General features: G+C 35.4%; 5 protein-coding genes across 13 annotated transcripts; 2 read left to right on the top strand and 3 right to left on the bottom strand.

Annotated features, from left to right (window-relative positions):
- The first annotated feature begins 5,405 nt into the window (after positions 1-5,405).
- Positions 5,406-10,653, top strand: LOC115960355 (thioredoxin-like fold domain-containing protein MRL7, chloroplastic). Of its 6 annotated transcripts, XM_031079213.1 has the most exons (7): positions 5,407-5,550; positions 6,648-6,734; positions 7,014-8,118; positions 8,754-8,838; positions 9,191-9,302; positions 9,426-9,540; positions 9,692-9,981. In XM_031079213.1, the coding sequence occupies exons 3-6, from the start codon at positions 7,301-7,303 to the stop codon at positions 9,518-9,520; spliced, it is 1,110 nt and encodes a 369-aa protein (XP_030935073.1). In that variant the 5' UTR covers positions 5,407-5,550; positions 6,648-6,734; positions 7,014-7,300; the 3' UTR covers positions 9,521-9,540; positions 9,692-9,981. The 6 variants fall into 6 exon arrangements, with proteins under 6 accessions (XP_030935076.1, XP_030935075.1, XP_030935074.1 ...); XM_031079216.1 differs by lacking the exons at positions 6,648-6,734; positions 9,692-9,981 and adding an exon at positions 10,321-10,653 and having other exon boundaries at positions 5,406-5,550; XM_031079215.1 differs by lacking the exons at positions 6,648-6,734; positions 9,692-9,981 and adding an exon at positions 10,075-10,653 and having other exon boundaries at positions 5,406-5,550.
- A 1,617-nt stretch (positions 10,654-12,270) lies between these two features.
- LOC115959388 lies at positions 12,271-12,941 on the top strand. Its single transcript, XM_031077751.1, has one exon. It carries the CDS (start codon positions 12,283-12,285, stop codon positions 12,817-12,819), a length of 537 nt encoding a protein of 178 aa, XP_030933611.1. The 5' UTR covers positions 12,271-12,282; the 3' UTR covers positions 12,820-12,941.
- Positions 12,942-36,822: 23,881 nt separating this feature from the next.
- On the bottom strand, positions 36,823-37,284 carry LOC115961736 (serine/threonine-protein phosphatase 7 long form homolog). Its single transcript, XM_031080663.1, has one exon. The coding sequence runs from the start codon at positions 37,282-37,284 to the stop codon at positions 36,823-36,825; it is 462 nt and encodes a 153-aa protein (XP_030936523.1).
- Positions 37,285-40,197: 2,913 nt separating this feature from the next.
- Positions 40,198-44,905, bottom strand: LOC115960314. Of its 4 annotated transcripts, none has more exons than XM_031079138.1 (3): positions 44,758-44,905; positions 40,716-42,537; positions 40,198-40,605 (listed from the first exon to the last, which is right to left on the bottom strand). In XM_031079138.1, exons 2-3 carry the CDS (start codon positions 42,448-42,450, stop codon positions 40,211-40,213), a joined length of 2,130 nt encoding a protein of 709 aa, XP_030934998.1. In that variant the 5' UTR covers positions 42,451-42,537; positions 44,758-44,905; the 3' UTR covers positions 40,198-40,210. The 4 variants fall into 4 exon arrangements, with proteins under 4 accessions (XP_030934998.1, XP_030934999.1, XP_030935000.1 ...); XM_031079139.1 differs by lacking the exon at positions 44,758-44,905 and adding an exon at positions 43,665-44,714; XM_031079140.1 differs by lacking the exon at positions 44,758-44,905 and having other exon boundaries at positions 40,198-40,578; positions 40,716-43,380.
- Positions 44,906-57,902: 12,997 nt separating this feature from the next.
- LOC115960612 (UPF0481 protein At3g47200-like) lies at positions 57,903-59,788 on the bottom strand. The gene has a single exon (XM_031079550.1). It carries the CDS (start codon positions 59,474-59,476, stop codon positions 58,280-58,282), a length of 1,197 nt encoding a protein of 398 aa, XP_030935410.1. The 5' UTR covers positions 59,477-59,788; the 3' UTR covers positions 57,903-58,279.
- Between the last annotated feature and the right edge of the window lie 12,301 nt (positions 59,789-72,089).

The following is a 72,089-nucleotide window of genomic DNA, read 5'->3' as shown; positions in this document are numbered from 1 at the left end:
AAAATACATCAATGCCAAAAACATATTTTACTAAAAGATGAGCAGGCATGCTGCCTTGTTTACGAACATAGGAAAACGAGCCTTTAGCACCTCAAATGATCGTTCAATAACCATCCGCAAGGAAGAGTGTTGAAAGTTGAACAACTCTTTCTTGGTTGTTGGATTCCTAACTAGAATGGAATTCCTGGGCATGGTACCTAGTTGACTTGTGAGGCGGAAGGAAACTTGTGCCAATAGGCAAGCCTAAGTCCACCAAGTAGTATGATCTTACATGTTCATGAAGCTATTCAGAATTGGCTACAATAACCATAAAAAAAACATGTAAAAATTGATAGCCTTTGAGATTAATTGTAGTACACATAGGTGGCCATGGGAATCCATGCTACAGGTCAATAATCGCTTCCTCCAACACCTGTGAGTCATTAGCACTACCTTCTCATCCCGCATGAACATAAACAAACTACATGTCAATGTTGCACACACACAAAACATTTGTGGTTACGGTAGCCTTCCGGCTCCTGTACACTTGAGTCGCATGTTTAGAAGGCCGAACACTGACATGGGTGCTATCCATTGCCCCAACACATTTCTGCATATAACTAAGTATTGATGATGTATGTACCTAGTTAAATAGAATATGTTTGCAATATAACTAAGTGATATATATTACCTCAAACCATGGCCAGTACTTGTTCACCTACAGATGTTCGGGGAGGCAAACTACATCTAGATCTGGCTTAATCAGATGTCTCGCATACGAGTGAAGAGCCCGCAACACAGTCTCAGTTGAGTGCTGGAACTTGTCTACAATATACCTTATTTGGATATTGTGGCCAAGTATGTATAACAACATGGTGACCGCCTGCATGGCATCCACATCACCTTGCCCTTTCGTCAAGTATCCATGACCGACCAACTCATCCACTAAATGTAACAAATGCGGGCGTGTCATGCGAAACATCTCAAAGCACTTATTAGGATTACTGTTAAGTTCATCCATGTGTCCTTGCCCCGTGAGGATACTATCATGCATGGGCTGTTTATTATAATGTTGCTGCATATAGGCAAACATCTCACCTACCAAAGGATTCACAAAGTCAAACTTTGCTTCATCTTCGCTATCACACTCTGAACCCTACCAGTCATCATCATCAATATCATGACCAGCATCATCATAATCAATGTTGTTGAAGTATGATTCATCAAAATCATAAGCTAGGAATGCATCTAACCATTCACTCCTTGATGTCATTGTCACTTGCACACCGCAATAACATACTATTAACCTATGTGATGTATACAGTAAACCAATGCTAATAACAACATCTTAACAATAAACTAAGGCAAATATGAGAAATTATCATAAATATTCCAAATAATAACTTAAAATTGTTCAACATACAGTACTGCATCAAGTCTAGAAATAAAAAAGGCAACCTGACAAACATCCATAGTAGAGAAAATAATAACCAACAAAATAACGGTTTTTGTGACAGAAGGTACAAGTACTACAATAACCATAACATAATACTACAATAACCATGACATAATAAAATATGATCCATGTCTCAATCCTCCGAGTTAACAATATTGTCCATCCATGCTCGCCTCCTATGCTCCAACATGCCCATGAACACCACCTTATTCTCCTTCACATGGAGAGCTTTTGAGATCTTCAAATATGCCTTGTTTCCTAGATCCTCATACTGATTAAGCATGTCAATAGCTTTCCCTAGAGAACATAGATCACCTCCAGTTGCTGATTAGGCAAATTGCTCAGAAGTGCCATTTGACTTACGCTTATTATCGTTAAACCTCTCCCTCGTCATTGCGGTATACTCCTTTAGGACCATAGTCATCTCACTTACTTTATCGACTTTATTTGCCATTTTCTTACCCTTAGCACTTGCTTCTTGCATGGGACGCTTGCCTGCAGCTTGGGTTTGGTCAACAACATCAGTCTCCTCCATAGTCTGAGGAATACTATCCAAGTTAGGGGTGTAATAGTCATCATCAAGATGGATAGGAGCAATATCAGTAGCAAGCTCCTCCTCTAGCGCACGCTCTTCATTGTTGTTCATTGTAGGTATGTTTGATGAAATCTAAAGGTGCCCATTTGCAGTACTGGGGGCAAACAACTGCTTCAGCTTATCGTAGTTGAGACATCCCTTTTTTTGTAGGTTATTTACGTTCCGATTAGCCTATAACAACACAAGCATAGGAACAATCGTTAGGCAACAAAGTAATCACAACAATGCAAAGGCATACCATACTAACATGAAACTTGAAATGCATAAAATAACATACCACCACTACATGCTCCCAAACCTCGTCAGTGCATGTAACAGTTTAGGTGGCCTCATCCCACCCTAACCTTGTATGATTCAGCAATTGATTCCATTTGCGTTGTTTACCCCGAAGCCTATTATGCTTTTGGAAGACTTTCTTAGTGGTGAAATTTTTACCAGTTCTTTTATTAAGATCTTGTGTCATTGTTTCCCACATAGGGCCCCTAAAAACACCATTCTCCATGCTACCCTTTATTTGTTCCTCCACCATAATCTCTATAAATATGTGTTCTATATGGGGAGGCCACATTTTGTCATCCGCATCTTAGGATTCATGTGCCATCTAATTCAAATATCTCACATGGTTAGATGAACACACTTTGTATTGACAGGTAAATAAATGAACAAGGAATATTAATGTGTTACTGCGACCAAGTATATTGCATAATGAGAAAGTGCACAAGTAACTCTACATAAACAAGCGGTACATGTAAACAAAGATAACACCATACTGACATATACTCCAGTTCATAGCTAAACATGTACATTGTGACCATGTAACATACAAAAAGTCAAAAGACCAAAGCATTGTTTTACTACAAAAGTGGTCACTAATAGCCATAAGATAGTGCATGTGAAAGTGTACACTAACAATACCATAGTAGTCTACAAACCCTAGTAGGAACAAAAAAAGTTAGCAGAAACAAAATGGTTATCTATGCACTACAATGCTTTTGAGTCCACCAATCGCCTCTTACTGAGACGGACCAGCTCCCACATCCAAACCCACCACTGGCCACCCACGCCTTGGCCCATAACGAACTCTGTTGGCCCTATAATACTCCTTTCGGACCATACTGAGCTGTTGCATAACCTGCCTCTTGTGGAAATCCTTCCCAGTCCGAGTGTTGAGAATGTTTGTGATCACATCCCACAATGGCTCACGGGGAAGCCTTGCCGTAAAATTACCCAGCAGGAATTGGTCGAAGACAATGCCACATAGTTCATCAACACAGTCATTGTCCCACCTCCTTAAATCCCCGGCCATCTAACAACAATCTCTGATCATGTAACAATCACATGTAAACAATAAACATTTCCATGTATTCAATCAAAGTCAGACAATAGTGTTTATGGTTCTTATCTTAAGGTGCAATAGTGCAACTTTATCCTCCCTTAAAAAACCACCATATTGTTTATGGTTACAGTTAGCTATTTTACATACTTTATTGACCTATTGATGTATATTCTGTCAATAGCTACATCTTATCAATTAAACTAAGTAGTAACTAAAGTAACAATCATAATAAAAAACAAGATAGAGCAACTAAGGCACATCCATTTTTTATTCTAATATATTTTTTTGAAAAAGGTACGTCCATCTTCCATTATAAGAATATCACATGAACCATGTCGAAAAATAGCATACTCAGTAAACAAATAAGCAGGGGAACCCACAACACGAATTAAGCAAAGAAAAAAAGAAGAAGATAGAAAATAGAAACAAAGGCATACCACCTTAACTCCAACCACCTTTCTTACTTGATATCTTTCATCAAGAATAGGGTGAGCCACATTGGAAGTAAAGACTAAAACCTTTCATCAACATGAGAGAGTGATTAGTTTTCTTAAAAAATGATGATTAAAAAAACTAAATCTAAACTTCAAGGAATCTGTCCACACACCCTTAAAACTCAAAGGCGATGTATGACGGTGTTTTGGTAGAGTTTTGATAGAGATAATTTTTTCCCCCAAGCCAATAGCAAAGCAAAGCAAACATTGTTCATAATACCATGGTTGTAACAAAGGAACAAGATAGAGAAACTTCTAAAATAAAAAAATAAAAACAAAAAAAGAGGCATAAACATGAGTAGCTATACTTAAGTAGAGAGTAAAAAAAGAGGCATAAATAAACAAGCATTCACAGCCAAGTGAGCCAACGTCTCAGTAAACACAACGCAAAAAATGGAGGAACATGGAAAAAATAAAAACAAAAAAGGCAAAACCCAGTAGCTTTGGGCATGTAAACAGGTGGAGGGGGAGCGTTTGGGTCTCACCAGAAAATGGAATCGGTGAACGGAGCTGACTTGGAGTTAGACCTTGTGTTGATCGGCCGAACTGAAGCTTATTTCGATTGTGCTTGTATTGTGGGTTTGGGAGAAGGAAAATGGAAAGTGATGAAGTACAAGTGGTGTGGGAGGTCGGGAAAGTAATGAGATAAAAGATCCGTTAGAGGTTTAGCCTGCAGTGATGGGACTAGACACTACTGTGGGACCCGTTTGTGCTGAAAATTTACGAAAATTGCCACTGATTATTCATAACCCATAACTTGAAAACACATTGGAGTTGTTTCTGAATTAGCTCACCCATAGCTCAAAATAGTGAGATTTGTTAACTGAGTGAATTGCTTGAATAATCATCCATACAATGTCACTACCCATGGGCCCCATCGATTTTGGGTTATGAGTTAACAAAACTTAGATTTGTTAACTCAGTTCACCAAAATCCAAACAAGGCCTAAGCAATTGCCTTGTTTGAAACTCTGAATACATATTTTCTTTCAAACTTTGTTTGAATGGGCAAATGCTTTAGGCATTGTTACTTTTTTGTCACAGCCTGACATGCTTAATTTTTGTACTTTTATTGTTGCTTGGTAGTTTCTTTTTCTTTGTTGCCTCTTAGCACACTATCTATGTGCCTTGTTTCTACATTTTTGTCCATATATCTATTTTCAATGAAGTTTATTAGATTTTGCTTTTAGCAATTGCTTAATAAAATAGTTCTATTGAAACAATGTCTAATATTTATTTTCCTTTTCTCAATGTCTCCAAATAACTCTGGTATCTTCTATCAATTAAAGTCAACTGTCATAGAATTGTAATATTTTTTATTATAAATATTTTTTTATAATTTTATTCACGTTTAAGGCCTCAAAATTAGGATTTAAAAATTTTAAGGTTTATACGAAGCATGTAATAAAAAAAATCAAAAAGTCTAAAAAGTAAATACTCTCTTCTAAAAAAAATAAATAAATAAGTAAATTACTCTAAATATTACTAATAGTTTATTTAGATGGACAAATAGGTCATTATACACGCTAACCGTTTATGACCCGACCCAAACCCTCCTCCACCCGCGTTCCTTTGCTATCCATTCACTGCCACAAAAGCTTACTCACTGTTAACTGTTAAACATTGCACCCAATTTCCCTTCGCCATTTCCAACTGTCTCAACTGTTAAACCCTTTTCCCTGCAATCACAGGTATTTATAATTTGGGTTCCTTTACTTTCTTCTTCTTTCTCAGCTACCAAACAGAATTTAGTTTATTTTGTATATTTCAAGTTTTCTTTGTGTGTGTGTTAAAGCGGTTTTGGAAAGCACTGCAGAAACCAGAAAGATAGATAAATGATATATCACTCTTCTTATGCATTTAGCGTGTGTGTGTGTGTGTGTTTTTTAACTAATTTTTTTTTAAAATTTTTATGACTATTGTTTTCTGCTTTTTATTGTCACTTTGTTTAAGTGTGTTTTAGCAGTTCTAGTTTAAATTAATAAGGTTGCAATGTTTGATACTTTGATTATGTTTTTTGTGTTATTCAATTTGACACAAGTTGTCAAGACATTATGGGATGGCTTTCCTTTTCTAGATGATAACTTTATACTTGCAATAGGTAGGCTTAACTACACTGTTGGTCCCTTAAGTTCGCTTTTAATCCCTTATATTATTATGTGACCAAATTAAAAACCGACACGTCATTACCTCATAGGGACTAAAAGTGATAACGTTATGTTTGTTAGGGACTAAAAAACAATGACTTTAAACTCCAGGGACTAAAATTGCTCATGAGCTAAATTATAGGGATCAATAGTGTATTTTGGCTTTAATGTTTCTTGGTAGTATCAACTACCATTTTTGGTGTTCATTGGGTTAACTTGGTACCACCTCAAAACCCTACACTTGGTCTTCCCCAGAATTGCTGTGATGTAGCAAACATCATATGAGAAAGAAAGCTAACAATAATAACATGTAGAAAAGCAAACTCAATTTAAGTAATGAACTAAAAGTAATGGTGAATATAGTGCTGCCCTTTTGAAATCATGAAGTGATGTTCATTTTTGTAGTGTGAATTTGGAAAATCAATGGTGAGAAGAGGAAATTGAGGTTTCAGATAAATCCACTGATTGGTTCTTTATCACTCTTTTACATATGGAATATAAGTTATCGTTACAAGGGCTTGGACCAACCTGTGTTAGTGTTGGTTCTTATATACTTTTATTGCCATTTTCGTTTAATAATTGCAGATTTAATTGGTTCTTGTTTGTTTTTTGTGTATGTGCATTCTCATGTGATGTTATAGGAAGTGTAACTTATTTGGACATTAGGACTGCTATTTGCAACTGCTTCCAGGCCTTACTACTTTCCCTTCCGGTGAAGTTTAATGCTGGTAGTGCCATAAATTCGATAATGTTTGGGTTTGTTCTTAAATTTATATCATCTAGTGACCTTTTATACATGCCAAATTCTCCTTAATTTAGAAATGGCTGACGAAATAATTGTCACATTGAGTTTATAAATCTATTGGAAGGTGCCGGAAATGAGTTGCTATTTTGTTGATGAATTTGGAGATTAAAATATATGAACACGCTCGGGAAAAAATATATAAAAGAAACAGTTTGAAGATTATTCTAGTTAGTATTTGTCTGATTATTTAAATTTTTAATAGGCAACGGCTGAAGTGGGTAAGTGTCAAGCTGAGGTGGAGAATTGAATGGGTTTTATTTCTTTAGACTGATTTTATTGGGCATCCTTGGTTTCCAGCAGTGAAATAGTAAACCCTAAAAGACAAATGTCAAAGTGGATAAGTTCTACAGGTTTTTCTTACTTCTAAACATAGACCCTTCCATCTTTTTCCATTCATTGCTACAAAGGTATAAGTCTATCGCCTAACCTAACTTTGCTTTCGATTGCCAATACTGAATTCTGACCTATATCCTAGTGGGAGTGAAGTAAATGATGTTCCTTCAAATTTCTAGCATGGCAAAATCCTTCTTGCCTTTCTCTATGGAAAATGTTGATCCTAATTTACACCCTTTTATGTCATTTTCTTTTCAAAATCCTACATCTAAGCCTACCTGTAGTGTTAGTTCCCATTCATGCTTGATCTTGTCCTCCCCTGTACAGAGCAGCCGTGATTTAAAATCTCTTCATTGCTCTGCTGTTTCAAGGAAGTCTAATTCAACATCTGACCCTGAACCTAGCTCCAACTCTAAAGCTAAACCTAAGAAAAGAAATTGCCGCCCGAAAACTGAAGTTCCCCAAAAGGATGATGAAAATCAGGTCTTTCCAGAAACCATTCCAAGGAAGCCAAGGCGTGGCCGTAGGAGTGAAGCAGTTGCAGTCGAAGATTTTATTCGTGGCTCACTTGAAAAGACATTTGCATCAATTCGACAGCAGAATTCAGAAATTTTGGAGAATAAAGAAAATGTAATGAAGGATAGAGCTGATGAAGAGATTGATACTGACAGCCATGAAGATGAGAATGATATAAATGAGAATGAGGATGATGGTGGTGGAAGAGGAAAGAAGATGGTGGTTGAGGAAGAAAGTCCAGATTGGCCACTTGATGCTGATGTGGGATGGGGAATTAGAGCATCAGAGTATTTTGAGAAGCACCCAATCAAGAATGTTGTGGGGGAAGATGGTGTTGAAATTGACTGGGAAGGAGAGATTGATGATAACTGGGTAAAGGAGATCAATTGTCTGGAGTGGGAGAGCTTTGCTTTTCATCCAAGCCCACTGATTGTTTTTGTTTTTGAAAGATACAACAGGTAAGTCTATTGAAAATATTTCTTTTGCTTGAACTAGTAGTGTTATCTATCTTAATTTAGGAGGAAAAGGATTTTCCTGTATAGAACTTTCATACTGCATTCCTGTATTGTGATATGTGGTTGTTTGCATGTGTTTTATTGCATCATTCATTATAGTGTAATGAGAGAGGGATTTGGATAAGGTTTTTTGGTTTAGTGCAATATGCATATGCCAATACATCCATCTATGTGGCAAAATTCTGTGGGTTTTTTATTGTTTTTCTTTCTTTATTTCTTGATAAGTAATTTTCTGTGGTTTTATCAGAAGACAGCAGGTAAAAATGTGGTTTTTATTTGATATTTCAAGCAAAATGTTGATCGAGAAAGTTACACATATATAGTGTCAATTTGGTACAGCTTATTTTTTTAGCTTTTTTGAACATGGGTTGTTTGAAAAAACTGTACATAACAAAAGGTGAGATGTTTGTTTAGTTAGTAGAAAAATACTATATGCATATACACATATTGAGCACCTTAGATTTAGGTAAAATAAATATGATTCCTCCCCCCCACCCCCTTCTGTTTCTGCCTGTTTCAGTGTCTGTCATTTCAATTTAATCATTATCATTGTTCACATTTTATCATTCTGTTCAAAGGGCAACTGATAACTGGAAGGCTTTGAAAGAGCTAGAAAAGGCGCTGAAGGTTTATTGGAGCGCTAAAGATAAATTGCCTCCTCGGGTATTAAACTTTTTGTTTGTCCTTTCGAATTTTTTTGAAGTTACACTCTGTTTCATTTTATGTGATCTGTGGATAAGCATTGTGATATATACTTATTGACCCTCCTTTGGTTGCTGAGAAATGAACTTAGAATACAAATAAAGAGCATTGGATTTTCTAATGTTGCCCTTAAAAATTAATGTCAAGTGAATCAATCCACAGTGTTCCTATGGGCCCTGAGTACTGAAATTTTAAAATTCAAAAATTTTAGTTTGTATTCTTTCCTTCATTTTCCGGCAACCAGTTTGAGTTTCCTTAAAATGTTTTCCATGTGTATTCAATGATGATAATGCTCTTGATTTCCTGATAACAGTCAGTTAAGATAGACATCAATATCGAGAGAGATTTGGCATATGCACTTAAAATTAGAGAATGCCCAGCAATTTTATTCTTAAGGGGAAACAGGATCTTGTACAGGGAAAATGGTGAGATTTAGTTCTGCTCTTTGTAATTTTGAGAAGCATGGTTTTGTTCAGATGCTACCAAAAACAATGGTGCAGTTGAAGTTGTGTTCTGGCCATAATACAATATTATATGTGTCTTTGCAGAGATTCGGACAGCAGATGAGTTGGTCCACATGATTGCACATTTCTACTATAATGCAAAGAGGCCTTCATGGATTGATGTTGCAGCTTTGTCTTGACCCTACTCATATTATCATAGGTACTTTATTCAAACCTAGTACAAATATATTTTTCTCTTGCATTTTCATCATTGTTTTTAACCTCTGCCTTTACGACTTTTTGGTTCCTCATAATATTACATTTTATTTATTGGTCAGTCATCAATGCTGGCATAAATCCTTGAAATGCAGGTGATATGGAACATAATCGAGAGCAAGTTTAATTGGCAGGTTAAATCTGTTTGTCTGGGAAATAGCTCCTATGAATTACGCCAATCCCTGATTTTGAATCGTTATTGAGTGAAAGTTCCAGGGCAATCTGAATAAGCCAAGACAAATTAAATTAACCTGTCTCCTTTGTTCATGTGCCCCATCTGTTTGATTACAATGATATGAAACACAGAGGGTTGATAGCAATGGAAAAAATCATAGACAATTTAATTAGTCCCATGATATCAAAAGTTAATGTATTTTCAGTTTTATGCCATCTTCTAACTCATCAAACTTTGTTCTTGCAATAGATGTTTTAGCGCTGTACTGATGATTTCTTTCTGGTGATCTGGCTTTAAATCTAGAGCATGGGCCCAACCAACAAAGGATTAAAAAAAATGCTACTACTAGGGTATTATATTAGATGAGAAAGGGTTCATGGAAAAGAAGAATTGTGTTGAACATTTATTGCATGCAACTGATTTGTCACAATAGGCAGACCATGTACTTGACTGCATGTGGATCTCATTTGCTATGAGATATTAGTTACATTCAATGGATGTGTAAAAATAATTTCTGCAAGAGACTTAACAGAAATTATTTTGTTGAAGGTTGGAGGAACTGGGGTTTGTACTATGTACCACATTGTACTGTTTTGTTGATGGTAAAGCAGGCTAATAACGTTGAGTAGGCTAGAGCCTGAAATGTTTATCAAGAAGGTTCCTATTATTATGATGTTTAGGGAGCCAAGATTACTTTTGTTAAACCCAAATTTTCAGGGTGTTTAATATTTTGTTTTAGGGTAAACAAAACAGATTAGTTCAAAAATAATTATGTGTGTGTGTATATTTGCAAGTCAGGGTGTTCATATGAACACTAAGGTTGACGCAAATTGCCCTTGACTAGGGTTAAGGTGGCCATACCCAAAACCCACTCTTGTTTTATATTTTGGTGCTAAAAAAATTGTTTCACTTCACGCAATAATTCAAAAAACTTATTAATTTGGTCTTTGAACATTTGGGACAAATTTTGATTAAGTGATTTAAGTATTAATTGTGTTAATTGTGTCCATTTTCTAATTATATATCAGTTCCATTCCTAAACTACTGATTAGGCTAAAGTGATGGTCCAATAATAATGGCATCCCTTGTGGTATCACATGTATATAGTTTGAACCCCGTCTCCCGTTCTCTCACTCTACTTAAACTATTTATTATGTCAAATTTGCCTCACAATTTCTAAAATCAAGTTAATTTTAATTAAGATAGTCCTTTTTAAAATTTTAATGGAGAGTAGACGTACAAAAAACTGAAATATGACTTGATCTTGAGATTTGAATGACAAAATTGACCGATGAATAGTTAGAATTAGAGGAGCCAAATTGAACTTTGCTCAATAATTCGACTAAATTAATAATTTAATATTGAGAAATGGGAATTATTCTATTATGCTTTACTTGCCAAATTATGGATAATCCATATATACACTGATACACATTACCTTAATTGAACAATTAATGGACTCAAGAATATTATCTCAAATGATAAGAAAATCTATCATAAACCTTCATATTTGCTTGATTGAAAAATAAATCTAAAATATTATTGACACATCCAATTTCATACCAAATATCACTACTTGTTGAAGTTATCAATTGTAAGTTATTAATAAAAATGTGGTGGATAAAAAGTATTCATTACTCACAATCAGCTACTAAAACATATTGTAAAATTGGATGTTTTACTAGATTTATTCAAAATAAATGTAGTTACGTTAAAAGTTTGTAAGTCAAAGTCATGAAAAAAGAAAAAAGAAGTTTAGTTTCATGACCAATGACCAATTAAGCAATCCGGGTGAGGCTTTTGATCAACAAGTTGATGCGATGATTCTAGTATTTTTTGTGGTATTGTCCAAATCATAGACATAGAAAGGTGTTGCAAATCGCAATTCCACCTAAACCACATCATCTATTATTAGTGTCGAAGAAGCAATCCAATCGTGGTGGAATCTAAAGCCTTTTCAAAAACCAATAACTTGTATGACATTCCAAAATCTTAAAATGGGAATAAAAAAGAAGAAGAAGGTGTGATGAACAACTTCCTTGTTAAGAAAGTAATGTAATTTTGTCATTTCGTCTCTCCTTGGTATTTATGTAATAATTTACACATTCTAGGGTAAATATTTAACACCACTCCTATAAATATAGACACGCCAACCTTTCTTGAGTCTCTTCAGTACTCCAATTCATTCTCTCTCTCTCTCTCTCTCTCTCTCTCTCTCTCGCTCTCTCTCTCTCTCTCTCGTCAAGCCTCTCCCATTCTCTCTCTAGAATAGCTAGTTTTCGCCCACAATTTATTCATTTATTTTACCAACTTTTTTTTTAATCTTTTATTTTGGGAAAAAAATAAAATCAAATTGGATCAATTTTTTTATCCAATAAAGTAAAATTACCATTTCCTCAACAAAAAAAAAAAAATTTCTAACAAATATTACTCTTATTTCATTTTCTATTTTTTTTTTTTTTTTTAAGGAGTGGGTGATAGTGCTAAAATAAAGTCATGAATACCAAATCGATGCGCCTTCCACCTCGTCGACTATTGACACCCAATGCTACAACCAAGGCTAAAGCCACAGCCATACCCACAGCCACAGTCACAGTCACAGCCGCAGTCGCAGCCACAACAAACAACAACAAGCGCAAAGAGAGGGAAAAAGAGGGTGTCAATGCTACAATTACCAAAATACCGAAGCCAGCTAAGGCTACAACAACAGCTCGAGCTGGTGGGATAGGCTCTGCCGAGCTGGTATTTTCGTCCAATAAAATATTAGCGGGTTACTTAGCCCACGAGTTTCTCACTAGAGGAACCCTTTTTGGTCAACAGTGGGATCCAACTTCTTCTACAGCAAATCAAAACGAGGCCGTTTCGGTGTCATCAAAGAAAGCTGAAAAAGAGAAGAAGAAGCCAAGTGGCGAAGTTGAAGGACAGGTGGAAGAAGATCAGCAACAAAGGTACGTGGAATTAGCAAATTTGCTCAAAACCGGTGGGGCCCACTTTCCTGGCATTGTAAACCCAACCCAGCTCACCCACTTCTTACACAAGAAGATGTGATTTCCCATTGGGTTTTCTTCCTTTCGTTATAATTTAAAAAAAAATATTTCAAAACTTGTTGTAAATTTTGTAATGCGTGGTGGGCAATTGAAACCATTGAATTTGCCTACCCCATTTCAAACGCAAAGGCACAATAGTTACAAAACCCCCCCCCCTAACTTTTATTTAAAATTGTACCCCTTTTTCTCTGCCCAAATGGATCTCTCTTGAACATCAAAAAATTTACTAGTCGCATGTTTTTTTTATGTATTTATTCATGTGGTAAACCCTTAATTTTTTGAGATATATAGTCAACTCAAATAAACTTTAGAGCAAGACTTTGTTGTTATGACTTATAAGCATGCTTGCATTTATGTAGTCGATCCTAATTAATTTGTCTAATTTGTTGAGAATCTATAATTGGCCTCAAAAAAATATTTGGGACCAAGCTTATTGTGATGGGATGCATGTATTTGATCTACATTTGAATCCAATATGTGAATTTGAATATGAGATTCCAAGCATGAAAGGAAATGGGTGGATTCTAGGAACAATTTATTTCAGATCTGGATGAGAATTTGTAGGGGTTAATAATAATGTTACCTAATAAGTTGGTGCAATTATAATATCGCCTACTTAAACTTTGGTCAAAGGACGTCTCTTGTTCTATTAACACGGATTATTTTAGAAATTTTTTTATGAAACTATATCGTCTTCAGTATTCAATACACACAAGTTGTTACCAGATTCTTCTTTAAAAAAATTATTACCAGATTATCGAATTATTAAGAAAAAATATTTTTTCCAGATTACATTTATTACAATGGATTTTGTTTTTGTTTTTGGTTATAATATGTAACTAAACAAGGAAAATTATTTACTTTTTCCAGCTCTCTATTTATTTCTTCATTTTATTAAACAGCAATGCTATAGACACGGGCATGCCCTATTTCACATCCTACTGAGTTGTTAGTTTTTGTGGGAGCAACATTACTTTCACATGGGGCTATTTGTGACACTCAACTTATTATGCACCAATTACAATTTTTGACACATTATTTGTGTATGAAATTAGGTGTGTCTATAAACTTACTGATCATCAAAAAATATATATATTTTTAAGTTTTAATCTTTATAAGCTTCTCTCTCTCTCCCTTCACCCCACATTTCCTCTACTTTCACCGCACTTCACTACAACCCACTCCCTCCATTGCTACTAAAAATCCAAGATTCTTAACCCAAAGATGCGAAACACATTTCCAAATTAACTACCCCTAACAAAACCCACTCCATCACCTACGCTAAACTCAACTACTATGTGTGATGACTGACAATCACCCATCTAAAAAACTTATAACTAAATCCTTGACTAAAATTTGTGATGGTTGATGATCGACCGTAGTAATAGGAGGGACAAACACTAAGTAGAGAAGAAGGAAGAAGTAGAGAGGGGGATCAAATGAAAAATGAATAAAGGGGAGGCGATGAAGATGATCGTCGATGATCGCGTTGACAATGACCCTAGCAATTACAGAAGGAGACAGACTATGAGTGTCATGATCATGTTGGAGAGAGAGAGAGCAATTTCGGGAACCAATGGTAGAACGAATAAAATAATAATTTGTCTAAACTATAGTGCCAATTAATTTTGACTAAGTATTATAACTAACATGTATTTTGGCTAGTGTCTTCTCCAATGTGGTTTTTTTTGGAGGGGGGTGGGGGTGGGTTAATGAAAATTTTAACAAGACTAGTCATTTGGCTAAGCCAATATTAATTCCCTTAGGAGTGAGAGGAGTGTTCAAAAAACACAAATGTCGAAACCATCTAATCCAATTCAAGATGATTTGGTTGGTTTCAATATGTCATTTAATCGAAATCGATTTCAAAAATGTAATTTGATTGAAATTGGTTAGAATATTTTAAGAATTTAACACGAAGGAAACCAATTTGACCAACCCTTAACCTTATTTGTACACATGGAAAGACTTTATCGACTACATAGATTTCCCTCTCTTTCTTTTTTTTTCTTTTGGCATGAATAAGGAGATATATTAAATACATAGACAAGAAAGATTACACAACGTTAAGATACATACCATGAAAGCTTAGAGACAATACACACAAACAATAATACAACAAAAAACTAGATAAGTTGAAGTCACTAGGATCAAGGCAAAGCAAAATAAAGAGCCTTGGGGAAGCCCATAGTGTCCCAAAAAGAGGCATTGCAAAAGGAACATGGGGCATGTGTCATAAAAGATCTCTCTCCAGCTGCCAGGCTTCCCGCCTTGCTAGTTGATCAACACAAAAATTAGCTTTGCGCTAGAAATGCCTAGTCCATGCTGTCTAAAATTACGAATAGTGATCTACAATATAAAATTAGGTTAGTTAACATACGAGGGAAGTGAATATGTGAGCTTGTGATCCACTTGATGACCAAAAGGGAGTTGGTTTGGAGGAGAATATGTTGATATCCTTCATCCAATAGAGGGGTAATTCTTACATGCTTCGGGAGCAATGCTCCCTCCTCTCACATGAGCGATGGGTCCCATGGTGGGACCCACACGTGAGGCCCATCCCTCATGTGAGAGAGGGAGCATTGCTCCCGAAACACCTAAGTTTTTTTCCCCAATAGGGTACTCAAACCATATCGAATGGCCCAAAGTTCAAGTAGTAATACCAATACGGATGAAAAAGCCAAAATAGTTAAAGACCCATATAGTCTATGAGAATGTGTCTCGCTCCAACTGGGAATGGTGCCCCATGGCCATGGCCACCCCTCTCTCCTTTGCTAACATGCATCTTCCATTTTATCATTTTGAATTCTTTCTCTAGTTCACATTTTCTCTCCCTCATCATAGCTTCACCATCTTTTCATCACCCTTACCCTTTTTCACTAACGACTTTCACTGTCTACAACCATGAAAATTAATGAATTATCACATTGTGATTTGTTTCTAGATCCATCCATATCTTTGTGTTTTCATTTGATGGCCTGTCAAATCTGTTGGTTTCATCATCCTTCATATGTTTTGTTATATTTGAATTATAAGTTTATATGTAACTCGATTGAATCGATAAGCTCATAAAAAGAGTATAGTTTATGACAGAAATGATGCATTTGCATGTTTGGCATTTTATAAAATTAGAGCAATTGTGAATGATATAATTGATTTTTTTTACTAGTTTGGTAAATTAATAGTTTTAAATTTGAAACTTTTTAATTCAAAATTAGATATAAAATTGTATGTTGATATAATTTTTCTAGCTTGCATCAAGACAAAATAGATATAAGGGTAAACTCCATTAACATACCTTGAGGTTTGGGTTAATATCAACTAAGTTCAAGACTTTTCAAAATTAGCTAATTTTGTCCCTAAAGCCAACCTAATCTCTAAACATTATTAGGCCAGTTACTCATTTTTCTCCATCGTCTTAGCCTCTTAGGAGAATAAGTTGGCTTTATGGGCCAAATTGACCAGTTTTGAAAAATCTTGAACCTGGTTAATATTAGCCCAAACCTTAAAGTATGTTAATGAAATTTACCCTAAATATAAAATAAAATTAATTCATTATTTTAAATGATAATTAAACTAGATCTATGGTTTTGCCTATCACCCTCTAAAAGATAAACCAAAGTTCGGTAAAGACCTTGTAGCTGAATTGGCACCTCCCCATGTACAAAGTGCTTGGGGGTTTAGGGGGGAAAGGGTTCAAGTTACGGGGTTAGCAGCATGTTGTAATTATTTCTCAAAAAAAAAGTTCGGTAAAGACTTTTTTTTTTTTTTTTTTTGAGAAGAAGTTCGGTAAAGACTTATGTATTAGTGATGGAGATGTATTCAAATGAGTACAATTAGGATCAATTTAAAAAATCCTGGTACGAAGGGCAATCTTTCTTTCATATATATATATATATACACTGCAAATAATTTACTAGAAACTATTTAAAGGAATGGGCCAAGCATTTATAAAAATAAAGAACACTATGATTTGGGCCCCTAGCTGTATGTTGAAGTTCAATTTCGTCCATGAATTGGCCCATTAGTGCTATTTGATGCTACATTTGCCCCTATATTTCCTTCAAAAACTGAGTAATTTTCTTGATTTTTTTTTTCAACTTTAGTAATCCAACCTATAGTTACGTTATTTAATTTCTAGCAATTTTAGGCATCGATTTTTGTAAGCTTTTTCTCACATGGTAGATTGTCAACATAACCACTTAATCTCTCACAAGGCCTAAGATTTCAGCTTTTTGCACTATGTATCACCTTTTTAAGGTAAATTAGAACTTCAAAAATAAAAAAGAAGAAGATTTTCATCTCTATTTATTAAATTTTAGGCCTAAACCATAATATTTTATTCTATATACAAATTTAATCTCAATTTAATTAGTATTAATTCATTGAATTATGTCCGAGACCTACTTATAAAAAAAAAATTAGGACAAAGTTTAGCTAAAAAATTGATTGTAACCTTACTAAATATCTACAACCTTATTGAATATTTTTTTTATTGGAAGTGAATTTGTTAATTGACCATTGGATTACATCTTCTTTTTATATTTTCAATGCTTGCAAAATTTCTAAAAAATTAAAGATCAATAGCTATGTCATTAATAAATTATTTAAATTGTAAGTTTTTGTAGTATAAAATTATTTATGAAATATAAGCTTATATATCATATAGTAAATAATATCCGATTAACACAAAATTTGACATATGTATTAAGAGCATAAAGAACATTCTATTCAACAGTTAGAATTTCAAAATATGTAGTAATGTTTATTTTATCGAATAAGATTTATAGCCTTAGGCTCAAATTTTGTAGCTAAACTTTGTTAAAATTTTTTTGTTAAATCTGTCTTTGCTTGGTAGATCAAGGCTATTGGTAATTCTAATATTAAGTGACGTTTCAAAAGTGCCTTGAGAAATAAAATTCTATTATATTACGCTTTAAAATTTATTTATTCTTGTAATAATATAATTTTACATTGTTAATATATAGTATTTCTTTTACTTGTAAATTTTTTTGATTATAAATGCCTAATAGAAATTAGCAATACAGATTAATTAGATCTCAAATCAGATTTTTTGATTAAATTTTTACTACTAATACAAAAAGAGTCCTAACATAAAATTTAAAATAATATTTCTTAAAAAGTTAAAAGATAATAAAATAATACAACGGAAAGAAAAGAAAACACTGAAAATAATTATGATGATGTTAAAACATCTAATATAACATTTCTTAATTATATAAAAAGACTATATTTATACTTAACATATGTGTTGCTTATATATACTTAACATATATTTTTCTTATAGAATTTCACTAACAATACTTGCTATATTTGTTTGTACAATTTTATTTTTAAATAATTTAAAATTATCAAAATCCTACTTAAGATCAATTATCTTACAAGAAAATAAGAGAATAATAAACCCATGGTGGTTGGCACCCACTATACTCGATGTGGGTTGGCTTTGATACCAAATGATACAAACTCATGGATAGAACTCATCCTTGAAAATCAGTTTTTAAGAGGAAGGTACCCAAAAGCTTATAAAGACATGTTTAAGCTTACACTTAATTCATAAAAGATACTAGAATCATAAAAAATGATATTATAATTTTATTGGTACGTAGATTATGATCTAGTGTTTTCAGATTTATGACAAACCCAACAATATAACTTAGAATCATATTCTAGTACTGAAGACATAGAATGATGCAAAAGCATGTTCAGAAGCACGCCTCTGCACACAAATACAACTAAAACAAGCATTATTAAATTTAAAAAAAAAAAAAAAAAAGATTTTACAATATAAATTAAAATTCCATAGACTCAGTATCAGTACATTATATGCTGGCAATCATGCTCTTCGTGTAAGTGTGGCTGGGTTAATAGAGATATCAAACCCCTTTGCTGGGAGACTAGAAAGCTCCCGAAGATCCTAAAAAAAATGACCATAAGTTTAGTACAGAACATTAAACCATTGGATTGGTAATGGTCTTGAAATCTTGGTAGTAAAGCAACACTTTTTGTCTGAGTGCATTCCTGCTGGCTGAAGTACTGAATTTGTTCTTTGTGCTCAGTTGCAGTTTTAAACAATCATCCTTTATATATCTAAATCATATCTTCAGGTCGGTTTGGATATCGTTTATTACTGAAAATTGAAAACTTATTGCTGAAAACACTGTTAAATGTATAAATAGTGCTGTAGGACCCAGTTTTAAAGAAAAATTTGCTGAATTCCGTATTTGCGGGTTCCGTGAACAATGCGTGAGACCCAGCCAAAAAAAACGCAGATGCACAAGACGCTGGTATGCCACTATCCAAACTCACACTCAAGCAGTCAAATTAACGCAACTATGGTTGGAACATACTTTCAACCAATAAATATGCTAGGAAGCAAATCTCCTATCATACAAATGCGAAACACCAAGAAAGAGAGATCTCCTACATATAAGTCTGGAAGCATGCATTTCATACTCAAACAAAGAAAAACAGTCCAATATATAACATTAGAAAATCACATGTTTAACTCATATTATCTTTACTCAATGTGACTCATTCAAGGGTTTAACTTTTTTTAACATTTTTAAACCGAAACTCTTAGCTATTTCCCTTAAGCAGCTTTATATGACTTGGAGCAAAGCCCTTGCAAGGCAATGCTTCCCTGTTTGCAGCAACGTATTGAACCTCAAGCAAACAAGAGGTTTGCCCATGGCATGCTTCTTGCGCCACGGCATGATCAAATATTTGCATCTGTACAGCCTGAATAGAGAGCATGGGGGGAAATAAACTTCACCTGCTTTCTATGTATCTTTTTTTCAACAGTTCTGCATGTCATTAATCCATATATGTAATGACATCCTTTGTTTGCCCAATTCGATAAGTACGATCAACACTTTGGTTATTCATACTGCAAGGAAAAAAAAAAAACCTTAAATTCAGTTAAACTAATCTTGATCCATAGGTGAATACACCAACTTCCCTAGGAAACTCAAAAATCCAAGGGGCTGGGGGGAGCCAGAGTGAAGTGGAAAGCAAGGAAGAAAGAAGCAATTTGTGAATAATTCAAAGACCATATAACTTGTACACCACTACAACCAACAGTGGAATTTAAAATTAAACAAAGAGACTACCGAGTGAAGTTACATTAACAAAGCAGCTATACGTAAATGGTTTTTTTCAAATATTATTTAATGCCACAACTTGAGTCAGAAAAAGAAGTGAGAGAAGACACGAAATATTCAGCAACGCAACTTCGTAACTGATCCCACAACAACTTCCTTGACCTATGTTGCTTCCACAGATGCTAACACCCCACCCCTTCCCTTTGCACTTACATTTGCCATTACCAATGGTATGATGATATTAACAAGACTACATTGACTTCTCTAAGATTAGATTCATATTTGGCCAAACCAAAAATATAAGCAGGTCACTAGGAAGAAACACGTTAAATTTGTACATGATAGGTAACCTGACAAACAAACTAAATCTGATAAACATTAAACAACTTCTATTTTATGGGACAAATAAAGCAAAGATGAAGTAAATAGAATTAGGTGAAAATGACCAAATACCACCATTTTGCAAAATTTGTACCAAAAAAGCACTGTTTTGGAACTTATTAGTGATCTACCACTTTTCTGATACTTGAGCTCTACAAATTCGAGTTCCAAATGGTACTCGACCACAATAAACTTGAGTTCCTAGAAGTCCTGCCACCGTGGCACCGTCTGACATGGCATTTAGGATTAAAAAAAGCCACTTAGTACTCGAGTTTAAGGAGCTTGAGTACTGTGTTAATGTGGTACCTGAATACATTAAACTCGAGTATCAATCTGTATGTGAGACCCCAATTTCTTGAGTGCAAAAGTCATGCAGATTGATACTCGAGTCCATGAAACTCGAGTACTGTGTTAGCAATACCCAAGTCCATTAAACTCGATTATCAATTTGTATGTGAGGCCCCATTCTTGAGTGCAAAGCAAAATCATACAGATTGATACTCAAGTTCATGAAACTCGAGTATCAATTTGTATGGGGGGCCCCATTATTGAGTACAAAGCAAAATGATTCTAAACCGATTTGCTTCTGTGAAGGGAGATACTGAGGATGTACTTTGGTCATCATGTAGAAAGAAAAATAATAATTTACATTTGATCTGCATAGCACTTGAAAGCCTTTGCATAACCGTTTATAATGAGCTAAATCTCTGTGTTTTGGAATTCATATTCATGTTCTTTTTAGACAGAATAATATCAATTTCTCCATCCTTTCAGATGGGGATTACTTTTTATTGATTAAGGCAGTTGTAGGGACATCTAAGTGACGCTGAAAATTTGTACTTGAAATTGACTAATGAATTGGTTGTACTAACAGGTTCACTGCAAATTTGAGCTTATGGATGAGTCCTTATTCCTCACTATCAACCTTACAAACAGGTTCTTAGAGCACCAAACAGTTCTCAGAAAGAAGCTTCAATTGGTTGGGCTGACAGCTAGACATAGCAAAACGGGTGGGTTGGATCGGGTTTGGGTCGGGTCAATTGGGTTGCGGGTCTGGTCGGGTCGGGTTGACCCGTATTTTTCAAACAAAATTTTTTTTTTTTTCAATTACAAAAAGACTAATATCAAACTAAAAAGACTAAGAAAGAAGAGCAACTCACATTGAGAGTGCAAAAGATCTAGATTTATATTCAACTTCCAACAAAAGCAAAACAACTACATCTTGACTTAATGCATGGAACTTAAGCTGTTAAGCACATATTTTTTCATATACAACTTACAAGCCTTCCACCATCTTTGTCATCAAGTAACCAACTCAAAATTTCTGACAAGCATCTTTTTTTTTTTTTTTTTTGATACCAAAAACAGGGAGTACAAAACAAACGACATTAAGAATTTAAGAGTTTATATACAAAGCTGGATTCAACCAGCGCTGGTTCAAAGGCACTAGAGTTGCCTGCTTAGCTACAATACTTATATGATTAACTAGCAAAGAGGGCACTAAGATCATTTTGTAGAGTAAGCGACCTTGAACAAGAAAGTTAAGGTTAGCAAGCCTAGTAGAATCCTGCCAATCCGAATCTCTCTTGCTGTTAAGGGTTGTAAAAAGTCCTCCATAATCACTTAAAAAAAAAAAAAAATTGGAAGTTATAAACAGTTGTAGTGAGACTAGCTTCCACCACAGCTTCCAAAAGGCACCCTGTTGCAGTCCTAGCTAAACAAAAAAAGTTAGATTACTTAGAAAGATAAACTAAACAAAAAAAAATTAAAAATAAACATAACATATTAAGTAAAGAAGAATATGTAAATATTTTATAAGAATTACACCTCAATCTCAATCTACTCAACGTTGGTAGCAGATTCAGCGCTGCAAATATTCATACTTGCAAATTGTAGCTCAAGTTGGCCAATTTCGTGAGCATCTTAATCTACAATACAATATTTTAATATAACCTAATGTACCATGAAAGCAAATCAATAAAGAATTAAAATTGTATAATTATGACTATAAAAAAAAATTAAATTACCTTCAAATCCATATAGCCAACTTTTAGTACATAACGTAGCTTCCACATTCTCAGGTAAAAGACGTGATCGATACGGAGTAAGAATTTTTTTCCCAGTGCTAAAACTTGATTCAGAAGCAACAGTGGTTATCGGAATGTTCATGAGATCCCGTGCCATTAAAGAGAGCTCTGGAAACCGATTGTAATGCTCTTTCCACCAAGAGAGAACTTCCAACTTCGAATTTTGCTTTTTGTCCAGTCTAGGCTCTTCTAAATACAAGTCCAACTGAGGTTTTTTTGTTTTGGTACCACGACCGCTTTCATAATGATCAAATTCCTAATCATTAAAAAAAAATTGCAATGAAAAATAATACCACACAACATTACAATCTTTATTATTAAAAAAACATAGCACAACATATACCAAACAAAATACAATTCACTTACATCATCTTCCTTATCTTCATCATCATCATCATCAGGATCATCCACAGCATCGCTAGTATGACTAGAACTCCCAACACAAGATGAAACATTTGTAGTGGCCATAGGCTTGGGGCGTTCATATTCTGAAAAAAGCTTATACAATGTAGTCTCAATGCTCTCCACCTTCATTTTAGCAATGTGCTCAATGGCTCTATTTTCTTGAAAATATAGTCCACATAATCCAACTTATACCTTGGATCAAGAACAATGGCACAAGCTAGCACCACACTATAACAATCCCAATATTTGTCAAATTTAACTATCATCTGTTCTGCCATATTATTGATAAATGAATCTTAGATCTCCATTTCTTCAAGTAAGAGCAATTCAATTCGAGACACTCCTTGAAAATATAGATTTGCTGTAGGGTAATCAGTTCCAGAAAATAGAGTTGTAATGTCATTGAAAGGTTTCAAAAACCGAGTTATCCTTTCAACTTTATTCCATTCATCCCTTGATGGACAATGCTTGAAATTAGCATCTTCCTCTGCTAAATGGTTCAACACAGAACGATATCTCATAGCACTATCAATCATGTCATATGTTGCATTCCATCTTGTACACACATCTAAATGTAAACCCTTTGTTCTCTTCATACCAACTATCTTGGCACATTCATCAAATCTGCACATTCTACTCTCTGATCCTTTAAGATATTTCATAGTTTCTCGGATCTTAATCACCGAGTCATCTATTACTTTCAATCTTTCTTGAACAATAAGGCTGTGTTTGGTTCATGTAAAATATTTTCTGGAAAATATTTATTTTCCGGAAATGCTATTTTCTAGTGTTTGGTTATGTTCTTGAAAATACCATAGAAAACACATTTTCTACTTGTTGCTCACATTTTCTCAGCTACCAAACAAATATATAATATCATTTCTCAATACAAAAACACAAAAGAAACAAAACCCAGGAAAAAAATTCATCAAATCCGGTCCTACAGAAACACAAAAGAAACAAAACCCAGAAAAAAAATTCATCAAATTCGGTCAAATTGAGAGAAGAAGGAAGAGAGAGAGGCGACTGGGTTCAATCTAGAGGCGATGTCGTGCAGCGGAGGTGAGATCGAGCGGCGTTGGAGTCAATCTTTGCTTGATCGGCATGGTGCGATCGGTGATTGGCGATGGTGTGGGTCGTCGGACTTTGGAGTCGATTGGAGCAGTGCGATCGGCGTTGGAGTCGATCTTTGCTTGATCGGTGCTGGTGTGGGTCGGCGCTGGTGTGGTGCGGTGCGACGAGACCGGTGGGATCTGGTGCGATCTGCACGGTGCTGCGATCGACGAGACTGGTGGAGTATGGGTCGTCGGACTGGAGCTCGGTCTATGGTCATTGGACTGGAGCTCGGTCTAAGGAGTGATCTGGGCTCTCTCTTCTTCCTCTCTCTCTCTCTTTGCGCGTGAGTCCGGAAATGGTTTGAAGTGAAAATTTGGACTGAAACCAATTTCCGGGTCAAACCAACTAAAACACACGGTCAACTGAAAATAACTTCTAGAAAATTTATTTTCCATGCGTAACCAAACACCCGAATTTACGGAAAAGTATTTCCGGAAGTGATTTGAAGCCAAAACAAACACAGCCTAAGATTCAATATATGAGCACCATAACGCACATGGAAAAGATACCATCACATAACAATAAACTCCCCTCATTAAGCTTTTGCTTTATGAAATCTTGGCAATTATTATTACTAGTCGCATACCCGCGCGTTGCGCGTAATAATTTTTTAGGATAGTCTCATTAAATATTTTATTAATACTATAATTTTAGTTATTAACCATTAGTTTTTAAGTAGATAAAAACCTTAAATATACATATTTTTTTTTACCTTTATACACACATATATATAGTGAATCTTTACACATATTTTTAAAAAAAAACTTTATATATTTCATTTTTTTAGGTGCGTAAAATTATAGACTATTACTCCATAATGATAGTGACTAATTAATTTTATATATTTTTTTTAGTGATCTCATTTGTAGCGCTTTTTACCATTATCATATATTTACTAACTGATGATTTGCATAACAAAGACAATAAATAAGAGGTAGCATTGTTCATTAGATTTTCGAAAGTAGTAGTGTATGAAAAATATATATATAGATATATAATAAATAAGGTTAAATGAAATGTCAAAAAATGGATTTTTAAATTTTCTAACTTTATTTCTTATGTAATTTCTACTACTATCAGAGAACATCTCTTTTTTAGTTATGATTAATATGGTTTCCATAGTTAGAGTTTGATTAGTTTTAAATTTAAATTTAGTACTATGATTGTATTTAATTGTTGATTGTTAATTTAATTTTTTAAGTGAATTTAAAGGTTTATGTTACTACACTGTAAAGTTTTTAATGTTTTCCACATAGTAACTCTATTTTATTTTTTACTTCCCCTTACAACCTCTTTGTTTTCCAATCAACGATTACTAATTGACGTTTGGTTTTTTTTTTTTCTTTATCTACTCTTTATTACTTTGTATTGGTTTTTTTCTATACCATCTCTCTCTCTCTCTCTCTCTCTCCATTGGCAACCTATCATTTTCCAAAATTTGATGATGATTCTATAACATTAAATATGAATTATTAGTTTTTTTTTTTATTTTGTGTTTCTAACTTGATTTTTTTTTCCTTCCTTTGATGCATTGGGTGTGAGAATAAGTGTTTCCCTAGCATTACTCCACTTAATGTGGACAATTTTATTTATTTAATTTAGGCAAAATATTATTTTTAAATTTTAAAAAAAATGAGTGGAAATATAAATAATTTAATGATATATATGGGGGATGTGGCTGAATTTAAATGCTAAATAAAATTATATGAGAAAAAAATAAAAATAAAATACATAAAAATAAACACTAACTTATCCAAATAATTCTATGTAATATAATAATAGTACATTCTTATATACTATTTTTAATTATTTATAATGCAATATGATAATATTTAACAATCAAAGTCATAAAAAAATAAAATAAAAACTTAAAACACAAAACTAAATCCCATCAACCAAAATAGAGTTCTAAAGAATACAAAACTTTATCAAGCTAAAATAGAGATGCAAGAAAAATAAAAATAAAAACCCACCAAAAAATTGAGGGAGAAAGAGTGGAAAATAAGCACTTTTTTGTTAGAGAAAATTATGTAAAGAATGGAAGAGTGAATGACAAATTTATACTAAGAGGATGATAATAAAAAGAAAAAAAAAATAAAGGAAGATAAAAAGAAAGAGGAAGAGTGATATCAAGGTAGAATGTTTGGAGAGATGAAAAGGTAAAGATAATGAGAAAGGTTGGAGAAAGTATAAATGTTAAAAAAAAAAAATTAGTACAATTTGATGAGCACAATTTTCTTTTATTTGAATTTAAGTAAAATATTACAGTTTTTATTTTTAAAACAAAAAGAGAGAGAAAATATAAATAATTTAATGATAAAGAGGATGTGGTTGAATTTCAATATTGAGTAAAATAGAAGAGAAGAAACAAATAAGAAAAATTAAAAGATATAACAATAAACACTAAAATATCCTAATTATGCTATGTAATGGAATACTATTTTATTTTTATCTACTATCTTTAATTTTTTTATTATGTAATCGGATAAAATTTAACAATCAAAGAGAAAAATAATAATAATAATAATAACATAAAACACAAAACTAAATCGTATCAACCTAAATTAGAATTCTTAAAAACACAAAAATTTATCAAACTAAAGTGGAGATGCAATAAAAAATAAAAATCCACCAAAACATTGAGAGAGAGAGAGAGAGAGAGAGAGAAAACCTTTTTGTGAGAGAAAACGATACAAAGAATAGAAAAGAGTGACAAATTTATAGTAGGAGGGAAGGGATAAGAAGAGACAAATAAAGGAAGATGAAGAGAAAGATGAATAGCAATATTAAAGTAGAGGGTAGTGGGGAGATGAAAAGGTGAGGGAAGAAGAAAAGTTGAAGAAAGTGTAAAAATTTAAAAAAAAATAAGTGAATGTAAAAAAAATTATAAGAAAATTGGAAATAAAAAAGAAATATATATAGATGTTAAAACCGACAAAGATGAATATGTAAAGTCAATAATCTATTTATATATATATATTTTTTTTGTAAAAAAAAAAAAAAGAATAAATAATAATTATTTGGTAAATGACGTGGCGATGAGGTGGCGCAACAGGAGTTTAGCAGCAATAAATGCCACGTTTCAGCTTTTAGTAATATATAGATTAGATGCATTATCTAAAGTAATGGAAAATATTTTCTTCTCAATACCCCATTTTTCCAAGAAACTTAAAATTTTCTCCGATAAAAGAGTTCCTATGTGTGGAGGTGGCATATGACAAAAATTCAAGATGATGTTTTTAATTTCCAATTCTCATCCACATAATGTGCCGTAAGACAAATATATCCATCACTTGTAATAGAGGTCCATAAATCTGAAGTCAAACATATTCTACCAGGAATTGATTTCAACTTATTTTTAACATCATCCTTCTCATTCTTGTAAAGTTTTAGAACATCAGCTTTTGAAGTATTCCTAGAAATATGTTTAACATCTGAATTTAGATAGCTGAAAATTTTTCTAATGCCCTCATACTCAACAAAGCTAAATGGTAAATTATGTTTAATAATAGCTTTCGCTAACATCTCACGAAACTCTTCTTGAGTTATCTTGTTTTGTAACACTGACACACTACCCTCTTCTTCACCATCTTGTTTTGCTTCTTTTCGTTTTAAGCATTTAAGAAGATGGCAATGCAAGTTTGATGTTCCATGATGACTATCTGCCAAAAACATTTTCCCACACCATTGACAAGTACATTAATTATCCCTTCTTCATCAATAGGCAATTTCACAAATTCATTCCAAACTGTAGAAGTGTGTAGTTTTTGTTTTTCCTTTGTTTTTTTTTCCTGGAACTCTTTTTGGTTTCTCAAACTTTGATTTTGAATTAACTCTTAAAGATGGTGAAGGATTAGTAGAAGTATCCATAATTACAGCATCATCATCACTTTCCAAATTTACAGCCGGAGAAGTCGATGTACTCTAATTATCAAAGCAAAATATATAATTAAAATTAAAATTCTAGTCTATTTAAGAATCTAAAGAAACTGTAAACGGTAAACATAACTACATAAGACATTCATCCAAATGACACAGAGGCAGAGCAGTATACTATATTTGATGACTCATTCATCCAAGATTCCAAATGACACAGACATTCAACAATCAAACACTCAAACAATTAAATATAATGTTAGCAGAGGCAGAGCAGTATACTATATTATTATTGCTAAATCATAAATTCATAATATTAAAAATCAATCCAAAAACTAAAAACATTTAGGGATTTAAGAGAATGATGAAAAGGATTTAATTTACCTTCACCATAGTTGATGATTTGTGGTTGTCCTGTGCTCCTCTTAAATGGGTCAACAGCTGTGTGGGCCGTGTGGCTTATGGGTGGTGAGAGACAGAGAATTGAGAGAAGTGAGAAAGCAGAGCAGTGTTGCCAGTGTAGAAGGGTAGAGGCTGCCAGGCCGGACTGAGGACTTTGGAGGCGCAAGAGATGAGAAGTAGAGGAAGTGAGGAGAGGAACTCAACTTTCAGCTCTAGGTTTCACTGTTTCAGGTTTGTACCATTTGTTTGTATAATTAATTAATTCATTTGTATTATGCATTTTGCGGCTTTGGACAATGGAGTGAATCGGAGTGGACTACAGCTAGCAGCAAGCATAAAGCATTGAAATTGAATGAGATTTTTATTTTTATTTTTAATGGTTGTGAGACAGCCTTCTGAGCCCTTGGTCGGTTGGCCCTTGACTAGTTGACTTACCCTTGTCACTTGTGTTGTGTTTGTAGTGACTTCACTGACTTGTCTTGTCTTAGTCTTAGTTGTCTATTGTCAAGCATTGATGGTTGTGCACTTGTGCTTTATTACTACTTTATTAGTTTTGATACTTATGCACAAAGTATCAGGACGTAATTAAAAAAAAAAAAAAAATTTAGCGAATTTTTTTTAATGGGTCAGGTCACAGGTTATTCGGGTCGGGTCGGGTTGACCTGCAAAAAAATTGGGTCGGGTCACGGGTCAACCTGTTTTTGTTTCGGGTCAAAACAATTGGGTTCGGGTTAGGTATTTTTCGGGTCGGGTCAGAAAATTCTGACCCGTATTGCTATGTCTACTGATAGCCATGCTATTAGCTTGCAAATATGAGGAAGTTTCTGTCCCTATTATGGAGGATCTTGTTATGATATCAGACAAGTTTCTGTCCCTATTATGGTTCCCACTAGTTTCCTTTCCTTCCTTTCACTATTAAATTTAATTTAATGATTTCCCTTGCTTATAGGAGAGATTTATGGTGAACACATTACAATTTAAGTTGTCTATGCCTACCCCATATGTGTTTATGAGGAGATTCCTTAAGGCAGATCAATCTGACAAAAAGGTCAATAATCCAATGTCATAGAATCATCTTGATTTAAATTAGATTTTTTTAGGTCAAAATTGATACTTATAAGTTAGATTTCCACTATGCACAAATGTCAAAAAATTAAACCAGTAAAAATAAGAATATCTAGTATATAGTTGCCACCATTTACATCAAATGGAAATTTCCATAGTTACCACAACAAATAAGTAGAGTGAAACACCATTTACATTAGTAAAACAATGAGTGAAACACCATTTACATTAGTAAAACAATTTAGCTTACTCCTGGTTGTAAACAGACATAATTTGCCATAGTTACCACAACCAATAAGTAGAGTCATATTGCTTGTCTTTTGTTCCATATTCCATAATTTATCACCTAAAGTCGTAATTGAAACTCAAATGTCTCCTTGTCTTTGATGCCTCTATAGGTCCATGTGAAGCAAGTGGCTGTCTATTAATTTTCACCTCAAAATACTGTTTTTTTGTTCGATTAATGAGACTGAAACATGATCTTGGTTCTGCATGAAATGAATATGAGATGACCTGCATCGATGAATATTCTTAAAAAATTGTTTTTCTCTTATTACAACCTCTTCATTTGCAAACCCCACTTCTCAGGATTCGATCTTTCTAAATCCCTGCTTAAAACACAAGCAAAGCTTGAATTTATATTTATAAAAGTTCACCTTATCCACACACACATGCACACAAAAATGAAACAAAATATAAAACAATCCAATCTTACATTGGAGAAAAGAATAGTCACGGCTAAATTACTGTTGGATTAGCAGTCCAAAAATACTAGTTAAAAAGATGGATAATCTAAAATGTGTAAATCCGTGCAAATGTATTCATGTAGCCCACAAGTTATTTTAGGCAGCTTGTATTGAAAAAATAAATCTTCAACCTATTTCAGTAATACATATTAAACAGCAAGAACATCAAATTGTAGACAACAGGTTAAGCATAAATTGAAAAAATAATATATCTTTAACCTATTTCAGTAATACACATTAATGATTAAACAGCAAGAACATCAACCACATCATCAAATTCTAGGCAACTGGTTTTTAATATCATCATTACTGAATCAGGCAGGCATTAAACCTTCACAAGCAAAGAAATCACTATAATAGAAGTAGCAAACTGACTAATTGGTTGTGAGCATAAAAATTTGACACCCTTAATTAGCAATGTACTTGAATGGTAGGGTACTTGAAGATGATCATGGTAACAAAGGCCAAGTCAAAGTTGACACCCCCACAATGCCAAGGTACTTGAAGATGATCTTGCTAAGGAGATTGCCTTCACAATGGTAAAATATGCGATCAGAGAAAACTTCTAAGATCCAATAGGTTAAAAGTGGAAAAGTGAAATCATGGCCAACCCACAAATGACCTAACACCCTTCAGAGAAAGAAAAAAATGAAAAAAATTACATTACACATAGGGCAATTACACATTACATTACATTAACCAATTAGTATGCAGTTTTTGCGACAAACCAAATGGCAATGCTAATGACTTTTTGTATGCATCCTATAGGGAAAGTAGCTTATAGTATAAATGTCATGTTTGGTCCTTAAAATTTTATCCAATTTTTCTTAAGTTTTGAAAATACATAATTGAATGGCATATAGCATGCATTTTGATCTAATGACATATATCATGCATTTTGTTTCAAGTTGTATTTAGAAGGATGCCACGGTTCAAACTTAGCGTACCTAGTCCGCGAGACCATCACTCGTCGATACCTCGTTCCGCTTAGGGAATGTTCTTTGGCTATGCCCCTCTTGGTCACACAACCCGCATTGCACCTTCCTCTCCCCCTCCTTCCATAGTGTGGTTCTCGACCGTTTGCCACCCTCCTCTATCTCATTCCTGATTCGTTTTGAGACAGGGCAACTTTTCTCTCGGATCAATCGGGGGTTAGGGACGACCTTTTGAGTTTCTTTAGGATCCGGCCATGATAATCTATCTTTCAATGTAGGGAAAATGGGAGCATAGCTTCAGAACAGTGCGTCCATGCTATAGCATGGGTCAATGTACTGCTTTGCATCATGTCGATACCTAATACAAATTGCAATGACATGTGAACATGGTATCTTGTACAGTTTCCATTTCTAACATTTGCAAGTTCTTTGCAGCAGATTAACTCCATGTGTGTGATCTCCCCATGTCCAGTAGTCCCTAGATTATACGGTGTATCTACTTGATATAATTGTTGTTGTGCGCTCAATCTCGTCACCCTGTGATACTCCACCTTCGCCTTATTTCTCATGAAGATATCCAAGGCATATTTACACCATTTTTTCCCCAAATTCAACTGTGCTATGCTCTTATTGCGATGATCATTGAAGTAAGTATTCAGTTTGAACCATGTGTATTTCACCATTGTTGTAATGGGCAGACTACAAGCACCCTTTAGAACACCATTGAAGCACTCGGAAACTTTTGCAGTCATCGCCCCATAACGGTAACCCTCGTCAAAAGTTAGAGCCCATTTCTCTTTGGGCACATCCTTCAGATATTGGTGCGTATCCCGGTTGACATTCTCAATTAAATCGAAGGTGGCATTGAACTTTCGCTCCTGGGTAGCACTTGCTGCCCTTTATACTAGATTCTTTAAAGTTTCATTGTTTCATCTAGTGTTGACGTTACTGCATAGATGACGAAGGCAGTAACAATGTTCTGTCATGGGAGGCTGCAAAAAGTCTCAATTAGTGTCTTTGAAGATAGCTTGTATCCCAGGGTGTCTGTCAGATATGACACATAGCTTGCTCCAGTCAGTAACATACCTTTTTATACAAGCCAAGAACCAACCCCAAGTCTCTGTGCTCTTTCTCTTGACAACGACGAAGGCTAGTGGATAAATCTTATTATTAGCATCTATCGCCATTGCAATCATCAATTTCCCTTTATATTTTCCATAGAGGTGGGTTGCATCAATGTTAATCACAAGCCTACAGTGCTTGAACCCAACAATACATGGACGAAACGCCCAAAATACGGACTTGAATGTACAGGTTCCTCGTTCATTATTATCGTCCACTAGTAACTTATACCCAACAACTCTGCATAAAACTCTTTAAAATCCCCGTATATAACTGCAACGGCTTTTTGTTTGGCATCCCATATCTTATTTGTGAACCATAATGATTACGTTAAAAATGAATACAAGTTAAATAATTATAGTTGAAGAAAACAAATCAAGACTTGTAAGGCTATAAGATGAAGATAATATTTCTTTCTCTTTATTCTTTTTTTTTTTTTTCTTTTTTCAATTTCATTTTTCATAATATAAGGTATTCATGGGTTTTGGGAAAAAATATCATGCTTATACTTCCATGAAGACTGATGTCTCTACATTGTATTGAAAAAAGAATGCAAGTTAAAGAATACCTTATAGTAAGATGCTTCGTGTTTTAAGTCTGCCAAAGCAACGTGGTGTAGGTCCTTTATCTTATATGCAAGGTCTTCTCGTATATAGCGCTCAAGTACATATGCGAGGAATGCCGAATCAATCATCCGACCATCATGAGCATTTTGAATTTTGTTGCACGTGTGAAGGACCTTGCATTTTGTGATCTTCCAGACATTGTCTCCCTTGCAACAGATCGCACGGACTGACCATGGACAGGAATCATCCTCGTAACTCACCATAAGCCTCTCTGAGTCTAAATGCTCAGTTTTGAAGCTAAAATTCTCACACTGCGTACCAGGTCAACGTATGTCGCATCGCCAATTTAGTCGCGAATACCATCCCTTTCATGAGCTCCTCCCCAAGCGTCCAACTTGATACTTCCACTTGCATAACCGATGATGGATCAAACATATTATCCCAAGTGTTTTTGGTGAACCATTCCGGCGTAGGATCGGGACCGGGGCATGTATCTCTATTCTCTTCTACAACCACATCTTTGATATGATCAACATTTTCATGTTCACCTATGGTGTCTAGGACCTCCTCGAAGTCATCCCTAGTAACATCAATATGGGTTGCATCATCACCAAGTCCGTGATCATCTTCATTTTCGGATGTGCCCCCATGCAACTCATCATGAGATAAATGCTCTCCTTCATGCACTTTCTAGGGCCCTTCCTCCTCTTCAATCAAGTTCACATGGGGAAATGTCTGCCACGATTTACTGCCATATCCATCTCCTACATTTTCTACACACCCTTGATAAGACTGTAATGATATTGAATTGATGTGCTCATCTACAGTTCCATCCAAAATAGTATGTTGTGAACCCTTTCCAGCCTCTACTATGGCAGGCTCAACAGTGACAGAGAGATTCGAAGCAACAAATCCTTTCACCACCATTTGTTCAACAACTTCCCACATCATCTTCACTTCAACGCCACCCGATAATTGTAGTGAATTATAGAAAACCTAAGTGTCTACAACTCGTTGAGGTGCTCGATATATGATGGAAATGTTATGCCTAGAGTGGTCTAACCCCATCACCTTCAATATTCTTCGTTGCAAGTTCATAAGGCCTATCCCACGCTTCACCTTAACACCGTTTTGCTTTTGGTTTGAGCCTTGGTATGACAACCCATGCAACTCATGATAATATGTCTCTCCATCATAGTACACGGAAAAAGTGAAAATCCATCACCGACCTGTTATTAACAATATAAAAGTTGCCATAATCTATAACCAATTACAAAAATTTAAGGTCAACCATTTCGACTTTATTTTATTAAGCCAATTTCTCTGTTGAGTTATGAATTCATATTATTATGAACACCCTTATTACTGTAAAAGTCAACAAAATATCATATTATCTCTATCTATCAACCCATAGGTTTTATACAATTAAGTCACACGTGAACTATACTTGTCACTAATTGGGAATTCAACTAATCTTTACTAGTTTTAGCACTTGCTTATTCTGAAGGCGTTATTGGATTGAATATTTTTAAAGGATTTGCTTTATTTTATTGTGTTTACACCACTACATGTATGTGTGTAACTTACAAAATAATTTTACTATGCATACTCTCTATTTGCTATCATATGGTCAAGCTTGATTCTTTTATATTTGTGCTCCATTTGTTTTGACAAAAAAGTTATATATATAAATATATATATATATATATATATATATTAGCAGTTGTACATAGTTAATATTGCAAAACTCATTACATGAAATACTCCTTATGCATAAAAATCTCATATGAATCACATGCAAAACAATCTAAAAACTAAGCATTTAACTATTACCTCTATGTACTGGTCACAGCAGGGTTGACCTAAAGGTTAAATGGACAGCACGTTGGTCTTGGATGAAGACACTGAAGATCCTATACATCACAAAAGGATCCTATACTATTGCAAGCCCAAAGCAGCACTGATTCTTGACCTTGTTGAGCTGCAACAAAAGACCAACCACAAAAATTGGTATTAGTAGAGTACTTTTCAAAAAGATATCACTTAACAATTGGGAATCTTTGAGTTCAATTATTCCCTATTTGACAGAAAGATATCACTTAATTTCACTCATATGGGTAACATCATCTCAACTTTGCATAGATATATCTAAAGGACAGCAATACATTCTCAAGATAGTTTTTCTACCCCTTTAAGAAATGCCCACAGTTGAATTCAAAATAGTATTCTTAAGAGAAACACACTACTTAGAGGGCACCATTTTGGTTCCACCCATGCTAATTGACCATCGAAAATCATCCCCGTTTTCTTCTCCTCATTAGTTCCTTGATTGGTCTTACCTTGCCTGAAAAGAACACAAGCAAATACTAATATGCAAATCATTTAACTATAAAAGAGATGTATATGCAATCGGTATTGAATCAAAGTATAGTACCATGTCCAGTCCCACAATTAGGAATATATGTCTGTGTCCGTTGCAGCTTTCATGGCTGATCCTCAATGTGTAAAGCCTCTAGTGGGGGGGGGGGGTATCTATCTTTGGATGAACTCAATATGCATAAACTCAGGGGGGGCAGCACCAGGGGTGGGCATGAACCTCATCTCATCTCTACCATGTACATTTGTGGGGGTAGTGTCGATAGTTAATGGGGGAGACGTACGGGTAATGGGCAACGGAGATTTAGTAGGGGATGTGGGTGGGCAGGTATCATCACTCCTCATGGATGGGGACCGAGATGTGTCCCCATGTGCAAATGTATAGGATGGACCCGCATCATCGTGTGCCATGGAGCCCATGTCATAACCAATGTCCAAACACATCTCATTTGCTGTCTGACTTGCCTCCTCCATGGTGTGGTCATGCACGGGTGTGTGACACCAACCAGATGTGGGACGCTAACCAGATGTGGGACGCCGACTAGATGTATGACGCTGACAAAATTGATGGCTTCCATGCCTTTGACGTCCACCTGCTTGTCGACCACGCCCTATAGCCGGTTCACTTGTGTTGCCCGCAACACATGCATCGTCCTCGATCTCTTCAACAGATTGCAAGGCATTAATACAGTCGGTGTAGATCTCAGACCTTGGTTTGCATTTCGTCATAATCCTTAACTGTGATTCAACCTGTCATAAGTATATAAGAATAGTGTTAGTAAGTTGAACTAAATTATGTGAAGCGAGGTACATTTATAAAAGGACAATTTTTGTAAACTTACCAAAGTGTCCCAGTATGAAGTCCCTTTTGTAATATGGCAAAGAGTGCGGGGACAAAACCACACCATATACTCGTCATTGTAGCTCATCTCCCTATGAAAGGGCGGTGCATCGGCAATTGTGGCATGCGCATTCCAGTTAGCAATATGCATGGCATGTACTTCAACCCTGTTTTTGTCTTGTTTGCCCTGGAGTGTTATCTTGTGAAGTTTAGTTGAAGTATTGACATCGATCGATATGCCTTACTTCATCCCAAACTGTCGGAGAACACGTTTGGGGTGATGGCCTTCAACTACCTAAAAATATATAAGTGGCATGATAGACCTCCATATGTGTTGGCCTGCCGTACAATATACGAGCAGGGAACCCAAATAATTTCTGTATGGCTCTCAGACAATCTGCAGTGATCCAATAAATGCAAACAACCATATTAACAATATAATTAGAAAAAATGTGTAACAAATATGAACAATACATGCCAACAATGTTTAACTTTGAAATAAAAAATGTTTATTCATTCCAGAGTAAATTGTAAGTACAACAACTACATGCCAAAGTGGTTCCCACTTGTAAGGCACGATACCTGATTTGGCCGTAGCGAAGCAAGCGACACACGATAGGCGCATAGGACGTGCATTGGATGTTCAGTTCTTATCTTAGCCACTTTCCATCTAGCAAACAACATAGACATAACCTTCATATTAGTTACTTACATAATTCCCATGCGAAAAAAGTTAATGCGGAAATGTAAAACAGTAACTATCTAAGATCTTACATACTTGATAGCAAGTGGACCTAGGGGCAGTGCCTAGTGTGGATGCCTCATCATAGGACATATGTGTGGAAACCTTGCCCACACCCACAACTGCACCAACAGCAGTGCACCGCCAATCTGCTTGGCTGTTTTCTCTGATGCCTTACAGAGGTGTCTATATAGCCAACTTAATGCTGCACTACTCCCAACTATAATTCTTTCCCATTGCTAATTGGATTGAAAAATTGTAGATACATAATTAAAAGTCGTTTGCCAGACTTGTCCGTAAACAACATACCACCCAACATCCCCAGTATGTAAAACCGAGCATACTGCTGCATAAGCACCTTAATGGTGTCAGTCGGGAAAGGGTTGCTAAACCACTCCTCGAGCCATTTGGCTTTTACTCTCGACCCTTCCATCACTGCAGTGTTCTTACGAGCATTGACTTGTCTATTTGGTGGCCTATGCCCTAGTAATTCGGTGCAGAGGTCGCCCCAATCGTCCATACAAGTAAATCCCACCACCGGCAAGCCATCTACAGGTACCCCCATTATAACTTTCATGTCTTGTAGCGTGATTGTCATCTCACCGTAGGGCAAGTGGAATGAGTGCGTCTCCAGCCGCCATCTCTCCACCAACGCCGTGATCAATGCATGGTCAAGGTCCATATGTGGGACCCGAAGTAGCCCATCTAACCCCACATCTGTGATATAAGTAGCAATCTGTGGATCTAACCCACCTTTAAGCAGACATTACTCTCGGTGATGACAAGTCAGTACACTTGGCACTTCCTGCAAACAGAGCAGCTTAGTAGTAATAATAGCATTCACTAAGCACGTAATAGTTACGCTTCAAACTTAAATGCCAAAAATCTTTCTACTACATATATTGACTACAATTTTGGACAAGTGCATACCTCACTTGCCAAAGGAGCATCCCAAAGCAATCTTGAATGATGCATAGCCTGCCTCGTCAAGACAGTCCCTATAGAAGGTCCCACTCGATGTGGGTTCATATCTGGCATAAATTAAAGGTGATTAATGGTCCATTAAGTGACTACTGGCCCATTAGGTCAAATGTAAAGCATAAACATTCTAATTCTCTTTTTAAGGAGCATGACACATGAGGAAAATTCACATAATTGAGTTCCTACTTTTTCTTTCTTTTTCTTTAATAAATTTCTTTTATAAGCTTGAATTTCATTCAAGAGAGAGTGGCTATATACCTTACAAGCAGATTCAATGAACTACTAGATGAAGAAAAAAGTGTTATTTGTGATAGTTTATTGGCAAATTTAAAAGAAAGAGAATTGCATTAGGGTAAAGTGAAGCCATTTGTTTTGGATGTGTTTATGCCTGGTAGGTAAACAAAGTCATGGCATTACAATGGGCAGGGTGTCTAAACTACAAGCATGATCTTTGAAATTGGTATGGTAGGTCACAATTAGAAGTTGAAAGTATTATGCATCTTTTAATAGGTATTATGCAATCTAAACACACATCTTTTACTTGAACATCTAAGGGTTATCATGCATTTGGTGACAACAACAATTAGGGGAAAATTCACTTCAAATACATAAAATTTCTTCTTCTTCTTCTTCTTCTTCTTCTTCTTCTTTATTTATTTTTAATTATAAACATATTTGACTGAAAATAGCAATAATATATATCTAATGCAGCCTTCACTGATTTCATAAAATAAAAAAAAAAAATTAAAATTTAGAATGTTAAGTAAATTATAGCATATTCAACTAATAGAAATAGAATACATCAGCATACAATATAAAACATTTTCACCCCTAAATAAATAAGTCAGAAAGACACAAGTTTCAGATGGAAGAAATTTCTAAAATGAAAGTCTCTCTACATGATTAAAATCAATCCTCACTTTAATAGTCCAAGCATCCTACTCATTATTCAACAACATCAAGCCCCAAAAAAATTTAGGCTCAGCTATGGATCCTCTACACACTAATAGGGATTTGCCGCATATATTCTAAGCAACCTACTCAGTCTCACAAATCAAATATGGCCTCAATGAGAATGCTAACTGTGTCCTACAATGACAAACTGAAGATGCAGACCGAGAGTGAGAGTACAGAGCGTGAGCAAGAGGGAGAGTACAAAGCAAGAGCAAGACTGAGAGGGAGACTGAGAGCGAGAGGGAGATTGAGAGCGTGTGGGAGAGTGAGAGTGAGATGATAGCGAGATTGAGAGAATGAGAGGGAGATTGAGAAAGTGAGAGTGATGAGAGAGTAAGACTGAGTGGGGGAGAGGGACATTCAGAGAGTTTAAGTGTGGGTAACATGGGCCATACTCGAGTTTAGTAGACTCGGGTATCAGACTAGCATAGTACTCGAGTCCAAGAAACTTGAGTACCAAGTGGAATTTTTTAGTGCCCAAATGCCATGTCAGACGGTGCCACGATGACAGAACTAGGGGGAACTCGAGTTTACTGTGCTCAAGTACAATTTGGAACTCGAGTTTGTAGAGCTTGAGTACTAGAAAAGTGGTATATCACTAATTAGTTCCGAAACGATGCTTTTTTGCTACAAATTTTGCAAAATTGTGGTATTTGGCCATTTTCACCAATAGAATTATAATAGTTTTAAATATATCGTAATTGTGTGTCATATATATATTTTACCCCCCCAACCTCAAGTCAAATCCTAACTCTTCCACTGGTCTGATACCAAATTGACTAAACTGGACATATTTGGTACTTGTAGAATATACAAATTAGAATTTTCATATGATAAAATATAGTTGTTGTCTTTAAAGTTTACCGCTGCGTGTGACCATTGGATGCCACATGTTCAACCTTTAAAAAAAAAAAAAAAATGTTTCAAGTCAAATCACTTAATGCTAAAATAAATAGCATATCAACTTTCCATTAGACCACATGGATAAACTTTGACAAAGCTGAGTGCACATCTATAACTCATTTGAATTCTCTACTCCTAAAGGCCTAAGCCCAACAGATAAGATGTCACTATAGTCACACCCAAATGGAAGATGCCAACTCAAGCCCCCCTACCTTTTTTTTTTTTTGTTCATAAAAAAAATAAATAAATAATGGCCATAAACAAAAGGACATAAAGTAGTAGGGCACAAAAATTTTGTTACGAAAACCAATCGATTTCTTGTAAAGTTCAAAGAAAAAATCAATATATTAGCCATAGCTTCCAAATGCCTTCAAATAATTCAATTTGATAATGGGGATCAAGAAACGTTAAACATGGAGCGACAAAATGTAATAACTCAAAAGTCATGCTCAGTGACAAATTTGCTCTCAAACTTTCTGATCGAAGGTTGCCATAGACATTAGACTGCTATATATTAAAGGCTAATTACTCTCAACTTTCTGCTCTCTCACGCACCGTATGGTTGTATGTCCTATGAATTAGAAAAGCTACAGATTTAATGCACACAAACAACACTGTAAACAAATATGTACATGAAGGAGAAAACAAAAATGCCATGTAAGTTAGTTATAACACTTATCCTTAAGCACTTGTTGGAAGTCATGGTTCTAAATCTGTGCAAATTCCATTGCTATACCCTATCCTTTTTCAACTATTCCTTTTATCTTCACTTACAAGGGTTCTTTCTTTGCTTGAAATCGAGAAGGTCCATCCCCATTAATAGCCCCTTCGGTGAAGCCCAAGTTAATCCGTGAAGATTGAACATTTCGGGACACAATCTCTGGTGCTTCATCAACTATCCAATCATCCATTGGGTCAATCTCTTCAGCCACAATGTCACACTTTTTGCCTGACTGAAACTGCTGCAGTTGCAAATTATAATGTACAAATGTCAGTTCACTCAATCCTTGTTGCTCAATAGGATTCCTTCCAGTTGTAAGCAGCTTCTCGGCCAAACTTCTCTTTAGTCCGCATCTTGAAGCACCGTCACAGTTCTGGCTCAGAATTCGAAAGGCAAATCTCTGCAGCTCAGGATATTCTGTTCCATAATGAGACCACCATAGAGCTGTAGTTCAATTTACAAAAAAATACAAGTTTAAAATCACGGTTTTTGACAGACTCAAACCAAACCAAACAATAAGCAAAGCAAGAAGCCAAACTATAGAGGTCTCTTACCAGGAGGGTCGCTGGTTCTTTGGTTAATGGCACTCCCCTCTTCAAAACTACCTCTAGCATGTCTATAGTCTTCAAGTTGTCGGGATATCAAATCTTGACTTCTCTGATCTTGTACCAAGCGGACAGTAGAGCACAAAAGGCCAAAGGCAACCTCAGCATCACCTAGGAAATCACTTGAATAAAAGAGACTTGGGTTTAAATAATACCCTGCACCATGAATAGGGCTATGGAGAAAGTTGTCCCAAATCTCATCAATCGCTTTCCAAAAAGGCATGTACTGGGATTTCTTACCTTTAAATTCCTCTTTAATTGTCTCTTTTAGTTGATCCATTGTTTCGTATATGTACCCCACTTGTGGTTTATCAGCCTGATTGATTAAACATAAAACACGCAGAACCGGTAGAGTTGCCTTCAAGGTAATCCCAGCTCCAGTCCAGAAAGAGCTATCTTCCATCAAATCAGCTACCCTCTTTCCCTCTGTTCTAGAAGCCCAGACTGATGTGTTCCACTCAGGTGAGGCAAACATGTTCTTTAATTGCAGCTTTTCTGAGACAATATTCTCCAAAGTCATAATGGGCATTGCTGACCTTATTTTGGAGGGCCGAATTAGGTCACGGCCAAGAGTATGTTTCTTCAGAAGATTCAAAACAGTTTCATGGCCATAAATAAACTTTGTAAGGGACTTGGCTTTAGCCAATATACCTCTGATGGACTCAATCATTTCAATCTTCTCTAGCATGAGCTCAATGCAATGGGATGCACTCACAGTCCAGAACACTCTCTTGCACCTATCCATGAATTGCTTGCCCACAGCTCCCATCCAACCTGTTATAGAACATGCCACCACTTGAATTACATTTTCAATTCCAATCTCCTCAATAACTCCATCCAACAACAACTGTAACATATCAACATCGTCAATGAAAGATGTAACATCAGACGAGCGAAGATAAACAATACCCTGTGGGCAATCCACCAAAAAATTAACCAGGTGTCGACCCTTTTCATCAATCCATCCGTCTAACAAGATGCTACACCCTGTGCTTGCCCATGAATGCCTAATCTTCTTCACATACTCTTGGATATCCTTCACCTCATCTTTAAGGATCCACCCTTTTAGCTCCTGACAACTTGGGATGTTATACGCCATCTGACCATTACCCAGGGTAGCATTTATCATTGCTTTGAAACTAGGGGAATTGACAGTACTGAAATCAACACCTGTTTCATAGAAAAATCTAGCAATGCATTTTTGGGCATTCCTTGATAATGAAACTCTTCCTTCTTTGCAATTGATGGCTGTTTGAGAACCTGCATTTTCATAGGGAAGAGAAGCACTGTCTGTAAGACTGTCTTCCAGTGCAGAGTCCATATCAACATGCCTCCCATCACAAGAACCAGCAGTTTGAGTTGTTTCATGCTTATTATGCTTAACACTATTCAAGTTAGGAAGACGATTCCTTTTACAGGGAAGATTTGGGTCATTTAGTTCATCAACTTCCTTGCTTAAACTTTCTATCTTCCTTTCAAGTAATTTGTTTCTAAACAGTTCCTTCACATTTTGAGGAGCATTTTCACAAGGAGTAACATCTCCACGTATACCTCCTAAGTGGCACTTTAGACGGAAGAAACCACTCACCACTTTACCACAATATTTGCATTGAACTCTAACTTTTTTCTTATCAACTACTGTACCATGATCATGAACATTAATGAAGCCTTCACTAGCAAACATATTGTTCTCTTGTTTTCAATTTCAAAAGAAACAAGAAACCCTGAAAATTTTCTTATCTGTACATCAAGTGCTTTCAGCAAGCTTGGCCTGAACAACAACGAGAAAAGGTAGCAAAGACAATAATTAAGGGGGAGACTCCTTAAAGTTAGAGCCAAAAATTGATATATGATCTGGTTTTCACTTAAAATCAAATGCAGAAACTTATTAGATTCTATGAGGCACTTTCACTTTATATGAATGTCATCATTCTTGCAATTATCACATGTTCTACAACTGAAATTCCCCAAAAGAACATTCAATTAAATAAAAAATTGCAAAGCCAAAGCGGAAGGATAGAGACCAGAAGTATGAGAGTTGGAGAACTACTACATAATAAGTTAAGGTCATAAGCTAAACACAAAACATCATAAAAAGTTGGGGAACATAGAACCTATGCTTTCAAGAATTCTTTCAAGATTTGTATAAATTTAATTATAAACTAATATTTTAATGTCCCAAAAAAAATCTTGTCATGTCCATTTTTTACCAAAAAAAGGTTTTGGGAAGGAATCATTTATCACCTTGAGAAGAGTACAACTACAAAAACTAGTGAGGTTGTCATAGATGCTTGAAGTCAAGAGGACAAAATTACTTAAAAAAGAGAAAGGAAAGAGAGAGGAAAAAAAAGGCAATTAGGAAATGAGATGGTTTGGCACTGAAAGACTCTTGAGTGGGCCCAAGTTTGTGTGAGATATAGCATAGACAAATTCCTGGAGATAATTTTGGTTATGATGCTTGTAAAACATTATTCAAGAATGAGGCTAAGATGATGACTGCTCCAATTTTGAATTTAGATGAGATACTGATCCTAAACTAGTGCAGTGGACTAAGTATGGTTATAGAGATAAAAATGAGTGAGATCATTTCTATCAACAAAAAAAAAAAAAAAAAACCATAATGTTTATAAAAAAAATAAATAATAATAAAGAACGTGAGATCATTTCTATCATTTATCCACTTATTTTATGGATTTGGAAATTATTAAAGATGGGTCCCAAAAAAATGAACTGATCAGACTGTGAATTTCTTTCAAGATATCAAGTTTCTGGTTTAGTCTGTATACTGTAACCAAATAAAAAAGATATAGCTTCAAATAAGAACTTTTCTAGTCACGTTTCAATAAATATATGCTCAACAACTTTTCAAGGTAGCAATGAAGCACATAGGGAAATCACCGTTGAAGAAGACCAAAAATGCAGAAGTGGCTGAAAAATCTGGCTTGAAAACCACAATTGTGCGACTTATATTCATGATAATTCACACACGTACACACCACCAGTGGGACTCAATCTCACAACCTCACTCTTTTTCCTATTATGAGGGAGGAGGAAGTGTCAGCTAATTGGCTATTTAGCGTTTATAAAATCTAAGATATCATGAATAAATTTCAGCATCTCAAAATACTTGTGAATGCCCTGTAGCGAAAACAAGACCATGAATGTGATAGCTAATCAAAATCTAGAGGATTTAAGTTCAAGCAATTAAATAATGGTCTAAGAAAATTGAAAAAGTATTGTTTCGACTTAGGAGCATCTAATGAACAACTGAATTTTGAAGAATCTAAGGATGGCAACATTCAAAGTGTTACGCTTTGATTTTGGCCTTGGCAACTGAGTGATGAAGGCATCAATGAAAATTTGGTTGAATCTGATTGAGACCAGTCAGTCCCCCCGTTGCATCCAAGATGAAAGAGACCAAATGGGCCCCATTAAAAATTCCAAATCTGCGCCAGCACATTAAAAAAAAAAAAAAACCCAATTGTTCAAATTAAAAATAGTTTTGATTTGATTCATAATTACTTGACCTTCAAAACCTTATGAGTTTTGGCTCTCAATGAGATCAGTCAGATTGATATGAGCTAAACCTCGCACATGCAAACTAAAAGATAACTTTACTGACACCAACTCGATCCTTGTTCCATGTCGCGATCACTTTTATTATAAATACAACATATTAATCACGTCAATATTGAAAACTGTGTCCATGGAATCGCTTAATTCAATCGTTGACTAAAAGTATTGAACAAACAACAATTAAACTTGACAGAAACTAGAGAATCTCTTCTTCGTTCCATTTTTTTTTTTAGAGTAAAAATGAGCAAGCTTTTTATGATCTGTTTTGACTTTTGAGATGAGAGAGATAAGAAACACAAGTGTAATTTTAGACGAAACAAAGAACAACCTTTTTATTTGTCTTAAACAAAGGAAACATCAATAATGAATATAGAAGAAGAAGAAGAAGATGTATTGTTCAACAAAAAAACTGTACCTTAAAAGGTTAAAGCTCAAATCTTAAAACAGACAGAGAGGGAAGGACTCCTTTTCCTACCCAACGACGAGTGAGGCTCAGATCATCATCATGTCTTCACTTGCTTTCCCTTCTTATCTTTGTGCGTATGTGTTTGGCTATTTATCATAAAAATAAATCATAATCTATATATATATATCATCCAAGTAAGCGGCCACATGGCCCACATCATCCCCTTAAAATGACCAATTTTCTACTTCTTATCTTTTTTTTCTTTTTTTTCTTTTTTTTTAATACTTTTATTCTCCTTATTCTATAAAATATAAAGTAAAATAAAAACTTTTAGTGTGAGTTTGGATGTTGCTGAAATTCTTTTGATGGCGCGTCTGTATTTTTTGTGAATCTTGTGCATTGTTCACAGGACCCGCAAGTCATTAATTTATGCAAATTTTTTTTTTTTTAAAACTGAGTCTCACAGCACTATTCACACATTTAAAAATTATTTTGTTACAGTATTCAGTTTTCAGCAATAAGCGATATCCAAACAAGCCTTTATTCTTCTTGTTAGTTCACATTTATTCTTATACTTCCTTCAACTTTTTCACTTTTCCTCTACCTCTTTATCTCCAAACTATTCTCAATTTTACAATTACACTTCCTTCATTCTTTTCTCTTTTTTATATTTTGACTATTCTTCTCCCCTTTTTATTTTGTATAAATTCCATATCATTTTTCCCATTCAATCCATATTTTTCTCACAAAAAAATTGTGAGTACTCTCTCTCTCTCTCTCTCTCTTTTGGTGGATTTTTGTTCTTCCTTATAACTCTGATTAAGGTCGATGGTTATTTTTTAATATGTATTTTGGTACTATGTTTTTTAAATTTTCCATCACAAAGTCTTCTCTCTCATTTTTATAGCTTTGGTTGAATTTTAGTTTAGGTTAATACTTAGTTTTTTTGAAAATAAGAATTTGAGTTTATATCAAAACACAATCTACATGGCTATGAATTTCAATATGCCTATCAATTTTTTGAGTAATAAATTATTATAAAATTCATCTTTTATTTCTTTGGTTTTATTTTAATTTTGGTTAAAATAACATCATAATTTTGTGATTAGTTTTTATTATTATTGAAAGCACGATAGTGCAAAACACTATTGCTTGTTTAGGCTCTTAATTTTAAACTTATGGCTAAATTACTTTTACTCAACTTATCTAAGTGCAAAATAAGAGTAAATGAAATGCAATAAACCAAAACAACACTCTAGTGCATAAACAAATACAATAAGGAATAAATGTAAAGCACAAGAGTAAGGGAAGAGATATGCAAACACAAGATAACATTGAAACGTGTTATCAAAAAGAAAACCGAAGTACTCGGCGAAAAACCTCTCTGTGGCCCTCCAAGCCGAAATGATCCAGTAGTGAATAAAGTTGGAGTATTACCTTCCAAACCTAATCTACCCAATGTACTTGAACTTTCTGAGTTCCAGCTCCCAACGGGCTTCATCAAGCCATGTCTTCACTAGTTATTCGGATCCCACAATTGGCTCCAAATTGCATCCACCAATCAATAACTTTTTCCAAATGCTTCCCACAAGCAGCAAAACAACCAACAACACTCAGATTAGGTGAGGTATGTGTTTGGGTTAAGAATCTCTTAAGGATTGGTAATTGGAGAAGTAGGGGTAAAGGAAAACTAAGAGAAATTCTGTAGATGATTATTGTTTTACAATCTTTAACCCTTGTTGAGGACAATTTTTTCACACCACATGGCTTCATTTCATTGGCAACCCGCACCACGTCAACACTATTATGGATTTTGGGAGAATCTATTTTAAAGCCCAAAAGAGTCCATATTCACAAAAATGATGCCGAAGTCCATGGTCCAAAACTCATGGCTATATAATCTCATCAAGGCCCATAGTTCGAGCTCATGGCACAACATCTCATTTTTGGCTCATGATCCAAGCTCATGAGTCTTATCAGGGGAATTTTGGGAGTCGTGGTTTGGAGGGCCAAGAAGTATGTTTAGTAAAGCTCCAGTGGTTCAAAGTTGGTAAAGGAAGCATGTTGCTTGGCATGTCTTCCCCAATTCCCTGAACTCTGACAGGTCAGTGTGCAATAGGTAACATTTGGTAAGCCTCTTATATCACATAACACTTAAAATGATAAAACTCTCCATGCTCTTTACATAAAAATTAATGTTCATCATATAATATAAGTATTTCATATCAATTACATTATTATCATCTAAATCAATTCTAAGCACATAGCTAAATATATATATTAATATCTCATATCTAGCATTAAAATGCTCTCTTTACTCTCCAAGATTTGGTTAAGATACAAAAAGACCATATTAAAATGCATCATGCTGGTTGAATAATTCTTTTATTGCTTTATTTCAAATATGAATACAATCGTTAATTACATTTACTGATGGTATTGTTTCAAATGCTCGATATTCCATGGTCGTGGCAATTTCCTCTCGTTCAGCGTTTCCAAGTGATAGCTGCCTTGCCTAGAATAATGGGTGACTTTGTAGGGTCCTTCCCAGGTTAGGCTAAGCTTCCCCCCTAGGTTGGGTCCTTAGTAGCCAGTGTGACTTTGTGCAGGACGAGATCTCCTATATTAAGTCATTTGAACTTCACTCTTTTGTTGTAATACTCGGCCATCTTCTGCTGGTACTCTGCCATATTACAGGATGCTCTGTCTCTAGATTCTTCCAAGCAATCCAAGTTGATTCTTAGCTGATCATCATTGTTGCCTTCGTGGAAAACTTCTCGCCTCATGCTGGTGATCCCTACTTCGACTGGGATTACTACTTCATTGCCATAAGTGAGACTGAAAGGGGTCTCCCCTGTCAAGATCCTCACTGTAGTCCTGTACGCCCACAGAACGTTGGGCAACTCTTTTGGCCATGCACCCTTTGCCTCATCTAACCGAGCCTTGATGATCTTGAGCAGAGTCTAGTTTGTCACTTCCGTCTGGCCATTAGCTTAAGGGTGACCAGGTGACGTGAATTGGTTCTTGATTTCTAACCTTGAGTAGAAGTCCCTGAAACCTCAACTGTCAAATTGCTGCCCGTTGTCTGATATGATCGTCTGTGGTATCCCGAATCAGCAAACTATATTCTTCAAGATGAAATTCTGGACCTTCGCCTCCATTCAACGTTTTAAAAACCGGACCGGACCGGCCGGTTCAATCGGGAACCGGACCTTAATCCGGTCCGGTTACTACTTAAAACCGGAAATGAAAGAAAAACCGGATAAACAGTAAAAACCGCCGGTTCAACCGGCATAATCGGAAACCAGTGCAGTTAAACCGGTTTTTTGCATTTCTTCCTAAATACTTCAGCTGTTAACCCAAAAAAAAAAATTTTAAAATTAAAAAGAGAGATGTTATTTCAGATTTAAGAAGAGAGATTTTGATTTTGAAAATGTTCTCTCAAGTATGAAGTGGTGAAACCTAAGACACTTACAGTAAACCAAAAAAATCAGATTTACTTTACTTACCTTTTGCTCAAAAGAAAAAAAAAAATCAGATTTATTATATTATGTTGAGAAAGAATCAAAGAAGCCCAAAGATAAGCAGATTTGTAATGATCTGTCTGCTTCAGTTGAGACTTATTTTTTGCTGCTCTTGCGTCTTGCCTGTTTGCTTCAGTTGAGGGAAATTTTGGCTTATTTTTTGCTGCTCTTGCGTCTTGCACTGCACATATTCACGCCACAGAGAGAGAGAGAGTATTGAAGAAAGAGGTGAAAAGCAAAAAGCAAAAAGTGAGGTGGGTACTATTGTTGTCTGTTGTACCAAAACGTGTGGATGTAATTTCAAAATGTGTGGTTGTTGGGAATCTTGGGATATGTAGAATCAAGAATGTGTGGAGGGGAAAAAATATCAAATGGGCAATGATATTGTTACTCATGGTGCACTTACTTTTTGTTATTTGAAATGTTAAAAAATAACTAAAATATTTTATAGTAGACTTGTAGGCTGTGAGTGTTTGTATATGTTTTTTTTTTTTGGTTGAATTGTGTTCAATGGTGTCTAAAAGTTGATAAGCCAAAGTTTAATGTTTTACTATTGTTTAATTTTTTAGTTAAAATGATTAGTTATAAAATTATTTATTTATTTTTATAATTATTAATTAAATTATTTATGACGTCACCGGTTCGACCATCGGTCGGACCCCGATCCGACCAGAAAACCGGTAATCAGTCCCTTTTCCGGTTCTTTCACCGTACCGGTTTTTAAAACCATGCCTCCATTATGGTTGACAGAGCTTTTGCTTCAACCCATTTTGTGAAATAATCAATGGCAACTAGCGAAAATTTTACTTGTCTTTTACCTTGGGGTAATGGGCCAACGATGTCAAGTCCCCATCAGGCAAACGGCCACGAGGAGGTTATTGTCGTCAATTTCTCAGATGGGATGCACTAGACGTTCCCAAACCTTTGGCATTTGTCGCACTTCTTGACGAACTCCTTTGCATCCTTCTACAGGGTAGGCCAAAAGTAACCTGTTCGAATAACATTGCTAATCAAGGATCTCGGGCCTGCATGGTCTCCGCAAATTCCTTCATGGATCTCCTCCAGAATATATTTGGCTTCCTCTTTGTTGACGCACTTCAGGTAAGGCATGGAGAAACCTCTTTTGTACAGGGTGTCATTCATGATCAAAAACCTTGTTGCCCTCTTCCTAACCTTCTTGGCCTCTTTGATGTCCTGTGGAAGCCGTCCATCCTGAAAGAAGGATAGGATTGGGGTCATCCAGCTGCTTTCGCTCTGGATTGTGAAGGTGAAGACCTCTTCGATATTGGGGCATTTCTGGACTTCAATCTTCGGGTCCATATTCGTTGGTCCTATTTCTGATGAAAACTGTTTTGCCAGCTCGTCTACCCTATATTTTGGCTTCTGGGGATCTGTGTAAACTCCACCTGATCAAACTCTTGTGTCAAAAGTTTCGTCAACTTTAGGTATTTTTTGCATCCTTTTCTCATTTGCTTCAAATTCCCCCTTTATCTAACCAACAACGAGCTTTGAATCACTCTGGAGGAGTAAGTTTTTGACTCCTAGTGCCTTTCTAAGCCTTAGTCCAGTCAGTACTCCTTTGTATTCAGCTTCATTGTTGGTGGCCGGGAATGCTAGCTGAACTCTGTATTTGAGCGTTTCTCCTTTTGTGGTGATGATAATGACCCTTACTCCACCCCTCTTTCGAACTAACGAACTATCGGTCTAAATCGTCCATCTTTCCACTTTGTCTGTAGCTCCCTCCTCGTCAAGGATTGTAAATTTAGTGATGAAATTTGCCAATGCATGCACCTTAATAGCTGTCCTGGGGGTGGTACTTAATGTCAAATTGGCTAAGCTTGATAACCCACTAGATTATCCTTCCTATAACCTCGGGCTTGTTCATCAACTTCTTTATAGGTTGGTCCGTCATCACCAAGATGGTGTTCGCCTGGAAGTAGGGGCGCAGCTTGCGTGAAGCTATAATCAAAGTGAATGCAATCTTCTCTATGCATGGGTATTTAGCTTCTGCCCCTTGGAAGACCTGGCTGACATAATAAACTGGGAGCTGCCTTTTGTCCTCTTCTCGAATCAAGGCAGCACTCATAGCTATAGCTGACACTGCCAAGTACAAATATCGGTTTTCTTCCTCCTTGGATAGGCTCAGGAGGGGTAGATTGCTCAGGTAGCGCTTGAGTTCCTAGAAGGCTTTCTCACACTTGTCTGTCCAAACGAAGGCCTGCTTCAGTGTCTTGAAGAAAGGCAAGCATTTGTCCGTTGCTTTCAAGACGAATCTGTTGAGCACTGCTATTCTTCCTGTGAGCTTCTGGACTTCTTTCACTGTCTTGGGCGACGCCATCTCTAGTATGGTTCATACCTTCTCTGGGTTCGCTTTTGTTCCTCTCTGGAAGAACTTCCGGAGACGTTACCCCAAAGGCACACTTGCTGGGGTTTAACTTCATCTGATATTGTCTGAGAGTTGCGAACGTCTCTTGGAGATCATCCAGGTGAGTAGACTCTTCTTTACTCTTGATGAGCATGTTGTCTACGTACACTTCCATGTTCCTCCCAATCTGTTTACTGAACGTTTTGTTTACCAACTTTTGGTAGGTTGCTCCTACATTTTTTAGCCCAAAGGGCATCACCTTATAGTAGTAAAACCCTTGGCTTGTGATGAAGACAGTCTTCTCCTGGTCTTCTTTTGCCATTTTTATCTAATTGTACCTAAGAATGTGTCCATAAAAGTCAAGAGCTTGTGTCTTGCTGTGGAATCCACCAGCTAATCTATCCTAGGCAGGGGGAAGTTATCCTTTGGACAAGCCTTGTTTAAGTCTGTGAAGTCCACGCACATCCTCCATTTCCCATTTGCCTTCTTTACGAGGACGACGTTGGCCAGCCAGTTCGAGTAGTAGACCTCGTGGATGAAGCCTGCTGCTAGTAGCTTGTTTACTTCATCCATGATCGCCTGGTTTTGTTCCAGAGCAACACTCGTCATCTCTACTAGACAAGCTTTTTCTCGGGGTTCATTTCTAATTTATGTTGGATGATCTCTGTGGATATGCTTGGCATGTCCTCGGGACTCCAGGCGAAGATGTCTAGGTTCTCCTTAAGGAGTTGGACTAGTTTCCTTTTCATGTCTGTACCTATGGTCATCCCTACTCTTGTAGTCTTCATTGGCTCTTCGTCTACTAGCTCCACAGTTTCTAGGGCTTCCACATTTTCCTCTTCTTTTTCCTTGATCATCCACGTATGGTTTTCCTTTACTGCCAATACTGCTTGGTAGCACTCCCTAGCCAGTACTTGATCTCCTTTCACTTCACCTACACCATTTTTCATTGGAAATTTTACCTTCAGGCAATAGGTGGACGTGATTGCCTTCCAGTGGTTGAGTGTGGGCCTCCTAATGATCACATTATATAAAGAAGGACAATTTACCACTAAAAAGTCTAGCTAACAAGTCAGTTGTCACGAATAAAACCCTACTGTGACCGTTAACGTCACTATGCCTTTGGGATACACTCTGTCCCCACTGAAGCTGACCAGAGGGGACTCAAAAGGGCATAGCCTCCCTGGTTCTAACTTTAATTGTTGAAAAGCGGAGAGATAGATGATGTCTGCGAAACTGCCATTATCCACAAGGATTCTTCTATCATGAGCATTATGACCAAGGGGTCGTCATAAGGCTGCTTCACTCCTCTGGCATCCTCTTCCGAGAAAAACATGTCCCTGTCTTTCTGTCTTTGCTTCAAGGGTGGGATCCTATGAATGCTGTTCACCTGCCTCTGATATGATTTCTTGAGGGATTTGAATGACCCACTTGTGGACAGCCCTCCTGCAATCGTCTTTATCTCCCCAATCACACTTGGTGAACACTGGGATGTGAGGTCTTCATCCCTTGGTGAGGCTTCGCGCTTGTCCTTGTTGTCATCCCTGGACCTATTGGGTTCTCCCTTCTTTACAAACCTCTACAATTTCCCTTTTCGTATGAGTTCCTCTGTCTGCTCCTTCAAGTCCCTGCAATCCTCTGTGTAGTGGTGATGATCCTTGTGGAGACGGCAATGTTTCTTCTTGTCACGTACATTGGGGCTCATCCTTAATCTGCGCCAAAATTTTGTCAACAGGCATAACCAAAGTAGTGAATTTTACCGTCTGAGGAGCTTTATCGTCTTTTCTTTTGCCCCTTGTTGCTGTTCTGACGATCTAAACGCTTCCTTTTTCGTCCTATCCGATCGTCTTCCTTCCTTCCTTTCTCATTGGTCTTCTCTACATCTTTTATCGTTGCTAAGGTGTCTTCGGCGTTCATGTACTTTTGCGCCTTCAGGAGCATCTCTGCCATCGTTTTTGGGGGATTTTTCGCGAGTGAGACCAAGAACTCCCTAGATTTCAATCCAGCTTTAAAGGTTGTTAGCTGCACTTTGTCATCAGCTTCATCGACTTCTAGGGTTTCTTGAGTGAAATGCTTCACGTACGACCTCAGGGTCTCCTTTTCTTCTTACCCGATGGTAAGTAAGTGGTCTGTTGGCCTCCTTGGGTGTTGTCCCCCGACGAAGTGGCGTAAGAAGAAACTGCCCAACTGTTCGAAGCTATCAATGGACGATGCTAGTAACTTTGTGAACCACTCCCTTGCAACTCCTTTGAGAGTGGTGGGGAATAAACAACATAGTATTTCATCAGGAGGCTGTTAAAGGCCTAGGGTCGTCTTGAAAGTGTTGAGGTGGTCCAGGGGGTCCTTCAGCCTGTCAAACGGTTCAAGTTGAGGTAGGCAAAATTTTGACGGCACTAGGCATTCCAGGACTGCTGCCATGAAAGTATGGTTTTGAAACCTGGACCGAACCGTACGATTTGACCGTGAAAACCGCGAACCTCTTACTATTACGGTTCTTTTACCCCTCGAAACCGTTCTAAGTAAGAAAAGCAGGGAACCGTTCAAACCGTGGTTAAACCACCTAGTTTGAGAACCGTGAACGGTTTTTACAGTTCAAGTTAGAGCTATTTTTATTTAAAAATAAATAAAAACATTATAGACTCACAGCACCAAATCACCATTGTTGAAGCTTCAACCATAATATTCTGTCAAACGTTGAACTCGCATCAATGTTCTGGATAGTTTCAAGCGAAAATTTCTTTTCTGCAATGAGTGCTTCTGCGAAATTTTTTTTTGACAAGAAGAAGAAGAAGAAGAAAGGAGCAGCCACTACATAGTGACAATACAATGCTTTGCAAGAGTTTTTGACACCAAAAAAAAAAAAAAAAAAAACCATGATTGTTTCCATGAGTGAGACCGAGAAGGAGGCCGATGAAGAGTTTTGTGAGGAGATTTTGTGAAGAAGAAAGAGAGAAGAGGGTTCATCAAGAAAGAGAAAGAGGGAACACTGAAGAAACGTGTAGGCAACTAGGCATTGGGAAAGTAAAAGAGGCACTGGGAAGGTAAAATTTTTAAATGGGTGGATGAGAAAAATTTAAGATACTAGTAAAAAAGAAAAGAAACAAGAAAGAGATAAAGATGTAGAATTATAAACGGTGGAGGAGATAAATCAATCTATCAAACGGTGGAGAATAAGGGAAGAAAAAAAAGAAACAGAAAAAGGAAAAACGGATTGTACTTAGGCAATTTGAAAAGTTTAAGAAATTTAAAAGAGAAATGAGATGTTCACAGTATTTTCATAATACTTTTACAACAAATTTTAAGTGGTAGGTTGTTACTGGTTATTATTATTGGAGCAAAAAAGTAATCTTAGTCTTAGGTTCAAATTTGAACCAATAACAACTAACCACCTATAATATGTTGTGAAAATATTGTTAACGTAGTACCTCTCAATTTAAAAACATCCCTTCCTCTTCACTCTTCATGGTTATCATTGATTAATTTTTTTATTAATTATAAAATGGGCTGAGTCCTGTTGGATCATGTATAACTTATAATTGCGAATTAAAAAAATATGGAATTTTTGATAATTTATAGAAATATTTATTAAATAATTAAATCTATATACATTAAAATAATATATATTCTCAATGTTTTACTAATTTAATTATTTATTTATATTTTAAATAATTATTAATTTAATTATGACATCATCGCGATTCAACCTCGGTTCAACCTCGATCGGACCTAAAAAACGTTGAACCTCTCCTTTGTCCGGTTCTTTGAACGGTCCGAGTTTCAAAACCATGCGTGAAAGGTGAATCCGTCGTCCTGACCATTCTATCTAGGCTTCGATCCATTTTCCCTTTAATGGTGTTCCTTAGCTCGTCCATCTCCTTTCTCATTTCCCGGAGAAGATCCGAACTTGGTCCATCTGGAGTGGCTAGTCTTTGACGGTCACTCTTTCTGTGACTGTCTCCATCATCCTCCTGATTGGACCTAGACTGGTTCTCCTCTTGTTGAAGCCACAACCTCATCTCCTAGTTTTGTTTGGTGAGTTCTTCCACACTAGATGTAAATGTCTGGATTTGTAGGGCTAATGTTGCGGAATCTTGGTTGAACTCCATCTGAATTTGGGAATTGACTTTCGAACCTAAGTGCGAAAATGTTGTTCCCACAGATGACACCAAACTGATGAGGTGGAAATCATCAGTTGTTGTCCAGATGGAGCTGAATCATCGTCACTATACCTACAAATGTAGCGTAAAGGCTTTCCTTAGGTGGTCACCAATGTGGTGCCTACCATAATGCCTCCGATGTCAAAGTCAGTGTACAAAAGCTTTTTGGGGAAATAAGAGAGTTTTGAGTATTAGAATTACCTCTGCTTGTGTACTGTAGGTGTATATATAGTTTTGTAGTTTCTAGCCATTGGAGCCTTAATTGTGGCTTTAGTGCCCCTTCCGTAACGCCTCAAGACTTGTTAATGCGGGTTTTGAAGAGCTGTCAATGGTTTGATAGCTAATTGGTAATGGTCCAAGACATTGAAGCTTCTCATTAATGGTTTGCTCTTCCTCGTCCATGCCGTGGCTGGGTAGATGGAAGTATTTGGTGAGGTCGTCTGGGCAAAGGAGTTTGTTAATCTTATCATTATCTACAGTGCACAGCCAAAGCACAACCATCTTTGGCTGTGCACTGTAGCTCAATAGCAAAAAAAAAAAATATATATATATATATATATATGGCTTTTGCTCCATTGATGCATTAGCCATTTGTTCCACTTTTATTATATTTAGTTGCTAAATTTAACATTTTACCTATTTTGCCTCTACCAATACTAATGCACAACACTCTTGTAAAAAGGCTCGAAGGCCCAACTCTATCCATCTCAATACCGCTGCAGCACCCCAATCATATCGTATAATAAATCCTTTCTTTTCGCAAAAGCAATGGATGACCTTTCTTTTATTTTTTTATGAACACAATAAATGACCTTTCAACTGCATAATCACATGCATGCACGCTTTCTATTTCCTTTTTGTGCACAAGTAGTCACAACTGCCGGTCAGCTAGCCTGAATGAATGATATAGGGATGGATCAAACATTGAATATTCAATGGAAATGACTGGGAAAATCTCCACCGAATTCAAGGAAACCATCACCCTTACCTGCGCGCGTCCTATACGGTAGTGTGTGTTCAGCGCAGGATTGCTGGGAAATTAACAATGTTTGTTTGGTTGGTTGGAAAAGTTAGAATGTTATTTTTTGTTTGGTAAAGAAAAGGTTTGATTTTGAATGTTAGATAGCCTAATTTGCTGGATTTGGTGAAAAAGTTAATGCTATATATGCGATTTGATCATCATTTTAAGATCTGCATATATTTCAGAAGCGACCTATCGCAAATGGTGGGTGTCATCTAGTGAGAACAAGGGATGCTAAAATGAATACCGACGGAAAAGAAGAACACCCAAAACATTTATTTATTAAGAAAAATGTTGAACAATAGTGTTAGTATATCACAATTGGATACATTGATATTTTTAGTTGACGAAAATCCAGGAATTTTGATTGTTCTTGAATTTTTCAGTCCAATTAAGGGATTTTCTAGAATCAACAACCCATACATATTCTACTTTGGGTTCAAAATAATAGGTCAAACTTAGGTGCAATACATTATTTCTATTTGAATTCAAACACTTAGTTTTTTTTTTTTTTTTTTTTTTAATAATTTAATTATCCTTGAAAATGATAACATTATTCTTATATATATATATATATATATATATATATGATAGAAACTCTACTTTAACCTAATTTAAATGTATATGTGTGTAAAACTCCCTCTTGAAAACTTGAACGACTCTTGCCCCCACATCCTACAAGTACTTATACTTGTGGAATGACCATCGCACTAAAAGTACATGGTAATCATTATTCTTATTCTATTGGTCAATGCAACTAAGTGTTTAAATTTAATTAAAAAATCTAATGTACTTCATCGAAAGTATTGTGTACTTAATTTTTACCCCGCAATAATATATTCCTTTGTCCTAAATTCTTAGTCATTTATTGTATTTTTTTATGCATAATTTTATACTATAAAAACTTGAAACCTAAATATTTGATTAATGATATAGTTATTGATTTTTGTTATTTTTTAGAAATTTTGCAAGTATAGAGAATATAATAAAAAAAAATGTAATTTAATAATGAATTTGTCAAAATTCACATCCAATAAAAGGATATTGAGTGATGTTATAGTTTTAGGCTACAACCAAGTTTATTGCCAAACTTGGTCTTATGGTTCTCTTTAAAAAGTCAATATTTATAAATTTACTAACTTACCTTTTAATTTATTAAAAAATAAAATACCTCTCTTTTATTATTACCTTTTAATTTATTAAAAAAATACAATATCTCTCTTTTATTATTACCTTTTAATTTATTAAAAAATACAATACCTCTCTTTTATTATTACCTGTTAATTTATTAAAAAACACAATACCTCTCTTATATTATAGTTTAAATTAAGTATGGTAATTTTGGAAACTTTGTATCTTCTTATTTGAAAGACATTATATTATATGGTGCTCTCTTAAAAAATTTAATTTTCTAAAAGGGCCAACAAAATGAATGGAGTACAATTACAAAATCGCAAAGATATAGTCATTAAGGGCTTTCTATTTTAGACATATGTCGTGAGATTGAATCATGTAAATCTCCTTGCTTAAACTCTCAATTTCTCCTCTCTCTACATCTTTCATTTATTAACATGGTATTAAGCTACTTTTCTGTCGCCCTTCACTAGATTTTAAGTAGTCCATCGTCAAGTATTGCTCGGTTCAACTGTTAATCGCCATTGTTCAACTGATAAGCAGTCATTATTTTTCTTCAAACAAGGCGCTTTCCCATTTTATTTTTCCCATAAATTCCGATTTTAGGATTTGTTTTCTTATTTGAGACTTTCAGGTCACCCAACTTAGCCAATTACACAACCTTTTGCAAATGTTTACGACATTTATTTAATCTATAATTTAAGATTCACGATGCTAGTATAAGAAATAACATCTTTTAACTATTAGACCTACTTTCTCTAATGTATGCGTGGGATTGGGATATCATAGAATTGATCATAGTGCGATTTGGCGCAATGCAGATCTAGCCTCAAACGGGCCAATGCTGGACCGTTGACTGTTTGTTACTTCTTTTTTTTAATAGCGACCGTTCTATATTTTTTGAAATGACAATAACATCCTTAAGGAATGAGTAAATGACATATACACACAAATTAGCATTTTGTCTACGATCTGTCTCACATTCTCACTTCATGTTGGCCTCGCAAGCACAGAGCTAACCCTTGAGGCAAGATGGGTCTATTACAAGAACTCAAAAGTGACACAACAAATTACAAAAAATTTCACACAATTACAAATCCATGATCCTCTTAAATGTATGATCATGATCGACTATAATTAAACATGGTTTAATCAATGTGTGGAGAGAAAAGGAGGCTCATTATTATTTCTTAGGAGGATTCACATAAGCTAAGACTGTGTAAAAAGTCTGTGTAACTGTAAGGAGCAAGAGCACAAAGGCAGCCAATGCAGAAATAAACGACCAAGGGGTGTCAAAATACCTATACTTGAAGCCTGCCCAATGTACATGCTAACTATTCTGATAATGGTCGTGAACATCATTGAACAACTTCGACAAATAACACAAATCAATATCAAACGCCACATCCTTACCCAAATTGTTGATGAACCGAGCAACCTCGGCCTCGGTCCCAAAGAAATTCTCGATTATGTTGCAATCACTAAGGTACTCCACGTCCTTAGCTGTGTTGACAAGGCTATCCAAAAATGTAGCGTAAGTAGTAAGGTGCTTAGAGGAACTACTGTGACATTGCTCGAATGCCACGCAGTTTACCAAGAAAGATGTCATGAAATCGTCGATGGTTATAGTAGGCATCTCGATCACACCATGATGGAATTTCACAACCAAGAAGCTGTCTTCTTTGCCTGGATTGAGACAAATCCCCGAACGACGTAGCTTCGAGACACAGTGGATGATATGTGTTGGTATGTTGCCCCTCTTTGGCAATTCTTGATGGGGTGGGATAAAACTTGAGCGTACCAAGTCAAGCAAATGCAAGCCCTTGAGATCTTTGTGACTCTCTATGATATCTTCGCGTCTCTGAATTATGTTGTTAAAGAATCGCAAAGCAAGCAAGGACAAAGATGGACCAGACTCCTCGTTAGGCATTTTTGTAACCTCAAATAAACGTTCCAAAACAAAAAATGGAATCTGATTTTCCAGTCGAAGAAAGTCTCTATAGAAAAAAGCTATTATCCAAGCCATGGTGACAATAGGGTCATCAGGCTCAAACAGTTTCGGATTGTTAACCTTTCGAAACAACTCTAATAAAAAACAACCATCAACAACCATCATTTCAAGGAACTCATCAGGGCTAAGGTGTATGGTCTCTGAATAACACTCTCTAGCTTCTTTTTCAAGTGGTTGTATGCTTTTCAAGTAGTCCTCCAAGGTTAAACCTATAGTTTTGTTCCTAGAGAGCAAAGAACCTAGGTACCTCCACTTGTGCTCCTCGATCATTTGTAGGTGAGACTCGCCACGATGATAGGGGCCGATGGAAACGATTTGGGGTTGATACGACTTGCCGTTGATGTCCATTAGGTTCTTGGGAACTCTGAAAATGCAACATGCTCTTTTACCTGCGGCTTTGCTTAGTAACTTTGGAGTTTGGCTGATCTTCTCGTGCATCGAATCTAGGTAATCCTTGTTGATCTCCCAAATACTCACTATGTGATTGGCTTCTCCTTCTACAGAATTGGTTCCCATCGTGGATTTTGGTTTTTTAAGATTATGGTTGTGAAGGTAAAACTGGTTTGGCTATGCGTGATGGAAGATTGAAGAGGATAGGAAATAGTCTGTGGCTGAAAGGTACATGTTAGATATTAGGAGAAATTGAGAGGAATGGATGGTTGGATGAAAATTTAAATCAGCTAGGGAAAAGTTTTCTTTTCCTCTTTCATTTGGTTTTGGTTTTGATATTTTGGGCAACTTTAATCGAGAAGGTCCATCCTCATTGATACGAACCTTGATATAATACAAAATTTATGTATATGCTCTTTGTTTTTTGTAATACTTAGGGAGATAGGTTACAAATATATTATTTATGCTAGCTTTTGATTTTTGTATTTTCTTGAGAATGATAGATGATAGTTATTATAAGATTATATAGATTGTAGACTTTATCACTTTGGATGGAATGGTAGTTTTGATTGGCATCCTCAAGAAAATGACAAATAAATAAGTAAATTATATATATATATATATATATATATAATATGTTCAATTAATTTGGGATAAGATCAATCAACGTAAAAATGTGATCAAGAAAACTTTGAAAATTATTTTAGTTAATGATTCTCTTAGAAACTTGGACAAACTATTCATTTTAAGATAGACAGATCTAGAAATATATTTCAATAAGTCTTATTTATTTATTTATTTATTTTCAAATTAAAAAAAAAGTAATAGTCTCCTATTAATCCATTTATCACTTTCGTTTTAATAATTTAATAACTACAACAAGTGGAGGAGCAAACCTTGATTTTTCTTATAAAGAAACCAAGTAATATCATTGTATTATAATTTATAAGATCCTCCACAAGCCATTTTAAATTAGATTTTTTATAGATGAAACTTTTAATATATATATATATATATATATTAAAAGAAAATGCCTTTAACATTTATATAAGATATTAGGTTTCTTTTCACTTTAGTGATTTTTTTGTGTGTACATTCTAGTAGAAAACATCATCTATGAATATAATTCACATTTGTAATTGATAATTTTCTTTTTCATGCAGACAAACAATGATCACTTTTTTTTTGTTTTTTTGACGTAATTTATAGTATTGATTTTTTTATTGTTATTGATATGATAGAATTTTATCCTATAGTATTTACTTTATGATATGTATTATTTATCATTGAGCCAAGATATTAATTGATTTTTTATATAAGTGGAACTAATAAATAATAATAATAATTCATAATAGGATCTTATATTGAACCGTGAAGCATTATTTTTTATTTTTTATTTTTTTATAAAAGTGAAGCATAAGTTTTTTGGGCCCAATTCCGTACCAAATTCTGCTAGTAAATGAGAAGTCTTTATTTTATTTTATTTTTATGAATAATGAGCAGTCTTTATTATAATTTCATCGAAACAAATTTATATTGATAGCGGATATAAGCTCGCGGAAGTGATTTTTCTTTTTTTATTTGCATTTGTTTGGTAGTTGGGGAACGTGCTAGCAACAACTCTCTCTTCATATTGCTGTCTTTTTCTTTCATCTTGCTGTTTGGATGTAACAACTAACAAACTACCACATTTATTAGTTTCTTTCTTACATAACTCTCTTTAAAGGATCCACTTTGACAAGCTCAACCATCAAGCGAAAGTTTTGAGGAGCCCTATGTGTAGGATCTATATATATACACTTACTAGTCACTAATCTTCATGATGCATTGGATCGAAGTGGACTAAATTAAACCAAAGTAGATAAAAAGAACCAAAGTGGTCCGAATATAACCAAAATAGATAGAATGGACTGAATAGGACCAAAGGGGACTGAATAGAACCAAAGTGGACAGAATAGACCAAATAGGACCAGATTGGACTGAAGTGGATCTAATGGACTGAATAGGACCGAATTAGACCAAACAGGACCAGAGTGGACCGAATAAGACCAAGCTGGATAGAATGGACCGAATACGACCAAACTAGACCATATAAGACCGAAGTGGACGGCATAGGACCAAATGGACCGAGTAGGACAGAAGTGGATAGAATAGGACCAAAGTTGACCAAATAGAACCAAAGTGGACCGAATAAGACCGAATAGAACCAAAGTGAACCAAATATCATATTTTGAAGGGAAAGTGAAGTGGTGTACAGGCAAGGGAGAGAAGTCAAGGTTAATGCTATCGTGGGGAAGAGAGTGAAGGAAGAGAGACTTGAAAGTTGAATGGGAGTGGTGATGGAAGAGTAGCATGCTCACTACATTAGGGTTTTTGGATGTTTTTTAAGAGACCATCACTTGCTTAAGGCTGGGTTTTGTTCCCATTATTTTTTAAAAAAATTCTGATGTAGAAATCTATATTTAATTATACCAAATTTATCCCTGACAACAAAAAATAATTATATGAGATTAATTCAATCATATAGTTGGAAGCATTGACGATATTTAGCTACTTCGGTTTCAAAAAAAAAATTCATGGGGGCCGGAGTTTGACTGTGTCCATTTGAAAACTATATAATCCCAATAATAAAAGTTATATGATTCAATAGTAAGAAAAAGTGAGTAGGTTCTAGTTAGCTCAACTGGTAAAGTCTCTAATAGTTGTATAAGAGATCTGAGGTTCAATCTCTACCTACACCAAAAATTGATTGGTGTCTTGGTCTGATGATAACACGCTATAGGTTAAAACTCTCTCCAAAAAAAAAAAAAGTGAAAGCAATTTTAATGGTTGAAGAAGTTTGTAGCATATAATTCTTTACATCGGAGAGATAAATCAATAATTTTTTTCTTAATAAATATATTGCACTTTCTCAAAAAAACACACATATATATATATATATATATTTTGCAAGACGCCCATGAGAAAATTAATCCTGATGATTCATAGCTATAAATAATTATAGAAAATAGATATAAATCATGCAAGGGCATATAGCATAAATCAATAAATAATCAAGGGAAATGTTAACGAGTACCCTTAGGGCACTAGTTAAAAATCCAATTAAAGAAATTTTTTATGGGAAAAGAAAAAAAAAAAACAATTAATGTTTTGACAGCTTTTTTCATTTCTCATAAAAGTAATGTTAAAACTTTCTTTAACTGGATTCTTAACTAATGCCCTAAGGGCACTCGTTAGCATAACCCAATAATCAATATGAATACTCCAAATTAATAAATAATGCAAGGACATATATAATTGCTATCTTTCTTGGGACTTACAATGTCCTAAATGCGTAGCTTGATGAGAAGGTCTTTGGCAGTGACTATGAATACTCCAAATTCAACACTAATAAAGATATATGCGCAAGTTCGAATCTCCTGTCTGTGAATCACAAGAGACAAACAAAGCATAAATCAACAGAGAGAGAGAGAGAGAGAGAGAGAGAGAGAGAGAGAGAGAGAGAGAGAGAGAGAGAGAGAGAGAGAGAGAGAGAGCTTCCCCCCTATTTTATAATTCTTCAATCTTTCCCTTAGGTTAGATTATCCATTGGAAATACCACCAAAAAAATTCATTGGACCTAAAGGTCATTAATGTTAATTTAACAAGTAAGGATAGATGAATTTTTTAGAAATTATACTTTAAATTATTTTTAATGTCAGAAGTTACATATTAAACCCAGTAACTTTATACGTTACAAATTAAATCTATTTAAATTCAAACTCTGAGTCATGCCGTGAGTGATATAAAAGAGAAATAATAGAGTACTTGAATTAAGATGGATTTAAAATTTTAGGATTTAATTTGTACTTATGAAAGTATAGGGTTAATTTGAAAAGCCCCAAAATTATAGAATTTAATTTATGAATAAATTTAGAGAGACACAACTTTTTTTTGCAATTTGTTAAAGTTGTAGTAGTGAATCAATCTCATCATCAATATCTTTTTTATTTAAATTTTCACAAGCATCAGCAATAAGACACTTAAGATTATTCATGACAACAGAGGTCAAGGATCAAGATCACACTCAAAAAAATTAATCCAATCAAAACATACCCGCGACCAATTTTTTTAATTTTTTTAAAAATGCTATAACAGCGTTTTAAAATGCCACTATAGATCCATACCCTATAGTGGCGTTTTAAAAACGCTACTATAGATCTTTATATTTAAAAAAAAAATTGGCTATAGCAGCATTTAAAATGCCATTATAGCCAAAAACCATCAACAAAAAAAATTTTAATTACCAAAAATTAATTTTTGGTAATCAAAAGTTTTTTATTTTTTAAAACTGAAAATTTAATTTTTGAAATTTGAAAGCATTAATATTAATGGTTTCAATTTTTTTTTAAAAAGAGATGAACATGAAGAACTAAGAAAATTTTTAAAAAAAAAAAAAAAAAACTTTTCTTTTCTTACATTAACCTTATAAATCTATCACTCAAATTTACAAAAATACAAACACATGCCCCAAAAATTTACAAAACAAATAAACATTGAACATGATTTTCTTATGCGTTGAAACCAAGGAAGTCAATTCCATATCGTACCGATCGGTACAACCAGAATTTTCCATACCAGTGCTTAGGCCAGAACAGAAACACAGCTGTTTCGTTCTGCTCCAAATACCGAGACGTACTGGTCATTTCGGGAAAAATACACCAAAAAAAAAAAAAAAAAAAACCCAGACCTTGCAATCACTTCCACTTTTCTGGCAGCGAAGCCACTTCAACAATCGTTCTCCATCTCCTCTTTGTCTTTGGTTTTTCTTCTTCTTCATCTTTTGTCCAAACTTGCTCCACTAATGTTTCTTTTAACTTTCTTTGCTTTTTGTTTTTGTCAAATAAGAGCATTCTCATCAAGAATGCTAAATGCTATAAATGCTATTTTTTAGCATCTGAAACCCAAAAAACCCCTCCATCAAAACTTGTATATGCTATAAAATTTGCAATCTTGCTACAGTGCACTCTCATTTTTTAGAGCGCACTGTAGCAAGATTGTATAACATTTTATTGATTTCTAATTCTCTCTCTCCTTAGACACGGCTCACTTTCTCACTCTCCCTCTCGTTCTCTCGTTCTCGTTCTCTGGTTCTCCCTCACTTTCTCACTCTCCCTCACTCATCTGCTCCTCCTTAAGCTTGAAGGGTTTGTGGTCGGCGATTGTGGTCATGATTTGGTGGGTATCGGTGGTGCTTGGCGACGGTTTTAATGGGGTTGAGATCAGGGTGGTGGGTTTTGGTTGGGGTTAAGAATGAAGTGAGTGGGTGGTGGTGGGTTTTGGTTAGGGTTGAGATCGGGGTGGGTGGGTGATGGGTTTTGTGGTTCGATTTGAACGACGACATCAAAGAGCTCGTCGTTTTGATTAGAAAATAGTGCTCCAACAATAAGCCTTACGCAGATCGCAGAGACGACGAGGTTAAACGTGGCATTTTGGGTGTGCTCAATTCGATCAAGAACGAGATTGTTCCAGAACAATCTAAGCTCGTTGAGATTTTCTCCAAGTTGGGGCTATGTGACGCTTCAAGTTGTAGAGAAGAAATTGAAAATCTCAAAGAAGAGGTTCAGAGTCAGAACCAGAGCGACGAGAGATCAAAATCGGAGGCGATTTCTGGCTGATTGTGGTATGAGGATGTGGGTTTGGGTGGTGATGAGGTTATGGATTTGGGTTTGTGGTTTTGGTGGTTGGGGATTGTGGTGGCCGTCCGGCTGGTGGTTTTTTTTTTTATGGTGGAGGTGGTGGCTGACAGTGGCTAGCCGTGGGTGTGGCTATGACTAGGGTTGCTTGGACTGAGAAGAAAGTGGTGGAAAGAGAGAGACACAGTGGTAAAATAAAAATAATATTATTTAAATGAAGTTGTAAAAAAAAATAGAATGTTTGATGTTTGGTGGATTGTAAAACGGTATGTTAAAATTGATAAAGTAAGATTTTGAAATGATAAATGCTAAAATATTTAGCATTCTTGATGAGAATGCTTTAAGCGACTTTACCTTTTGTTAGGTGTGGTAGTGTGCCCTGACACTACAATTTAAATTTCAAATAGATTTTTATTTTTTTTAATACCAAAAGGACACAAATTTCAAACGCATTTGATAGGGATGGCAATTTTTCCCCACCTCGCTTAACCCATCCCTCCCTGCTTCGCCCCGCATGGATTTTCCCGGCGTCGCAAAGGTGGTGGGGCGAGGATGGGGCAAGATTTTACCCCGCACCATAAGACAGTACAGGGATGGGTTTAGACTTTTTATACTCACCCCACCCTGCCCCTCCTCACATTGCTAAGGTTTATAATTGTAAAATTTTCAAATCCTAAAACCCTACTATTTAAACAAACATATTAATATTAACTTATTTTATTCAACCCAATGTGGTTCTCTGCCTTTATTTTATTGTTCTCTGCCTTTATTTTGTTATGTGTTATACTATGAGATTTTTTTTTTTTAATGATTTTTTTGTTAAACACTTGGATATATTATTCAATTTTTTCTAAAATTTGATTTGATGGGATAAATTTGGATGTAATTTCAAGTATACTTTTATTTATGAAATAGGTTTCATTAAAAAAAATTACTAGTTGTAGGGCAAATTAACAAAAAGTAGAGTTTTACGGGATAGGGCAAGACAAAACCATGCAAGGTAGGGACAAAGGCCTCATCCTTCGGCCCCACCCCACCCCGCCCCATTGCCATCCCTAGCATTTGACAATTCAAATTGATAGGCCCAAAACATATTAACCTCTTGTGATAAATTAATTGATTAATTAGCCAACTTTATTAATTAATCAAATTAACATGCAAAGTACGTGGTAGCACAAATAAATCACCAATTAATTAAAGTATGCAGCAGAAATTAAATTGACATGGTGATTTGTTTACAAATGCAGAAAACCTACACGGTAAAAACCCCACCGGGTGATTTTAAGGTCACCACTCCCGAGAATCCACTATTATCAAAACAAGCGGTTACAAGTAAAGAAATCCCAGTACCTTATACCAAACTACAGTTAAACCCTTACCCCAATACTCAATTGGACTTGTTCAGTAGTAACAATCTCTCATTTTCAATGCACGGCTCCCAATACGTGACTAACCAATTACACGGATCCCAGTACACGACTTCAATCACCGACTAGAGAAGGTTGTTGGCTGCATAGTTCTTCAGATCATGAAATTGCTTGGTCACAAAACCCTATGGTGTACAAACACAGCAGCTTCTTCAAGAACTAGGGCAAACTAGGTTTTCAGTTACACTTCTTCATTCTTGTGAAATTTGCTCTTGTGCAATTGTGCATAACATTTTATGGTCCTTAAAATAATCCTTATATATGTTTAGGGTTGTGAGAAAAGAAAGCCCAAACATACATTCACAGATTGGATGAAAAACAGTCCTGAAAAACTAAACTTCATAAACCTCGACAGATACCCTATCTATCGAGCTGCTGCCGAGCCACAGGCTGGAACAGCTCTTCAAGGCTCGATAAATGCTAGCTGTCGAGTTTTAATTTACAGCACTTTTCATACTTGAATCTTGGACAGACTTGCATGACTTTGTTTCTTGAAGTATTAAACGCATCGTACATCTACCCAAATACAAGTGATCTATTGAACACTTGAACCTTATTCGGATTGGGGGTCTTTTATTTATTTAAGGAATACTATGGGATATGCCACAAAATATTCTAAGAATATGCCACTATTATTTTTTCTTTTTCTTTTTAATTTTTTGCAAACCGTATGTTAACATTCTAGGAAGTTCTAGGAATAAGTTTTTTTTTTTTTTTTTTAATTTCTCTAAGAACATATAGTGGCATTTGTAAAACGCCACTCTAGACTCTTTTAAGACAAATGACCTATAGTGGTATTTATTAAACACTTCTATAGGTCCCACAAATTTTTTTTTTTTTTTGGTTGGGCTATAGGAACGTTTCACAAATGCCATTATAGGCTCCTCAATGTTTTTTGGGTTAGGCTGTAGCAACGTGTAAAAATGTGCTCCCCCCTAGATCGAGGGTTTTACATGGAGTCGCCACTTATTTAATTTAAAAGGAAAAATAAGAAAACCTTTAATGAAAAATACTTCTGTTGTATTAATGTATATGACAATTTACATCAAATTTTGTAACAAAAATTTACAATACTTTTTTGTCCTAGATACAATCTAAGAAAAGTAAATTACATTGCTTAATTTCCTAGTTACATTCTAAAAAAAAAAAAAAACGTAAAATTGTATATACAAGAGTATAGTCTAGAACCCTTGATCTTGGTTCGGAGGCTAATTTACGAGATGGGAAGGGATTAAGCACCCATCTCGCCCGGTAATACCGGTCTCCTAGGATAAGGTGGCGAATGTCATGTCATGTCAAACAAATACAAAGAATATGTCATATAAACATGTGATTTGCAGGAATTGTAAATAAATATGTGTTAGGGGAATTTGACATAAAGAGAAACAAAAAAAAAATAATAATAATAATAAAACTTGTTAGATAACAATTTTAATGTAAAAAATGAAGCTAATGGCATGTTCATCCAAGAGATCAATATAAATAAAGAATTCCTAGCCTAGACATGTTCATCTAAGCATGTGAAGGAAAAACAAAATTGTCATGTTCTTTGTCATCAACATAATTGCAAAGAGAAACAAATAAAAAATAAAACCTTTAAGCATATTTGATCATCCATGCAATTATGAAGAGAAGTAAAGGAAAAAACCTAGACATGTTTATCTAGACAAAATCAAAATACTTTAACATGTTTGTTCAAAAATTTAAAAAAGTAAAACAACTACCTAGACATGTTCATCTAAGTATTAAAAAGAAAGTTGTGTTTTAGCCTAGAAGTGCTCATCTAAACATTCAAAAGAAAATTGTGTATTAGCCTAGAAGTGTTCATCTAAGCATGTAAGAGAAAACCAATAAGACATATAGGCATATTCATCCAAGCATAGCATAAAAGAAGTGAATAATGATTTGTAAGCATTTATTCTAGCATGTATAAAGAATTAAAAAAAAAAATTTCACTACTTACCAGTGTAAATTAAAAGGGGGAAGTGATCACTTAAAGGGCTAGGGAGAAAGTAAGGAAGTATTAAACTATTACCAAAGTAAGAACAATGGTTGCTCAACAGCTTTTCTTTTCTGCTTTTTCACTAGCTCTCTAGAGGGAATTCGGGGTCCAGAAAATGGAAGAGGTCTTCTCTATTTATAGGGGAAGGGATGGCTTAGCTTTAAAGCTAAGTTATTAGCTTTCTTCTGAAGCTAAGGGAGGAGATAACCTGTTTAAATGAGCTGGGACGGATTTGGTGTTGATCCCCATTCAAATTTTGAAATGATGCTGCACCTGCTTCGTATTTTGGCTCTAATTTTCCGTTAAAAATTCCTATTGATTCAAGATGGGTGTTTTTTGAAATGAAATTCAATTATCTACAACTTTTTCTGAAATAGAGAAAGCCAAATTTCAACGTTATCCATGCCAAAAATGTGTTTCAAATTGCTGCTGAAAATAGTAACGTTTTTTGAGCATTTTTGAATTTTTTCATAGGATGTATCTGTTTCTTTATCCAATTTATTTTTCAAAAATCTTTCTTCTGAAGCAAAGGGAAAGGATTGAATGCTTCAATATTGTGACACAAAAAATGTTCTAAGATTTGGATTGAGTGTACATTGTTTGAGAATTTCTGATAGGTGGAATTTTTTTTGTTGAGAGTTCCTAATAATTGGATTTTCTTTGATTGCATTTTAGGACCTTCTCTTCTTATGTTCTAAGTGATTTAGCAAAGATCCTTACCTTGAATCAGATGAAATTAATTCTCTCTTGGTGCACATTGATTGGTTGGCCCATTAAGCATTATGATTTGCAAAAGCTTTGCCAAAGGAATTCTCATGTAGTACTTGAGGAAAAAAACATTTGAAGATTTTGACCTCTCACACTCTTTCCAAGTGGAATGGGCTTTGATGAGAAGGTTAAGCCTTACATCATTTTTGAAAATCCACTAAAGGGCCCAATGCCCCTAGTTGGAAGATTTTATTTTTTATTTTTTTGAGTTTTTGAATTTTTTTTTTTAATTTTTACATCAAACACAACCTGAATAACAAAATGCATCAAACAAGAAATGAAAATGGAAACAAGTAAGGAACAGACAAAGCTTGTAATAAAAAAAAAATTTCTTGAAAAACCCATTATGGCTTGGCAACTCATGAAGTAGAGTTGGATTGATTGGTAGATGCTGGTGCAGCAATGATTTGTTGGTCCATGAAATCTTGGATAATCCCACTGTTATTGATGGCATCTTCAATTTGGGTTCCAACAGCAATTAGGGTCTTGAAGTTGGGAAAGTATCGAGCAAATAGATACTTGTTGTAGGTCGGGAGGAGATTCTTCACAATCATGTTCAATTGTTCTTCCTCATTGGGCCTAACGGTCATCTGGGCTGCTTTTGTCCTCCACCTTGTGATGAATGCATGAAAAGATTCACTAGAATCTTGCTTGGTTGTCTCAAGGTCTCGCCAAGTGATGTCCACCTTAGTATTGTACTTGTATTGCTTGTAAAATTCATGGCACATATCTTCCCAAGTTCGAGTTTGAGAATCCTCCAAATTTAGGGACCAACGTAGGGCAGCTCCGGTGAGTGTATTTTGAAACATTTGGGCAAGTAACTCTTCATCAGCTCCCAAGGGTTGCAATGCTCTTATGCACATTTTTAGATGGGCTTTAGGGCAGCTCATGCCATCAAACTTGTCCAATGTTGGCATCTTAAACTTTGGTAGGGCCCTTGCTTGAGGAAAGAGCGAAAGTGAATGCAGATCCATAGCTTCTTCAACCCTTCTAGATCTCATTAGGAGCTTTTCCATTTGGTCCATTCGTTCAACCATCTTCTTCTCATTTTCAGTCAACACCAAGCCATGGCTTTCTTTAGAATTTCTGGGTCCACTATCATTTTGGGCCCTAGAGGATTCATGAGAGTTCTTGTTCCCCATTTGTTGGATCAATGCTTGGATGTCCTTTTGGAGTTGGGCTTGACTTGCTACCAAAGTGTTGGGTAAATCTTGAGTGGTGAGAGGCGGTTGTTCCCTATGATCATTCATGTGTCGATCTTCTTGGTTGTTGGCCATTTCTTAATTGGAAGCCTCGGTTTTGATGTTTGCTAAGGCCTTGCACTTAAAGATTGGTGGCTTTAATCTTGATGTCTTTAAGCTTGATGATCTTGAGCTTTTAGATATGCTTTGAACTTGGTGGGCTTGAACCCTGATTGAGATTCTTTGGTCTCAACCAAAATGCATAAGTTAGATTTTTTTTTTTTTTTTTAAAGAAATCTTAAACAATTATGATGGGCCTAAGCATTGGACTAAGGCACATCATGGATCAAACAACAGCCAAACACATTCATGGGATGCAATGTATTTTATGGGATTGACCTAAAGATTAGTTCTATGGCTTCTTACATGAAGGTAAAAGGTAGGCTAATAGGTTCCCCAAAAGCTAGGACATTGTACCTCCCAACTTGTGACGTATGAATGCCACGTTGGTCCAAACGGTAGAGTTTGTCCTTTACAAAACGCAAGAAAGATCAAGTGAGGCTTAGGCGATGGGTTGGTAGGTTCACCACTGGGTACATGAATCCAGGAGGACCGCGATCCATGGCTACAATTACCGTGGTTTCCGGGCAGCATACACAATTCATATCCAATTCCAATTATGCAAATGATGTTATGACAAGCAAATATGACATATTATTAAAAGCAATAAACAAACAAATGACATGGTTGGCCACCATAACCTAAGCTAGAGTCTAGCCTTCAACATCCCCAGTGGAGTCGCCACTGTAAAAATGTGCTCCCCCCTAGATCGAGGGTTTTACATGGAGTCGCCACTTATTTAATTTAAAAGGAAAAATAAGAAAACCTTTAATGAAAAATACTTCTGTTGTATTAATGTATATGACAATTTACATCAAATTTTGTAACAAAAATTTACAATGCTTTTTTGTCCTAGATACAATCTAAGAAAAGTAAATTACATTGCTTAATTTCCTAGTTACATTCTAAAAAAAAACGTAAAATTGTATATACAAAAGTATAGTCTAGAACCCTTGATCTTGGTTCGGAGGCTAATTTACGAGATGGGAAGGGATTAAGCACCCATCTCGCCCGGTAAAACCGGTCTCCTAGATTAAGGTGGCCAATGTCATGTCCTGTCAAACAAATACAAAGAATATGTCATATAAACATGTGATTTACAGGAATTGTAAATAAATATGTGTTAGGGGAATTTGACATAAAGAGAAACAAAAAAAATAAATAAATAAAACTTGTTAGATAACAATTTAAAAAAAAATGAAGGTAATGGCATGTTCATCCAAGAGATCAATATAAATAAAGAATTCCTAGCCTAGACATGTTCATCTAAGCATGTGAAGGAAAAACAAAATTTTCATGTTATTTGTCATCAACATAATTGCAAAGAGAAACAAATAAAAATAAAACCTTTAAGCATATTTGATCATCCAAGTAATTATGAAGAGAAGTAAAGGAAAAAACCCTAGACATGTTTATCTAGACAAAATCAAAATACTTTGACATGTTTGTTCAAGCATTTAAAAAAGTAAAACAACTACCTAGACATATTCATCTAAGTATTAAAGAGAAAGTTGTGTTTTAACCTAGAAGTGCTCATCTAAGCATTCAAAAGAAAATTGTGTATTA

This window comes from Quercus lobata, chromosome 9, assembly GCF_001633185.2.
Source record: "Quercus lobata isolate SW786 chromosome 9, ValleyOak3.0 Primary Assembly, whole genome shotgun sequence".
In the NCBI taxonomy this organism is placed as follows: Eukaryota; Viridiplantae; Streptophyta; class Magnoliopsida; order Fagales; family Fagaceae; genus Quercus; species Quercus lobata.
The sequence above is the reverse complement of the archived record's forward strand: the minus strand, read 5'-3'. Positions and strand labels throughout refer to the sequence as shown.

What these genes read in the sequence shown, in the direction of transcription:
- LOC115961736 (XM_031080663.1), bottom strand. Translation starts at nt 37,284, where the DNA reads ATGGACCTTGACCATGCATTGATCACGGCGTTGGTGGAGAGATGGCGG.
- LOC115959388 (XM_031077751.1), top strand. Translation starts at nt 12,283, where the DNA reads ATGCGCCTTCCACCTCGTCGACTATTGACACCCAATGCTACAACCAAG.
- LOC115960612 (XM_031079550.1), bottom strand. Translation starts at nt 59,476, where the DNA reads ATGGGAACCAATTCTGTAGAAGGAGAAGCCAATCACATAGTGAGTATT.
- LOC115960314 (XM_031079138.1), bottom strand. Translation starts at nt 42,450, where the DNA reads ATGTTTGCTAGTGAAGGCTTCATTAATGTTCATGATCATGGTACAGTA. An exon ending in AAGAACCAGCGACCCTCCTG is followed by an intron (nt 40,606 to 40,715) that starts GTAAGAGACCTC and finishes ATTGAACTACAG; the next exon opens with CTCTATGGTGGTCTCATTAT.
- LOC115960355 (XM_031079216.1), top strand. Translation starts at nt 7,301, where the DNA reads ATGATGTTCCTTCAAATTTCTAGCATGGCAAAATCCTTCTTGCCTTTC. An exon ending in GTTTTTGAAAGATACAACAG is followed by an intron (nt 8,119 to 8,753) that starts GTAAGTCTATTG and finishes TTCTGTTCAAAG; the next exon opens with GGCAACTGATAACTGGAAGG. An exon ending in GATCTTGTACAGGGAAAATG is followed by an intron (nt 9,303 to 9,425) that starts GTGAGATTTAGT and finishes GTGTCTTTGCAG; the next exon opens with AGATTCGGACAGCAGATGAG.